At 41.3% G+C, this 72089-nt stretch overlaps 1 protein-coding gene across 2 annotated transcripts; it reads left to right on the forward strand.

Annotated features, from left to right (window-relative positions):
- Positions 1–15086: 15086 nt before the first annotated feature.
- On the forward strand, positions 15087–41515 carry LOC147626900 (E3 ubiquitin-protein ligase APD2-like). 2 transcript variants are annotated; one of them, XM_086815444.1, is made up of 10 exons: positions 15087–15257; positions 19102–19208; positions 37797–37916; positions 38076–38172; positions 38259–38333; positions 38497–38582; positions 38681–38824; positions 40055–40127; positions 40224–40536; positions 40749–41515. In XM_086815444.1, exons 2-10 carry the CDS (start codon positions 19119–19121, stop codon positions 40825–40827), a joined length of 1077 nt encoding a protein of 358 aa, XP_086671570.1. In that variant the 5' UTR covers positions 15087–15257; positions 19102–19118; the 3' UTR covers positions 40828–41515. The 2 variants fall into 2 exon arrangements, with proteins under 2 accessions (XP_086671570.1, XP_086671569.1); XM_086815443.1 differs by having other exon boundaries at positions 15254–15815.
- Positions 41516–72089: the final 30574 nt, after the last annotated feature.

A 72089-nucleotide genomic window follows, 5' to 3' on the forward strand; every position in this document is an offset into this window, starting at 1 on the left:
ATAATAAGAGACTATATTGAAAAGATGCAGGGGAGAAGAGAGCTTGAGCTCTTGCAAGCACACACACACTCACAAAACCCTAAAAGAGAACACACAAGGTGAGAGGCTGAAAATCTTCTTCTTCACACAACACTCAACACACCATATACAAAGATAAGAGTACACACAATATGAAAGGTACTCAACCAAATACATACTAGGGTTCTCTATAGTGTGAACCCAACTAAATGAGCTGGCACTATAACTATGCCAGTCTCTAGAATGGCTGTCACACAGCTTGTCATCCCACTGGCCGCATATCACAAGTGGGTGTACAAAGTAAAACAAAACAGTGATGGAAGCATAAGCAGACAAGGCTAGATTGGTAGCCAAAGGATATACACAGACATATGGCATTGATTATGAGGAAACTTTCAGCCCAATTGCTAAGATAATGGCAATAGTGAGAGTTGTATACAGTGACTGCATCAAAGCAATGGTCTTTACATCAGATGGATGTAAAGAATGCATTCTTGCATGGGGATTTGCAGGAAGAGGTGTATATAGTACAGCCACCTGGTTATGAGGATGTGAGTCACCCCGAGCATGTTTGCAGGTTGAAGAAGGCCTTGTATGGCTTAAAACAAGCACCAAGAGCATGGTCTGACAAGATTTCTGAATATCTTATCACTATTGGCTTTCATGTAGCCAATGCAGATTTCTCGTTGTATGTGAGACACAGTGATAGAGGGGTTGTGCTTGTTGTCATCTATGTAGATGACCTGATCATTAGGGGGACCTTGATGCAAAGATCTTTGATGTAAAGATCTTGCTTAGACAGAAGTTTGAGATGAAGGATCTGGGGGAGCTCAGATATTTCTTGGGCATTGAGGTGATTAGGTCACCACATGGTATTGGATTACTGCAGAGACAGTATGGCTTGGACATGTTGTCCAAGTATGGTATGACAGGCTATAAGCCTATCTCAGTGCCATTGGATCAGAATGGCAAGTTGAGTGCAGATTCAGGAGAGATTATGGAGGCTCCTACTATGTATAGGCACATAGTAGGAAGCTTGATCTACATGACGATCACCAGGCCAGATTTGCACTATGTTGTTGGGTTGGTGAGTCAGTTTATGCAGGTTCCTTAGAAGCCGCATTTGGATGCATTGAGACGCATACTGAGGTATGTGAGGTCTACTTTGCATTGTGGACTATTTTATGAAATTGGGAGAGAGATATGTGTACATGGGTACACAGATGCTGATTGGGCTGGTAGTATCTCAAATAGAAGATCTACCAGTGGCTTCATGTTTTCTTTGGGGAGTGCTGCTGACTTGGAGCAGCAAGAAGCAGCCTACGGTTGCTCTATCCAGTACAGAGGCCAAGTAAAGAGGTGTTGCTATGGCAGTATGTGAGGTAGCTTGGTTGAGAAAGCTACTTGCAGATTTGGGTCTATTAGTGGATAGACAAGTTGTCATTTTTTGTGACAACATTAGTAGTATACAGTTGGCCAGGAACCTAGTTTTTCATGCTCGCACGAAGCATATAGAGGTCCACTACCATTTTGTCAGAGAGAAGGTTTTGGCAGGAGACATTGACCTTGTTTATGTCACAGCACACAGGATCAGGTCGCTGACATCTTCACCAAAGCATTGGGTACAGAGAAGCTCCACAGATTCAGGACTTCGCTTGGTGTACATGAGATGGAGTTGAGCTCGAAGGGGAAGTGTTGAGATATCGAGCTCATCTAGTGAGGCGGTGGACACTGATGACCTGCCTGGGGGATAGGCCCCACACTATACCACTAGCATGGTTGGTAAGATCATGGGCATCCAATGGATTTCTTGCCTTCAGGCAAGAAAGCCATCATTGTTTTGTTTTACTTTGTACACCCACTTGCATCCAATGGCTTTCTTTCCTTCAGGCAATTGCACTAACTCCCAAGTCTCATTTCCATATAGTGCATCCATCTCCTCATCCATAGCTTTCTCCCAACACACATTTCCAATAGCCTCATCAATGCATGTGGGCTCTACAACCTGTACAACTTTTGCCATGTATGCATAGTGATGTGCCACATAACCACCATAGGTAAACCTCTGCACAGGATTCTTTACTCTCCTAGATCTTCGCAGCTTTGCATTCATGGCTTCCATAGCCTTCTTTACACCAGGTGTTCTCATAGCTGGTATCCCAAGATCCTTATCAAGGCTCATCTCTGAGCCACTAGACTCTCCATCAACATGAGAATGCCCTGTAGAAATGTCAGGCATACTAAGGGGCTCAATCACTTTCTCTTTGCCTTTATGTGATGTACTAATCACATTTGCAGGACTGGTATTATGACGCAACCTGCCACTCCATGGTCTATCAAACTGAACCACTAGATGAGGACTCTCGTGGTCCACTCAAAGACTGTGATTGCTGACTTGCATTCTGTACAACCACATTTCCACTCACATCAGCCCCAATAGCTTCTTTTTCAGCAACATACCAGCTGCTCATCTCATAAAAAACAACATCCCTGCTTACCCTCAACTCACGTGTAGCAGGGTTATAACACTTGTATCCCTTTTGCTTAAGGGAGTACCCAATAAACACACATTTTTTAGCTTTTGGATCCAGCTTAGTTCTCAGCTCATGTGGCACATGCACATATGCAATGCATCCAAAGAATTTCAGATGAGACAAATCAGGTTTTTTTCTAGTAAACCTCTCCTCTGGAGTTACATCATGTATGGCTGCAGTTGGAGTCCTATTCATGATGTAAACTGTTGTTGTAGAAACAGCCTCACCCTAATAGCTATGTGGCATATTCTTCTCTCCCATCAATGCTCGCGTAATCTCACCAATGTGCCTGTTTTTCTACTCAGCAACTCCATTTTGCTGCGGAGTGTATCTGCATGTAAACTATCTCCAAATACTATTCTTCTTCAAAAATTTAGAGAATACATTGGAAACGTACTCTCCCCCTCCATCTGACTTTAGGCACTTTACATATTTCCCTGTTTGCTTTTCAACCATAACTCTGAAATTCTGAAAATGAGTGAACACCTCACCCTTTTCCTTTCATGAAGTATACCCACACTCTCCTTGTGTGGTCATCAATAAATGTCACATATAATACCTGCAGCCTCCCATAGACATGGTCTTCGTAGGACCCCATACATATGAATGCACAACATCTAGTGCATTTTTGCTCACATTTCTGTTACGTGGAAATACATGCTTTGTTTGCTTTCGAAATTGGCATGCTTCACATATTTTCTGCATACCTTCAACTTTAAATTTTGGGAGCCCTGTCATAATTCCTTTAGTCTACATAGACTTCATTCTCTGCACATTCACATGTCCAATTCTTTTATGCCAAATGTCTGTGTCTGCAACAATTCTTGAACCATTTGCAAACATCGCAGCACTCACTTCAGACATGTTTACATTCAATGTAAACATTTTGCCCACTCTGTTGCCTTTTACAACCAACCTGCACTTGTCTTTAAAGTCTTCAACATAACAACAATCAGGGTTAAACCAAACCTGCAAACCCTGCTCAATCATTTGGCCAACCGAAACCAGATTCTTTGTTATGTTCGGAACATGAAGTACATCTGCAAGGTACTTCACTTTGCCATCCTGCATAGACAATGGCACATCTCCATCATGGGCAATTGGATGAGCAGTGTCATCCCCTGTTTCCACAAAACCTAGTCTTTCAAGGTTTTTCATCTCCTTGAACCACTCCCCATGACTTGTCATGTGGTTTCGAAGCACCTGAATCAACATACCATACATCATCTCTATGTGCTGCTTCAACATTTTTAGACATGGCATTAACGACATGCTGCATAACTAACAACCTTTTATTATCCTCATTGTTTCTGCTCGAGGATGCATAGTTGTTTTGCTATAATTTCCCATTTTGCATGTCAGCCTGCTTCTTATAACAATCTGCCTGCACATGTCCAGGCTTACCACAATAAAAGCATCCACGTGTATCATTATACTGCCTTTGCCAATTTCCACGACCTCTTTGACTCCCCCTGCCTCTGAATTAGCCTCTTCCACATGCGTGTTGTTGTTGTTGTGAATTCTGGGACTGTTGTTGCTACTGCTGCTGGCCATAATTCTAATTACCTGTTCGGCCACCTCCTTGGCCGTGTCCACGGCCTCCTCTACCTCGTCCTCTTCCTGAACTTGTGTAGAAGGCCTGTTGCTCTGAACTGTTTTTGTTTTGTGAAGACTGTTGATCTTCACCCAAGCTCTTCTCTTCTATAATCAACATAGACACCAAGCTCTTCTCTTCTATAGTCAACATAGACACCAAATTTATGAAATTGGGAATGTTTTCTCGAGTCTGAATAGACGTCTTGAACGCCTTGTATTGTGGCCTGAGACCACGTAGACAGACTTCCACCTTATCATCATCATCTACTAAAATGCCAATAGATGCAAGGGATTCCACAATACCCTTGATCTTCAATGCATAGTCATTCACAAACATACTCTTTTTCTCCACAGTATGAAGTTCATTCTTCAACTGTATCTTTTGCGCATTGGTATTCGTTTCATAGAGTTTTACCAAGGTATCCCATGCCTCCTTGGGGGACTTGGCATCCTGTATGTGCCCAATCATGGTGTCTTGTATACTGATAGAGAGCCAACACATAAAAAGGATAGATTTATACTACAATTGAAAACCAAGGGCTTAACCGACAGTTCTCAAGTCATCCATACTACCTTGCAAAATCACTGATATTGCCACATTTGATATAACTTCTTGTTATGAAGATATTCCACATCATGGTCGAGATATTATAATCAAAGCTTTGCAAATACTTTGTAAGTTTATTCATAGTCTAGGCTTCTCATGTTTTAAACATAAAAATAATATACTTAATCTTACAAAAAATTTTAAACATGATTCTTTAACCTTTGAGAAGTTTATAGACTTAAATTGTCTTGATTTGGATAACTGTTATACTAAAGTTGGGTCAATTATCAAATAGTAAATCAAAGGTAATCCTATTGGGTATGCTTGTTCCCCAATGTGGTGTAACTTACACTTTTTAAGGCATGAAATTCAGCTCATAAAAAGATTATTCAAACTTGACAAAATTAAACTTCTTAAAGATTTTAGGCTTTCTTTTTGGTATATTGACAGCTTATGCTTTATTAATAATCCAAACATTTGCTTGTTTTTTAACCCAAACACTAAAAGAAGTATTCATTATCCTTTTTGGATATTTCCACTCAATATTATTTCCATAAAATCTACACACATTACGCATGGCGATGTAGTAAGTGAAACTACATTTCTTACTTCTCATTTCTTGTTTAAATTCACTTACTAGAATGTTTGTTTCTTCAATTGATTGGAAAAAGAATAAATTACCTATTAGAAATGTTTCATAATCACATGGATTTCTCATATGTGTTTGATGCTCATCAAATGGATGCTAGATTTGGACTTTATGTGTTGAGTTCTTGATATTTGGTCTAGATCCATGGTATCTTAGCAATTGGTGAAGAGTCCAAGGGTAGAATGTCTTGAATCCAGTGTGCCATGATTGCCTTGGAAAAGTGGTACATCGGAGGATTAGGTACATGGAGTGAAGGCATCGCCTCAACTCTTGCCATTAGATTTCAAACTTTGGTAAGAGAGTGAGAAGGTTGGCCGGGAGATCGGCAACAAGCAAAAGCTCTACACCGACTTCCCTCAATCCAATCAAGTGGCAATGGTTTCAAGGACACTTGGCAGTCAATGGTTCACAATGTGGTTATGCAAGGATGCATAGTTGATCTTTTTGGTTGTATTGGTTTAGGTTTGCATTGATTGTTTGAGATCCGCTTTTGCAAATGCAACAAAGTTATGGGAAAATTTTGTCAAAAGTGAATCAAGATGCATTGAAAGGATGCTGATTGGATGCCACATGATACTTTGGGTATGCCAAAATGCATTTGTGCAAGGGTATGCAAAGGGGATGCTTGGGGTTGACATTTGGGCATAATCTACAGATTTTGCAAAAGTGCAATTCAGTCCGAGGGGTTTTGGGCTGACAAAAATCGGACACCTACACTTCATTCCCCATCCTAACACCTTCCAAACAAGCCAAAATGGCATACCATTTAGATCTATTTGGTGAGCGGTTACACTCGTTTTCACGGGGCAGCCCTGTTTTGGCAGTTTGTATACTATAAGTGATCTTATGGACTGAACTTGATGGGTGTGTAGTACTCCTTAAAATGATCCTAACAAGCTAAAGATTTCCCAAATTGGACTATTGAGTAGGGAGTTACGACCCATTTTTGGTAAAAACATGTTTCATGAAAAACCCAAAACAGAGAGTATTAGGGCTTGAGTTGAGAACTTAAACTAATCACATAGGCTTATTCCTCATCTCATTACCTTTACATATAGCCTTAGTTTGTTCAAATCGGATAACCCTAGCTCCACTTTTTGGTAATTTTCTCAAAATAGTACATTATGTCGGCAAGCCAAAAGGTCGTCCTTGGAAACTATCATTGATCCTCACGGAAGACATGGAAGGGGAGGAGTTAGTGGAGCATGGTAACATGGATGCAATGGAGGAGTTGGAAGAGCAATTGATTGTTACAAGCACTCACAAAAGCACTTCTCCATCAATGGAGCAAGCTTCAACGCAATTGAAGAGGAGGTAAATATGAGGAGGTAAATATGAGAGGCACTCATAAGTACACATCTTAAGGTGCACAAGCCATTTCAAACGATGCTCACTTCTAATTACTTATGGAAAGACTTGATTTCAACCCACGTATTGAGAGGTTAGATGTCATCAACCATACCTTGAATACGAGGTTTGAATTCATGAATACCAAGATTGGAGCTATTGAAGACCAATTGGAGCAACACCATGAAGATGCGATTGATTGTAGAATTGGTTGGGAGCGAGCAACCTATGCACAAAGCTTCTAATGGTGGCCATAAGGAAGGAAACCAAACTATGCAAGAAGCTTTTACAAGGACTACACATGAGAATCCTACAAAGAATGCCTCAAGTGGATTCATGCGGAGGCTAGAAGACTCTCATGAGGGAAATGAAGCTTACATCTTTCCAAGCGAGTCCCTCTCAACTACATGGGAAGAAACATACATCTTGGTCTATACATTTGGAACCAAACCTTGGAGAACCTAAAAGAGTATCTTCACATCCCAAGGGAAATCAATTTTCTATGTTTGAAGAGGAGTTTTATGTTGATGGTGATGTGGTTGAGCATGATTGGGAGCATATGTCATTCACCGAAAGGCAAAGGGAAACTTTGAAATTATAGCACTGAATAATACCTTGATTGATGCACTCCATGAAGGCCTTCCATATGTTGTTGTCATCCAAGATATGCACCATCTTTCCACTCAAGAATGGGCCCCATTCATTGTCAGCATGTAGGAGTGCCTCAAATTGGTTATTCACTACCCTCAAAGAATCCATCCAAGACTGAATATGAGCCGATGTGACAAGTGATTCCTCCCCTTATAGGTCGATTATAGACATAATAAAGGATCCTTTACTAGGCATGTACCCACCCATCTTCCTAAATGACCGAGAAATTATTCTCTCGGTGTTCTGGCTGAGCTTTCTTACTGCCTCTATGGGCACCATCCTGTAGAGTGGTATCAATGGGGGATCGGTGGTGAAAGGAATGGGGGATCGGTGGTGAAATCAACTTTGATCCTTGAAAGGAATCCTTGTGGGCTTCTAGTTCTCATCATCTTCCCAAAAATATCTATTTTTCTAACGTGTTTGGAGGTGTCCTTTGTGCCTGTGCCCTCTCTCTGGTTGCTTTGTGTCTCATCTACACCTTCCCTTTCAAGACCATCCTCCCTGTGCATAGCATCCTCCAAATCCTGCCCTTCATTCTCCTCCTCAATAGTGGTCCCATGGCCACTATCATCCTCATAAAGGCTGATGTTGTCTCTCTCCATTGGTTTCTCCAAAGGTCCCATTCCATGGGCTACAACATAGGTAGTCTTGGCATGATCGGCCCCTTCTTCATCTCCTTCTAAAATCACATTTCCATGCTCTTCAAAAAGACCCCTCCGAGCTAGAGACGAGGTTGCGGGTATCTCCTCACTTCTGGTTCCACGATTTTTGACCTACACAACAGATTTACGTTTTTTACATCCTGGAAGAAGCTAAGATTCTCCCTCCATTTCACACACACTTAAAGACTGTGAGTAGAGATGATGTTGTGGATATCTAGAGGATTTGTTGTCAATATTTCTTCCAGATGCAAGGCTCATTTTTGACAAACAATATACTTCCACAATGGTTTCGTGTTCAAGATATTAATGTTGTGCATTCCTTCATAAATGGATAAAATAAACACAATAGAATATTCCCTTACTGACACTCGAGGCCAGAAGCCGCCAACTACTAAGTTTTTTGGAAAAAGAACATTCCTTAATGCACAAATTTAATATCGGCCACCTCCCCAAATGAATGAAGTCAGATGGCCACCAAAAGTGGCACCCACCGAATTCAATCCTATTGAACACATATCTTCCATCATTTTTCAAAACAACGGATCTCACAAAGTGCAAGGGGATTTCAATCAGATACATTGTGTGCATCTAAATGTAAGTATCGAACTCAAAAATTCCTTCTTTACTGTGCATGCTAGAAGTTCATTTTTTAATTCCTATTCTCGGTGGGTTTTCGACCTATCAAGATCTCTTGATTTTCTACTGGGTCTTTTTTGCTAGATTTTATGGCCAAGGAAAAGCCCATATTGCCGACCTACATGCCAATCTAGATCACCTCACGGACCCAACTATAGATCGGCATCTCAACGTGAAAGAAAGATGTCAACCTTTTTTCTACTCACACAGCCGATTATAGGTTGGCAACTTTTTTGTGGAGAGAACAAGTAATAAGAAGAAGTATCTACCATGCAAGCATATATACTATGTCTTTTTTATGGTTCTTGGGCAAGATGTGAACAATAGCATGCACATCCACTAGCCTAGAATAGCTCAACATATCTTGAAAGACATGCTTATGAAGGCTGTGTGGTTTGTCAATCAGTAACCCAATAATTAGTGATTATGACTTTTATCTCCATGTTGTATATAGTCTTTGCCAAGTTATGTTTCACATGTACACAGCTTTGTCAAGTTATGTTTCAGATTATATGTAGCTTTTATCTAATTATGTTGCCTCTTCCTTACACCCTTTTTGTTTCACATTGTACATAGCTTAATTGTACATAGCTTTTGTCTGATTATGTTTCGCATTGTCATCAAATCTTGGGCATATTCATAGGTTTTTGAACCTTCCTATCATAAGTACATTTTTGCTCTCCATGGACCACACCCAAAATAAAATGATGCTCGTTACTCTCTCACTTATGCTCGCTCCCTAGACACACCTGCACTAATCTTGATTTTAACTTAACACTTTTTCCTTTGAAGGTTGTGGATCATTAAAAATGCAATAATTTATCTATATTTTTTCGTACAAAAGCTCCTAATATTTTTTCACTGATATTGCTACATTTGATATAACTTCTTATTATGAAGCTATTCCACATCATGGTCAAGAAAGTATAATTGAAGCTTTGCAAATTCCTTGCAAGTTTGCTCATAGTCTAGGCTTCTCATGCTTTAAACATAGAAATAATATACTTAATCTTACAAAAAAATTAAACATGATTCTTTAACCTTTGATGAGCAGTTTATAGACTTAAATTGTCTTCCTTTGGATAATTGTTCTACTAAAGTTGGGTCAATTATCAAACGGCAAATCAAAGGTATTCCTATAGGGTATTCTTGTTCCCCAATGTGGTGTAACTTATACTTTTTAAGGTATGAAATTCAATTCGTAAAAAGATTATCCAAACTTGGTAAAAGATTATCCAAACTTGGTAAAATTGAACTTCTTAAAGATTTTAGGCTTTCTTTTTGGTATATTGACAACTTATGCTTTATTAATAATCCAAATATTTGCTTGTTTTTTAACCCAAACACTGAAAGAAGTATTGATAATCCTTTTTGAATATTTCCACTCAATATTATTTCCATAAAATCTACACACATTACTCATGGTGGTGTAGTCAGTGACACTACATTTCTTACTTCTCACTTCTCATTTAAATTCACTTACTAGAATGTTCGTTTCCTCAATTACATGGAAAAAGAATAAAATACCTATTAGAAATGTTTCATTTATTCACGTAGATAGCAATAGACCTCAAAGTATTACATACAACGTTTGTGTTTCCCAACTATTTACCATTCTGTATTTAGCGTCAATGGTAGGAGAAGCTTTTAGAGACATACTTAAACTCATTTTTTTAGAGACATACTTAAACTCAAATTTTTATTTGTCGAAAATGGTTTTCAAAAATGTATTATTCAAAGAAACATTATACAATTCATTTCCACAAATTCTTTGCTTGGAATTAAGTACCAGGTCACTAAACTTTTATCACTTCTTGATCAAGGTTAGGGCCACCACTTGGTGGGGCCTATACCCTCACCTTGTGGTGTTCCATATTCCTGGGTATGGGGTGGGACACACACACACACACACACACACACACACACACACACACAAATTTCTTGCATTCTTATGTTTATAAACACATTCCCACACAAGTATGTTGATTTACACTCATTCACATATGCACAAATTTGCATTTCAAATTTGGCCATACTTACTTAGTTTTACAAAATTTTTTAAAATATGGTTAGTTGCTTGATCATGCATAAAGACACATTCCCACACACATGGGTACATTTACATATGCACTTTTACACACCTGTATGAATTTTCTTTTCAAGATAATTAATCTGCTCTTACTTACTTAGGTTTACAATCGATTTCAAAATTCAACTTACATTCTATCATTTTTATTAAAGCAACGTGTTATTACACACACACACATTCACTAAATTGTAAATTAAGTAAATAAGTCTACCTATATTAAGCATGGTTGTGATTCAGTCATGCCTTAGTACTTGTCTCACCTTTTTCATTTATAATACCTAGTCTCACATAAACCTATTAACTATGTTTATACTCTCCTTTAGTTTTTTTGCACACACACACACACACACACACACACACACACACACACACACACACACACACACACTTACACATACACAGTCTTACACACACACACACACACACACATACATATTTAGTCATGTTTCTGTTACACGTGTACACACATATAAACTTATTCACACATATTTAGTCATGTTTCTGTTACACGTGTACACACATATAAACTTATTCACACATTCACATGCATATTTTCACGCATGCGTGCACACACACACACACACACACACACACACACACACACACACACAAATACACTCATTCATTTCTTACTAACATAAATTTACTTTTTTCTCTGTACACATTTACTAATTGTGTGTTACTCACACTTGCACACATACAACACAAACTATTTAATATATTAGTCATTTAAACACTCACAATGATGTAATTATTCTTGAGATATGACCTTCTAGAAATACTTATTTGAGGAGATATTATCCACTTACTCAATTACACTCACACACACACACACACTATCTCTCTCTCTCTCACACACACACACATACACACGTGCACGTGCACGCGCACGCGCACACACACACACACACAGAGTCACTTACTCACAGATTGTATTATATTAATTATCCTCTTTCTATTGTCTTGCATAGGAAGCTATGCTTCTTTCTTAGGATGTTATTCTTCTTAAATTTCATAAAATCATTGTTTACACATATGTGCTCAAGGACATTAATGGACTTAGCAATATGTATTAATTGAAAGAGAGCTTTATATATTTCTTTTGTTGATAACCGTAAAGGCTTCATCTACTATTAAAATGTGACCTCTATAACATGAAAGAAGAGGTGGTGACACCTATCTTCCCACCTAAATAATTTAATGTTCTAACTTAAGTTGTTTGTTGGATGGTGGTAGGTGTAATCTCTTCCACTCATTTTCTTGGTAAATGGTGGCCTATATGTATATCAACGGCAAGCATTTATTCTTCAATGGTTTTTCGTTCATAAGCATTACGTTGCTTGAGCTAAAATTTGGTGTAGCATAATTGTAACCATTAAATTGCTCACCTAAAAAATGTGTTTATTTTTATTTGATGTCTACCTTCAAATTACCTTCAAGTTTGTGTTCCCACCATCACCCACCATGACACATGGATTGGGTGACCCATGAACATTCCCTTCATTATGGTTAGACAATAAGGGAAGAAGCACGAATATGAAAAGATCAAATAAAAATGTACACGCTGCAAGATTTGGTGTGGCATATAAGGCTGAATTAAGAAACATTTGCTCCTAAGAGGTGGACACTTGATGCTTGACACTAACATTACATGTAGAATTTTCCATCCATGGATTAACAATTTAGCTCGATTGTTTGCGAAAGGTGCTCACCGTATTGGAGCATTGGCATGTCGAATTCTTTCTCTAAGAGAATGTTTTCATGATGTGTGCATGTGGTGGGTCCTTGTTGTCAACTCTCATGCCTATTGTTAACATTCTAAGAGGTGGACACTTGACACTTACATTACATGCAGAATTTTCCATCCATGGATTAACAATTTGGCTTCATTGTTGGTTTGCAGAAGGTGTTCACCTTATTGGCGGCATTGGTACGTTAAATTCTTTTTCTAAGGGAATGTTATTGTGATGTGTGCATGTGGTGGGTCCTTTTTGTCGACTCTTATGCCTATTGTCAATGGTACGTAACAAATGGGTGGTGTGGTCACAATTGTATATGGAGGAGGAGGTGGCCTAAATTTGGACGACTATTTTCATTATGGAAATGTGGACACCACCAACTTGGTGGAAAGATTGTGGCAATACATCAAGTACACCTTATTGGATGCAAGGATCAATAGATCTATGGTGGATCTTCTACATGCACTTATTGGAGATTCACAAACCAGCACTCGCATCGTTGGAACTTTGCTTGAGTTCTTCAGACAAAACATGAGATAGGTTGACCTCTCTACTAATATCTTTGTAATTTTAAACTCGCATAAATCTTTTGCATTTATAAGAGTCATTTTCTCACATCTTATATTATGACAGCTGATTGTGGATGTTACAACATCCATGGATCATCAAAGCGACATACGGCATGATTACTCAAAGGGGAGTGAATTCTTCAACATTATCAAGGCAATCCATCATGTTTAGAAATTGTGAATAATATGACGTTACTGCTTAAGATCCAAAGCATCTCAACAAAAGGTCAATGATATCATGCTAGCATGCAATCCAATTATTGTGATTGCCCTGATTGGAGCAGTGATTGAAAGCATCTCCTTGGTATTAGGTTGATAATCACTAACCACTTTCCACATTTGCTGTCCATCTTGCCAATTGTTGATAGTGCACATGCATTGGTCAAGCATGGCATCAATGAAGAGCCAGATCCCCTAAATGATGATCAAGACCCATGTGAGACAGGTGCAAGTGAGGAGTTACACAACTGTATAGATGAGTTTAGGGGAATCCTTTGTGAGGTTGAAGATGGTTTGATGAGATGGAGAAAGCTATTTTACTACAACAATTGAAGATATCCAAGGATAACCTCATGAGCTTAGTAGCTCCAAAGAAGATTGACATGCCTACACATGGAAGCATTCGCCAATTTCAAGCATATGTTATACCATATCATGTCACACTTGTCATGCATTATTGCCTTTGACCATGAGGCATGCCCCGCTTGGCGTTGAGGCGACTCTCATCAACAAGGAGGTGCAAATTTGTGGCAATTTCACACCTCAGTATTATAGGATCATGGCAGTTGAGTATGGAAACTCCCAAGATGATGAGCGATGCTTTTTTTTAACCTCTTCAGTGACACCAAATACTATGAAAGCATTGGCATCTCAAACAAGAATGATGCCACTTATGTAATTCATGCATTGATTCTAAAGCTATTGATGCCACTTATGTACTTGTTATAATATCACAGTCCGAGTTTATTTTCATAGTCCGAGTTTAGAGGGGGATCGATCTGGGGATTTCGTGCTATGTAATGGGTGTTTTCAAACAGTCCGAGTTTACTCTCCGAGGCAGAGCTGCAATGTTTTAGCAACAAGAAGACTAGGAAAGTAAACTCAGACCAATCTGAGTTTATTTTCATAGTCCAAGTTTACTTTCCAGTCTCTGAGTTTACTTTGCCCGACAAAAAAATGGCATGCTTTGAGTTTACTTAAGTGTGGTATCATTTTTTTATTTGACTCATTTCAGTCATGGTGGCTAATGTTGAGGTGAGAGATGATCCTTTCTAGATTTTAACAATCATCCACAACAACTACTCTAAACATGATCTACTTTCACATAACTAATGCTTTCCCACGAGATGATGAAAGAGCAACGTGGTTCATACATGATGCTCTCGGTGAAATAAACTTGCCAACCAGCACATTTATCATACGTTAAAACAAGCTAAGCTACACATTAGCACTTGATACAACGATACACATATAAGCTAAGCTTGATTTCTATGGCTCCACGCTTGTAGGCCAGCCTAAGACCTTGGGAATGGAATTCCCAAAATTCCATTCCCACTAAGTTCCATTAAATGCCCCTTCCACACAATAGATGTCATTTATGTTCCATTTATTGCCCCTTCGACACTAAAAATCACATCTTCACGGCGATCGCATTCCCACTATCATTCCCGGCGTCATTGGTTCGAGTTTACTCATGGTCCGAATTTACTTTTTCCCATCCAACGGCGTCATTGGTTCGAGTTTACTCATGGTTCGAGTTTACTCATTGGTTCGAGTTTACTCATGGTCCGAATTTACTTTTTCCCATCCAACGGCGGGCGATGCTTGCGCGATCGGACACTGTTTACGGCCATTGATCCCAACACTATATCCCCGTGTGACTTAGTGCCGTGGAGCGGCTGGCCGTGCCATCAAGACACGTGGCTTCATACTCACCAAAGGGGCAGATGGCTTGTTCAAAAAAAAAAACAACAGAAGGGAGCCCTTCAATGCACTATGGATATTAATCATCCGTGTTTAGGCCTTTATTTTACACACTCCTTGAAAAGCTACATGGGGTCATCAAGTCACATATGGCCCGTCTGACCCACGGGCCACGACTACGGACAAGCAGCCCGTTTAATTCGTTGGGAGAGCTCTAATTGAATGCGGATGCAGCTCCACGTATTCCTCGTGATGCCGCTCGCCTTAAACTCCCAAAGGCCACAGTTCTTTGCTGAGGTAAATAAATTTCTTTTTGAACAAACGATAAGCATACTTGTATGCAAAGCTTTTAATGCAATCCACGATTGAAGCTCGCTCCCTCCCTGCATTTCCAGCATCTGGATCTCCCTCTTAAACCGTAAATTTGTATTCTGGCGCATATGGGTCCTCTAATTCAGCAAATGGGGCATCCTTTCTGCACATTTGAACATATGGGTCCTTATTTTCTTGCAATTTGAGCCAAATGGGTCCTCATTTCCAACAGTAGATTTGCATTTTGAGCCGGTTTTTTGCATCCTCAATGGTATTTTCAGTCTTGGGTCATGCATCAAACTGGCCCCTTAACGTAGTGGGATACTCATGAGAAGGTAGTTGCTGGTTTTGAACAGAAGCAAAGCCTAAGTGGGAGGAAAAACCACCTTTTCCCCCCCCTCCCTCAATTCTGACTTCACCAATCGATTCTGTTTCTAGCATCCATGAGACCTGCACATGGATCACGCTTCCAGAGAGAAGAGATTCTTCTTCAAGAGGAATACTGGGCCTGCTTTGCCATCCCTGTCTTGTTTTGGTTGTTTGGTGAGTGCACTCATTTGTTTTATGATTGACACGTTCCTTTTCATGTGGCCTTTGAAGGTTGTCTTGAAGTGATGTATATTTGTGCCTCATCCCCCCCTCTACTCTCATGCATGCTGTGCAGAGGATGGATTCTAGAAGCGATTAGCACAATCCATAGTTTTATTCTTCGCAAGTTGTAGTTGTGTAATATTGGAGAGTTTAGCAGGATAGAATCTCTTTGCGTGTGGGGTTGGGGCTTCTGACCGTGGCATAGTTCAGCTGGCAACATTTGTGCTTGCTGAAACATAAATTTTGATATTTGCAAGTGTGGGTGGGTTTTTTATGATAGTGGCTTCTTCACACACCACTCACACACAGGGAGGAGAGAGAGGACTAACAACTAATTCCATTGCCTTGAAACATTATACTATCTTGACGGACGTGTAAATCTATGGACATAGACATGCTGGGTCATTCACATGCACATATACGTAGGTATCCTCAAGCATAAGATCAAGATCTCATGCACATGCACACATGCAATCACGAAGGGATAGCTATGCCAATTTCACCATACCATGCTTATTCTCTTGCAATGATTTATTGTCTCTCACACACTCTGAGAGAGAGAGAGAGAGAGAGAGAGAGAGAGAGAGAGAGAGAGAGAGAGACCCAGTCTATTATGATACCAATGGTCTCTTTTTTCTTTCCTTTGATACCATGGAGTAAGAAGTTGTTGGGTGAGTTAATGCAACCTGTGCGATTTATGTTGCGGAAAAAGCAAGGTGATCGGGTTGAACAGACTTGGGTCTCTTGGATGCATATTACCACACCTAAGAGATCAGGGGGAAGAGCTCTGTTGGATGTGCACATTCATCTTCTAGCTTGCCATTGGTCCTTGTTTCAAGACTTGTGTCTTCAGACTCAGCCTTGGGTATATATGGCCCGCAAACTTATTGCACAAGTGGGTATTCATCCGGGTAAGACAAGAATTGTTGCATCATGGTGGGAGATTTTGAATGGGGCACAGACGGTCAGGGTGCCTGCTTCTGAGTTGCTTTCACATTTGTTGATCTCTTGGCAAGAAGTCTTATCGCATACTCGTTGGAATCCACACAGAATTCGATTCATGCAAACTCCTTGCAGAGAGAGCCTTTTGTTACCACATGGGTTGTGACTTGGCCAAGGAGAGATGATTCCCGCAAGTAGTTGAACCGTATGGCTAGATTGCGCTTGGTGCGGGTGGCTGATGCATTGATACCGAGGCGGGACCGGGTTTTCTCTTTTTGTCAGATTTGTCGGCATTCCAGGGTTCCCAGGTCTTTTAGTTCACTGTGGAGTGTGATTAAGGAGAAATTAGATTTGTTTGGGAATATTCCGGCCCTCAAGGTTGCTACACCATGGGCTGATTGGATGCTTAAAAAGCCTGGGGATCTTTTGCTAGTGTCTGCTAACCAAGTTTACCATTTGTTGGTTGAGGACAAGAGGTGGGTTACTGAAAAAGCCAGCATAGTCTGGCGGGTAGCTCGAAGACGTTTGTGGTGGAAGCATACATTGATGGGTGTTTGGTGATCCAAGATCCCTTTTCAAGGGAAAGTCTTTGTTTGGCGGGTGTTGGTGGGAGGTTTGCCTTCAGGGGATCAATTGTGCAGGAGGAAGCTTGCAACAAGACTTTGTGTTTTCTACACCACTTGCCCAGAGAATAGCCGCCATTTATTTATGCATTGCCTGGTTGCTAAACGTGTTTGGGATTTTGTTTCCCGAGCTTGGCGGTCCATTGCACACACACATGTTTCAGTTAGGGATTGGGTTCTCCGCAATCTTCCAAGTTCAATAGTGGAGGCTGCACTTGTGGATTTGTTTCATTTCTTTCGGTGGATTGGCTTGTGGCACATATGGCTCACCTGAAATGCATTCATCTTCGATGGCCAATCGGGTATACAGGGTCATATTGGACGAATTGGGGCTTGCTGATGTTGCAGCTTTCGGCCATGGCTTCCGCGCATGTGATAGGCTGAGAGTTGGCTGCTTCTTGGATTTGGATCGTCCGCACAGTTCCATTGCATGCATAGTTGATAGAGGGTTTTTCCCTGGGGCATCATCACTGCTCGGGAAAATGTATCAGTTGCGTGGACTATCTACTGTCTAATATTTCTGCCCCCCTCCCCCCTTTTTCTGAGTTTGTTGTTCTAGCCCAGATGTTGGTGGCCATGAGGCCTGTGTACATTACCTTTGCATAATATTACGTCTTTCGAAAAGAGAGAGAGAGAGAGAGAGAGAGAGAGATTAAAGTCTTCAAAAGACTTAAAAGGGTGTATGTAGATCCATGAAAATACTGTCTCATGGAAATAAGTTAAAAAAACAATAGACTAGCTACCTATACTAAAAACTTTTAAAAGTGAGTGTAATACAATGCAAGGCGGGGGTGGGCTGGAAGCCTGTAGTTAGGTATAGATACAAGTCTCATCGAATGGCACTTGACTCCCAAGAGAGACTGTGCCCTCTCTCTACTGACTCTATGAGTACGAGGTGCTAGGGGGCCATGAGCTCTCTGATGTCCAGCACCCTCTGATTCTGCTGAGGATGGGTAGTAGCCCCTGGATCCTGCTGACGGGCACCAAAGAAATTTTTAAAGGAGGTCCGGTAGGTGTCCAGTGGAGCCTGTCTCTCTGTTTGCTCTCAGTAAAGTGTTCCGGTGGTAGCAGAGCTCCGATGAATACATACCAGGCATTTCTGGTCTCCATAATGCATCATATATGAGAGAGAGAGAGAGAGAGAGAGAGAGAGAGAGAGGACTAAAATATAATTAAAGTGTTATGGTATCCTGATTTATGCATAAACCTATGGACATAGACATACTGGGTCATTCACATGCACATAGACATAGGCATCCACAAGCATGAGATCACAATCACACGCACAAGTGCAATCACAGAAAGGAATAGCTCATGACAATTGTCACCATACCATGCTATTTCTCTTGCAATGATTTGTTTTCCCTGAACACACTATCCTGAGAGTTTTCTGCAAGGCAGAGTGTCCAACTTTACACCCTGTCATTTTTTTCCATCTCCTATATTGTACATAAGTCATGGTTTTCACCAAAAAAAAGTCTCTCTTTAATGTTCAACCCATGCTGCCACTCTTCCAGTTAAGTTTATCCACCTATCTGAATCATAGCCTTGTTGCCACTCTGTTGAGAGCTTGTAGCATGAATTGTAAAGTTGCGCATGGGTAGCAAATGCATATCTGTTAATTTGCAAGGGCATCTTTTACCCAAGTAATGCTTGTGTGTTGTTCTCTTCAGCTTCATTGACTATAACCATGGGATATTACGGAACAAAGACGATGGTGCTGGGACCCAATTATTCACACCTCATTGAAGCCAACTCATTGTTTGTCAGCCATATCCAGGTAAGTTGGATACTCAAGACCTTGATGAGTGGTTAAATAAACCTTATTTAGCTCTGTTGGTGTGTTGTATGTATCTAGAAGTGCAGTTTGATTCTAATGTAACTTGAGGTCCTAGTCTATTTTTGAAGTGAAAGGATCGCTTTCCATTGAGATGCATGGCTGGATATACAGCTTCTGCAGAAGAATAATATTGTCTGCCCAACTTCAAGGCTGATTGTATGGTTTACATGTCGAGCCATTGCTCCCATGAGGTCTTCAGGTTCTTATGGTGGACAATGCATGGCAGTCTTGCAGTGGAGTTCGGTTGGCACAGATGAAGCCGTATACACATGTTGGCATTCATGTTTTTTTTCAGTTAAGTTACAGTTGTTTTGCACTGGGTTGAAGAATCAACATGGACAAAAATGATTCTGAATATCAAACCTCAGTGTGGAAGGCCACTGGTGTGACGTGGCAACAGGCCTTTGGGTATAGCATTGCCACCGGTGTCATTAGACACAACTATGGAGTTGATGATGCTTATGATGGTGTGATGCTTGGGCAGGAAAAAATTATTTTGGAGACACACACAAAGTTGTTGGTATGGTAGTTGTAATTGGAATAAGGAAAAAAGAATGTTTCTGGAAGGAAGCTAAAGTCGATTGGCATCGCCGAGCTCAAGAGGCAGAGACCGAGTGGAAGGGTTGCCAAGAAGAAGACAATAATTGATAGCTTGGCTTCTTTGGTATCTTGTTTCTTGAATAAGACTGGCAGGTGCAGAGGCCTGTGGAAAAGTGCTTTCCATGTGTCTTTAGACAAAGCCTCACTTGTATTGTTTTCTTGGATGAACCAGCAGGATTCATACTTCAAGGTGGTCAAGACCAAAGAAAAGACCTGGGCACTTCAGGCATCAGGCATCCGTTTGCTCTATGCAATCATCTAGCTGTGATAGCTTGAGGTGGTGTGTATAGATAGCCTCGAATCTGTTCTATACTGTGGAGTCCTGGTCCTCCAGCCCATCCCCTCCCAAAATGGGCACCTGTTTGTCCACATTGGACTGCCCAAATCATGTCCACACTCCCATAACTAGTCCAGCCCTGCCCAGTGCCTGCAAATGCCTGTGCCTTTTGTTCATATGTTGCCTGGACACTCGTTATTCAGCCCGATGCTTCATAACATCATTTAGACACTGACTCAATTATGTCCGGTGCCCAGATCTTGGCCTAGTAAGTGTCCTCGACATTTGTATGATGAATAATGCAAGTGGGATGCTTAAATATGCAGGACAACGCATGACTTGACACCTCCATGATGGCAATAAGCAGCACGTCCTTGGACAAGTGCTCACAATTTACTCAGTGCTCATTCAAAAGGTAAGTGACCGGTGTATTGTTGTCTACTAATGTTGACGTGGGTGCACATGACAGCCCCTTCCACTTAACTTGCTGACAGGGCTGGCACTGTTTCAGAGTCAGTCGTCAACAATGCCAGATACTTATGGTAAAACTATGCTTTGGAGGGTCTTTGTGCTAGGATAAAAACCTATTGCCTTCAACTTGTCTTCATATATTTAGGCAGTGGTTCCGTTGACTTGGGTATCCATCTGTAAATGATGGATTTGGTGGATGATGAAGCTGTCTAAGAGTATTCAAGTTCTGGACATCCGTGTGTTGCTTGTGTATGTGTTGGGTATCCATCTGTAAATGATGGATTTGGTCCGATTTGGTGGGTATCCTTGTGTCGTTTGTGTGGGTCGGGTATCCTTGTAAGGCTTGTGTGTGTTGGGTATCCATCTGTAAATTATGGATTTGGTCCAATTTGGTGGATGAAGCTGTCTAGGAGTATTCAAGATCTGGTCGCTTGTGTGTGGTGGCCCCACCTGTAGGTGTGTGTGCTTGCCTTTTTGATGATGAATGAAGGGACTGACTTGCAGGCTCAATGGTGCCCGCAGTGGACTGACCTGTGCGTTGAATTACACACACAGACTTGCAGGAACTTGCCTAGGGAGGAGATGGATCTGGTCGCCCTCTTCCTGGCATTCTGCTGGACCTGGTGGCCTTGCATTTTCTTGCATTGAGCTGCTCTTGGATTGTTGTGGTGCGTTTGGCTCTTGCAAGCATTAGATGGGGCAGTCATGGGAGCACTAAGGCCCCATATGCCCCTTTTATAGGGGATCTAAGCTGGCCAACTTGGTATAGGTCCACAGCCAACCTGGTTGACCTGGAAAAGAGAGGGTTGTGGGTGCAAAATTCCTATTTCAGGGTTTCCCCTTGGGCCCTGGACAAGTCCATGACCCCCATTTAGGATACCCTAGGGGCTGTCCACAGCCCTTGGGTTGGACTTTATCCATGACTGTCACGATTTGGTTCTGATCCTTGGGCTCTCTTGACAGTGCCAATGAGACTGGATTTCCAGAGGACATTGTACATGCTAAGAGAAAGGGAGATTTCCATTGCATTAAAAGCTCATCATGCATGTGTGCATGCTTGAGTGGCTAACCCTTTCAAGTCAGGGACGCCCACCTGTCAGCCTGTGTGAGTGATCTTGTATGCTGACGAGTGGTCGTAGTTTTTGCAGGGCTTCTTTTCAATGCCGAAAGCATGCCCCAAAATTAAACAAATTTTGAAGGATTTATAAGCAAGAGTGTTCAGTTTTCACACACTTATTATGTGTGTGAACACCTTTAATGTGGGCATTGGGTTTTTATGGCAGTTGGGTGCCCTCTACACCCCTCTTGGTCCAGGCGCCCTCTTCTGGGTTAGTTTGGGGTGCCCAAGCTTTTGTTGGGCTTGACCATCCCGCTTGGCAACTTGCCCTGCATGAGGAGGGCGTCTCATTTTCAGCTGACCATCAGATCTCAGCACTGCTGTACGACCTGTACCTACACTTGTACCTGCTGTACGGAGTGCCACATGAGCAGTACGGATAGCTGTGAGACTGTATGGACAGCATGTATCACCTGTGTAGAAACCTTATTATACTGTTTTGAGAGTTTCTATTGCATGAAAATCAGTTAAACAGACTGTTTTATCAAACTTTTGGAAATTAAAATTTGATGAGTTACAGGCTGCTTGGGCTTGGCTCAGGATCTATTGTCTGTCTTGTTTTCACTGTATGTATATGGAAATCTGGTGCATGGCACCTTTAAAGACTGTACATTAAAAAACTCTTTTTGGAATATAAGAATTCCTAATGGGGGTTGGCCCGTTTCGCTATGGTGCCACAACCCTACCTTAACTGTACGAAGGGGCCGTTCCCAATGCCGCTTCATGATTGGTCATTATTAACGTGGGAAATCGATAGGACCAAGTGAATTAGCGCACCATTGGTTTGCTTTCGAAGAGGTCCTTTCCAATTTGGAGTGAGATTTCGGGTGTGTGTTGATGGTCTTGTGATAAGTTAAGCTGAGTTGATTAATCATCCTTTGTGTTGTTTACACTAGTGTTTTGGACTAGAAGGTGGGCTTGTATGCTGTACTTATGCCAAGAATGTGGAAATTCAGAGTGGCAAAAGCAGTGACATTTGGTTTTTCATTGCCCTACAGACACAAGATGCATGGATGCCATGATTGGGGACAACTTGGGCAGCATTTGCATGCTTAAAAGACACATGGGACAGCCATGTGATGCTATGAATGCCTATGGGTGATGCAGGCAATAATTTGGTTTATGGCAGCAATTATGGGTCTGTATAGCTGCCATACGTTTTTTAAAATGTGTTTTTGAAACGGGTTTGAAACGTTTTTCATTTTTTACAAAAGTTACTTAAACGTTGCGGTGTTCAAGACCTAAAAAATACCAAATTTGCCCTGTGTAGTGGGCATCCCTTGTACAATGTCCAAACATGCAAAAAAAACATCACTACATACTCTAAAACATGGTGAATAACAAGTTTAAAGTGTGGCATGCATCATACTGTTGCATACTGTTGGAACTAGAGTCCGGGCAGCAGTTGACCCAAGAAAAACTACAAATTCGTGAGTCATTACCCAAATTCCACATTCCAGTAAGACAAAAAACTATAGTACAATCATGATTCATAAATCATGAATGAAAAGAGCTCTCAAAGAGTAGCGAACTATAAATAAAAATCCTTAAGTTTGAAGTACAAGTGTTGTTTCGTAAATGTACCAATCACCAAACCAAAATAAAAACAATCTCAAGCGAAGCATCAAGTGTTAGCACATCCTTAAGATTCTCCACATCCTCAATCTCCCTTCTCTGACGTATTTGATTCAATGTCAGTAGGAGACGATGCATTGTCTGGATCAATCTCTGTGGTACTCGTAGATGCACCGTTTTCTGATGCGCGTGCTCGTGTGACACGGGCTTGCATCTCCTTGTAGAGCATGGCATAAATGTGTCCCTTGTCTTGAGGAATCTAGGAATTCTAGGGATTGTCCTTATCTTCTCGATGTCAATCTTTTTGACATGCACCTGATTTGGCTCAATTAGATGAAGGTTGCTATGGCAATAAACCAATTGTGCTAATTGAGCAGTGGACAACTTGTTCCTCTTCTTTGTATGGAAGAGGTTGAAGTTGATTTTCAAGATTTTGAATTTTTGAGAGATTTGTGGTCTCGTACTGTTATGTGCTTGGACCCTAATCTATGGATTAAGGACTAATCCGGTGGGGGTTAGGGTGTGCCAGGATTAGGGATTAACAGGTTGATAGCCTGATACTTGGCTAGGGTTCTTGGATTGATAAAACAAGCTTAATGGCCTTTTATAGCGGGTTGGGTATTTATGGCATAGTTATCAGAGCCACCCTAGCATAGAGGCTAAAGATGTATTCGTATCTAGGCGTTGTTGATGTCGGATTTCCTAGATATCTCTCTCATTGTTTCTCTTTCTATCGAATTGAGGCTCTACAGAAGTTGTACAAGGTTTCTGTTGGCATCAAGGTTGCAAGCATAGTTGTGTGTCAGAGGGGATGCAAGGAGTTGATTTGCTGCTGTTTGACGTGTAGGTGTATATCTGTAGCAATTACCCAACAGGGGCTGTAGATGGCTGAGGGTTACAATGCTTGAGGCTTATGATGGCCAGCCTTAGGGCAGCCAAGAGTGGCTACCCTAGGTGGCTGTGCTGGGGCAGTAGCCAGAGGGCATCCCTATCGTATTGAGTCACCTCTAGCTCCTTGAATAAGAACTTGGCTGTGTGATGCCGAGTAGAGTCCCGATACACCTCGGACCCACCCCTTCAGGGCACCATCCTGCACATTGTTCTCTCCAAAAAGCCCCAATCTACTCTATCATAGGCTTTCTCGAATTCAAGCAGAACAATCAGACTTTGTTTATGGTTGCCTCCGAGAAGGTGAAGATGTTGTCCAGAATACTCCAATTCTGAACGTGGAAACAAGGAGATTGGAAGACCGTCCTCTTTCGGGCATTTGTCCCTAGGTAATGCCGTCATAGCCTCTTTCAACCCCTTAGATGTGAAGGGGGTCAAGAGGAAAGTCCGGAGAGCATGTGGGACCACCTCTCTCGTATGCTACCAAACCTGCACACGCGGATCCGGCACCTGGGAGGAAATGGGGCCACCCATGAGAAGGGTGCTGAAGAAATCTGTGGTGATGCCTCACATGAGTGGGATCTGTAACAATGGATCCAGCCGGGCCTCGCAAATTGCGGATGCCCTCTCTCTCTCTGCTTATGTGGGCCTGCAATCTCAAAGAACTCTCTAGTGATCGTGTCGCCTGCGTGCATCCCAAAAGAGGATGTGGCATGGTTTTTGTACTCCACCTGCTGCTCCTCTATGGATCTGAGCTCTGCATGAGTTGGCTCTCAATCCACAGGCTATTTGGTGCACTCTCCTAAAGTTGTTGTAGAGAAGTAAGGCCCCTATGAATGCTCCTATCTTGCTCTTGGAAGCCAACCGATTTGCTCTGTGCTGCCTCTTGTAATAGATTGCTAATCTCTCCAAGGCCTACATCCACGCCTGCGACTGCTTTTGAGTGAAAATCTGGCCTCTCCCAGATCCCCTCTATCCTACTGCGAATCTCAGGGTCTTGGATGAGACTATCTAGAATCCAGGTGCTCAAATGTCTGTCCTACCTCTAGGGGTTATCCAGGTAGAGAATAACCGGTGCGTGATCAGAGAAAGTAGTGCCAACGAAAATACCAATCATGCCACCACAACCACAAGCCCACTCGTCTACATAGAACCGATCTAATCTGGATAGGTTAGAGCGTGTACTCCATCTGTTGGATTTGGAAAAACATAGACTTCGTTGACTTTAGCATGGTAAAATCCCCATCCATAGGCGAGAAATTTGTCTATGGCAAGGATTGATGAACTGTACTCTAGAAGGTCTCTCTGCCTATCGCAGCGTTCGTATACATTTAGGAAGCCCACACAGTTCTCTCCAATCTTGATGGTCACCCACTAAGCTTGTCTAGTGATAATGGTGCTTGAGTTGACCACTACTGGCAATAGTTTCTCACTGATGGAAATGCATTCTCCACTCTATGTCCCGAAGGGGCCAAAAGAGTGGGACTAGAAGTTGTGATCCTTGCCCTTCAAGACCTTCCTGTAGTGGCGGGTATATCCCTCTGAAAGATGGTGCTCCTTAATGAAGAGAATGTTAATGGATTCGCTAACTTCCACTCTGTGGAGCTCCTCTCTAAGGACACCACGCCTTTGGAAGCACTGTGGGTCCCCCAAACCTTGGATGGCCCATGCAACAATCCGCATAACTAAGAGCGATGGGAAGCAGAATTGTTTGAACTGCCCTCCACTCGAAGAGTCTTGGGCGTGGATTTCAATGGAGAGTAATCACTCGTGCCAGATGGGCACAAATCCTTGCCTCCATGTGTAGCCACTCTGTTCGAGCCCTAGAGTATGCATACTTTGGACTCCACCTGTCACAACGCAGGTATCTGTAGGAGGGGGAAGTGGTACTGCCATTGAAAACACAAAAAGCAGCACTTCCATGCTGGAGGGTACTATCTTCCCTGCCTATAGTCCCTAAGGTCTGACCCAGCCAACTCCATCCAAGCCAAAGGCCAAAGGTGGGTAAGCATATTAGTGTGATAGGTAAGTCGTGCAAATGATGCGAGAGCTCTATGGCTTGCCCCGGAATAGTGGTGGATATTGCCTCCATGCTCTAGTCCGTTCCTTGTGCTACACTCACTGGGAAGGAGAAGATTATCGCGCCACTCTTAGGGGTGGACGTTCGGGAGTGATATAACACCACACATGCAAATGGGAGCCACCATCTCCTCGAATATGCTAGTGTCTTCGACAGGGAGACACTGGAAGAAATTGTAATCAACAAGCTGTCCTAACATGAGGGGCCGTCGGACGACTCGGGAGGAAGAGCCCGCACCAGAGAGGTAGCGATGGTCATCTCTATCGGCTCTGAAAACGATGGATTTAACGACAGACTGAGCTGGCCGACTATCTCCGCTTTGTATCTAGAGCTTGTACGCTCATAAACTTAAAAGCACTTGTGCTTTGTTTTTGGAATTATCTTTTTCTAATACATATAAAAATGGGTGAGTGATACTAGGCCTAGTGAGAGGCTAGACCATCTAGAGCATGCAATGGGCTCGAAAAACCCCATCCCCTCGTGCAGCTCCATTGGCTCCGGGTGCACCGGGAACACCCCCCCTCCCCCCCCCCCCCTCCCTCTCTTCAACCTCTCCAAAGCGCTTCCACTGCCCCCGGCTGCGCTACAAAAATATAGCAAGTAGTAATATAAAGTCTTGGGCCTACCAAAAGTATTAAACACTATTTCGTATGTACAAAAGGTGTGAGATCTTAGTCTTACAAAAATATTGATGCTTAAATATGAAACCATAAAATATGTTCACATGTCTTCCAAAATATCCCATAGTGGTCCACCACTCATTCATCGCCTGTCAATGCACGCAGTTGATTAAACAAATTAATCTTGACTATATCATACCAGCGCACAAAGCTTGATTAAATACATTAGTCTTGGTAAATGATATAAATAAAAGGCATTTCCAAATGAAGTATCCCGAAATAAAATAATGGGCGTCTCCATAGAGGTTGACTAACATATCCCATGGGTGATTGAGGTCCAATATAAAAAGAAAAGTACTTCTTTTCTCCTGGTTTGACTTTAACAATTCTAAGGCCAAGTGAGTGATCTTGTTGTCGAAATTGAGTATGGGATGTAAGGTTTGCCACAAACTTTAAAACTCCTCCTTGAGACAATCAAGGAACTGCGGTTTTGGAAGCTCTCCTCAAACTTGGCCCATTGGTAGGGAACAATGGGGGCATGTTCTTGGATTCATCTAGGTATATAAAACAATGGGGGTCAGAAGAATCATGTTGTCCAACTAGTTGTACCACCACGTGCAAGCCTTGTTGGTCGGATGACAGTTGGCTACAACGGAAAAATAAGCTTCAAATTAGTGCGACCATGAATGGAGAGTTGAAGGGTTGAGTTTATCATCATACTTTCTAAACACGATCTTCTTTGGTAGATTGCTGACTTGTGGGTTGAATTGTGATTGCTTGTGAGAATTGATGATCACCGTTAGCTCTTAATCCTCCTTAGCTTTGCGATGGTCCTTCTTGGCATGACGAGCCTTTTCGGCCTTGCATCACGGTTGTTTCCGGTAGCCTTCGGATATGGCCCATTTGAGTGCCTTGCGTGCTTCCATGATGACTTATATCATTTTGATCTTCCTTTGGTCCATTTGTAGGGGAGTGAGGTCATCCTCTGTGTAGATCTTGGTGCCTTTAAGGCAACCTCTTTTAGGTATGGTGAGAGAAGGCATCCTTGATTTTGAGGAGAAAACGTCAATAAATGGGGTGCAATCCACACCCATATGTTTGCATAGTTGCCCACCATTTTTTGTGGAAGAAGCTTTTGTCAGAAGTCTTGTGCACATGTTTCTTAGTTATTGGGGAATGCCGTTCCCCAATCCTAGACATTCTGAAATGTTCCGGAACGTTTCCCCGCAAGGAACGGCCAGGGGAAACATTCTGGAACGTTCCAAAATGTTTCCCCCAGTTATAGGCCCAAAAACCCTTTAAGAAAGGGAATGTGAAAAAAAGGCATTTTTCCTTTGTTTTTTCCACTCAACTATGTATGCATACATAACATAAATTTTCAAAGTTTTAGCCTATCCTACTTAAAATTCATCATTTAAAATGACGTTTTTTTAGAATTCCATTAGTTTTGTTTGTTGATGTGGTGTTCCCCCGTTCCCGTTCCCATTCTAGGGGTTCAAAACGTTCATGTTCCCTGGGGCCAAAACGTTCCCCCATTCCGGTTTCTTGGTAACTATGACACGTTTAGTGCTCTACCTTGCGTACATTTTTCCTGCAACCATGATATCATTTGCATTGGTATGGCTTTTGTTTCCTGGCCACTTCAACCCATTTGGAAGTGGCTTTCCTTTCACTCTCTGAGGATCAGAGATGACGGCTCCTATCAAAAGCCTGGCTATCTATATAGATAGACTCATGTCACATGCCATGCGGATAGTGATCAGAGTCTTTTGTGAGGGAGGATAGGATCTATAGATCTGGTGTCTAGAGCTCGAGACAGAGGAGCACTATCTTTTGATATGCCTAATGTCCTATGAGATACGGGGGAGGTTCCATTGCCGGGTTGGATTTCCAGACCAGCGCTGTTTGGGACTTTATTTGGAGCTGCGCTGACTTAGAGATCAGCTATGCAAAGAGGCCCAAACACAGATCCCTGATACCTCACAGCCTCTCATCATGGATTTCTTTCTCTCAAACCAGGAGGGAGGTACTCCGCTACGACCATGAGGCCACAGATTCAAAGGACCTCATCCCGACAGATGAAGCAGCACACATTTTTTGTACTTGAGCCACCCGGCCTCTCTGCCTCCCAGGTGAAACTGGCCTTCAGAAATCTGATGGGCGGTGGAACAAACACTCGCACACAAAACACTTCATCACCCATGAGAACCTGGAAAAGAAAATAGTACAAAGACACCGATTGGCCCCAAATGAGTACAAAGAGGGGAGCTAGAATGCTCCTGCAAATAGTACAAGGACACCGATTGGCCCCAAATGAGTACAAAGAGGGGAGCTAGAATGCTCCTGCAAATAGTACAAGGACACCGATTGGTCCCAAAACAAAGAGGGGAGCTAGAATGCTCCTGCAAATAGTACAAGGACACCGATTGGCCCCAAATCGCAGTGGCGTCCCTTGCGGTATTTCTTTACTTGATAAAAAATGAGTACAAAGTACCAACTTGTTGAACCCTTCACCAATACGATCCCTTTTAGCTTTTCACCCAGGACTTTCCAAATAAGAACTCTCGTTATTACAGCAAAGCATTCCATAGGGAAGGCACACTTGTACAATATCTCCCTGCTTGAAAAGGTCTTCTCCATCTCAACCATGGATCCCCACGAACCCTTTCCCAAACAGCAGTAGGGTTGTACCAAACCATATGTCCTTCCTATAGTCACAGCCTGCATGTAACCTCGAGGAAACTATAACTTGTTCACATGAATCCAAAGACATGTTCTCCACATGAAACCAAAGACCTATATCCGATAAACTATAGACCTGTATCCATAAACCATAGGCTTGTATCCTTAGAGTACCAAGATATGTTGCGCCAGGCTTGCCCAGTTTGGGTTGAAGTGAAACAATTCCCACCAATGTTTTGGCGTGTTTTACCAGGTCTCATGCGAGGTATCGGTGATGTCTTGGTGGTGCCTCGAATGACATCTAGAAACCGAAATCGTCTATGCATGTTGTGGGATACTGGGAGACCTAGGCCGACACATTTGCGTGTCAATATGGCTGGGCTGCAACCTTTAATGTATGAATTGAGGTGGAATACATTTGCTGGCCACTGTTTCAAATGTGGTGAGATGGGCCACTTTGTCTCCGAATGTCCTAAGAAAGAACAAGTTGTTGCTACCAAGGATATCGTTGATGGGCAGTTGCCCGTGGAAGATGAGCATGATGCTCCTTTACATGATGCCCAGCACATGGATGTACATGTGGATGTTCAGAATGAGGTTGAGCAGCCATGGGTGGAAGTACGTGGTAAAAAGACACGATTTGTTGCCCCGCGGGGGGATTTCTCAGATGCTGTTTGGCGGGGGCCTTTGCGTACTCATCAGGGGCCCTTACATACATATGCTCGTCGCCCTTTGGGTTCAAGTGCCCAGCAACAGGCGAGGATTGAGAGGCCGGGAGGCCAACTTTCTCAGGGTATAGGGGCTCTTGGGGTGGATAGAGTAGAACGCTATCCTATTAGAAGTCGCCTAACAAAAGAAGCACAACAACAATTGCCTCTTGTGTTTGGTTGGAAGGGTGAGGTCATCTCGCCATGGGATGGTCATTACCCTTCGGCACGTGCTCGGGAACTCCAAGGGCAGTCTGGGATCACAAATACCATGTCTAAAAATGCAATGCTTCAAAAGGTTCATGATTTGGCAGATTGTCCTGGGCCTAGTACACGGCCTTGTTGATTCCTTTTCTGGGAAGGCTTATGAAAACTGTACAGTGGAATGTAAAGGGTATTTCTTCGCGCCAAAAGCAGTTCAGGCTTTGGCGTACAACTTTTTGTCATGGTTGGGATATTTTGTGTGCAGTTGAACATAAGCAGCATAAGTTGGCTGGCAAAGCCTATGTATATAAGGGGTTTCATGTTTTCTACAGCGGACATCCTGCATCGCAGTCAGGTGTTATGTTTGCTGTTCGTTCGCAGTTTCAGTCCTCTCTTGTGATTCAAGATGTTCATGGAAGATTTCTAGTGATACAAATTGTTTGGGATGATACGCCTTTGTGGTTGTTAGAGGTGTATGCTCCAAATAATGCTCGTGCACGCCATTTGCTGTGGAATGACTTGTGTGCTCTTTCAATCTCTCATCCTGGCTTTGTAATGGGAGACTTTAATATGTGTGTCTCCAGGGAGCAAGCCACGTCTCCTCATTCTGTAATGGATGGCCCGGAGAGAATGGCGTGGGAAGCTTTTGCAGCAAGGTCGCTAAAACAAGACATGTGGTCTTGGTTGCATCCAGATGAAAGGGGTTACACTTATGCCTCACAACAGTTTCGGGGCACTTATGCTAGATTGGATAGGATGTATATTTTACATCAAGATCTCTTTTTGCTAGAGGTTCTTACTATGATGGTTGATCAGCAACAGGTTTTCTCGGATCATTGGCCGCTTGTGTTTGAAATGGTCTATCATCTTGTGGATGCATATAAAGGCTTGTTGGGACGCTCGCCTTTGCGCTTCAATCACACTTTTTTGGAGCATGAAGTTTTTGATGTTTATATGCGTCAGTTGATACGACATTTCTCCACAAGAGTGTCCATGGCTGATTATCATGCTTGGCCAGTGTTCCTTACTAACACTCGGAAATTAGCGCGGCATTATGGTCTTGCTAATGCCTCTATACAAAAACAGCATGTGGCTCTTCTTCAGTCGCTTTTAAAGGGCTCTTCTTCAGTCGTTCATGTTTACTGACTCTATGGATGCTGAAGTTGTGGATGCCATAGAATGGCTGAAAAAGGAGCGCTATCTAGGGTGCAGGAAGCACAATATGTTCGCTTTAAACTATTTGCACGTCTTGATGCTTTGCGGGATGCTAACTGTCAATCTCATCGCTTCTATGATAAGTTGCATCAAAAACATATGCGTGAGAATATTGTTAGGCTGATGGATGCCCAAGGCAACCTTGTTACTCAACCTTCTGAGGTTATTCAGCATTGCATGAGGTTTTATGAAGATTTGCTTGTCCCTCGAGAGGATGTCTCGCCGGCTGTCCTGGCTGCAAGGGAGTCATTGTTTGCTGAAGTACGATATCAAGTTGACCCTGATGTGGCGGTTCAGCTTGATGCTCCTGTTACTCAAGGGGAAGTGGAAGCTGTTCTCTCCAAACTTCCCATGGGAAAGAGCCCTGGTTGGGATGGTTTGACAAATGAGTTTTTTCGAAAATATGCTGATCAGCTTGCAGAGCCTTTGACGCTTATTTGTCAAAGGGTTTGGGATGAGGGATAAATGCCTGCCGATTGGAAGTTGGGCATACTTCGTTTGTTGCCCAAAGTCCCTTCGCCTACTTCTTTGGCTCAATGGCGCCCGATCTCACTTATGGGTATTATGTATAAAATCTTTACAAAGATTTTTGCCAATCGCTTGTAGAAGGTGCTTCCTACTCTTATTCATCCATATCAATATGGATTTGTGCATGGCAGGAATATTTTGCATAATATTCTTAATGTTCAAATTGGAGTGGATTATGCCAAGGCAAAGAAGCAAGAGATTGTGATGGTGCAGCTGGATCTTGAAAAAGCTTTTGATCATGTCAGCTGGTCTTTCCTTTCTCAGTTAATGACAGCCATGGGCTTTGGTCCCAAAATGGCTAATTTGGTGCATTTACTTGGCTCTGGCTCTATCACGCGGATTATGCTCAATGGAGGACTTTCGGATGGTATTTCTCTCACCCGTTCTCTCCGGCAGGGCTGTCCTCTTAGCCCTCTTTTCTTTGCCATTGCCACTCATCCTATGTTATCTCGCTTAGATGCTATGGCATTGCATGGTGAAGTGGTTCTCCTTCATGGCAAGCAATTGGTTGCTCAAGCGCTTGCGGATGACACTTTTATGTTTCTCAGGGCGGAAAAAGCCAATATAGATCGAGCAATGGAAGCTTGGAATAATTTTGCTTTGGCTTCTGGGCTGAAAATAAATTCAACAAAATCAGCCCTCATTGTCTGCACGGAATTTGATCTTGAGGCATTAGGATGGCAAGGCCGTGTGGTGCATACAAGAGACATTGTTCGTCATCTTGGGTATCCGGTGGGTGTGGATGTGGACCCCCAAGCGCTTCTTGCTTGGATTTCTGCTCGGATCTCGGATAAATTTGTGTATTGGAAAGCTCAAGGGTGGCCTAGGCACGTGAGGGTTAAGGTAGCTCAAGTTATTATGCTTATCATGATTTCCTATGTTTTGCCTTCGCTACCTTGGACGCACAAATCTCTTCTCCGTTTGGTTGCTCCCATTCGGTTTATGCTGTGGAAGAGGCAAGGAAATATTATGGGTCAAACATGGATAGCTTGGAATCACATTACGACACCCAAAAGAATGGGTGGGGCTGCTTTACTGGATGTCCGCTTGCATATGGTGGCGCGTAGGTGGGTGCTTTTTCAGGATATGTGTTTGCAAGAGCAGCCTTGGGTATTCATGGCTCGTGACTTGATTGAGTTGGAGGGATTGTCACATAGACGGACACGAGTGCAGGCTTCATGGTGGGACATTGTGAATGCGGCTCATCTTGTCCGTATTCGCTCATCTCACATTTTATCGCATATTCTCCTTTCTTGGCATGAAGTTCTACTATTGGCTCGGTGGGATCCTGGTCATGAAAGACTACTTTTGAACTCTTTGCAGTTCGAAACATTTGTGGAGTCGCGTATCATTGTTTGGCCAGACAGAGATGCTTCACACATACGACTCAACTGCATGGTCAGGTTAGGCTTGGCTAGAATCCGAGATGTTGTGATACTTGGTCGTGACAAGCCATATTCGTTTCGTCGTATTCGGCAGCACTTTAAGGTTCCTCGGACATTTCAGCCACTATGGGTTGACATCATGCATGCAGTTGAGCCTTTTACTCCATTGCCTCGGCCATGTGCAGATCAGCCTTGGCTTGATTGGGCACTATGTAAATCTGGTGACTTGATATCACTTTCAGCTAACCAGGTCTATCATAAGCTCGTATCAGAGAAAGATTGGGTTTCAGCCAAGGCCAATAAGGTGTGGGGATTGCACAAGTCTAAATCATGGTGGCAGAAAACTCTTATGCGTGGTTGGCAGTCTAAACTCCCTTACCAAGGTAAGGTTTTCACTTGGAGGATGTTGGTGGGAGGGTTACCTACATGGGATCAGCTCAGCCGTCGTAAAATTACATTGGCCTCTTGCTTCTTTTGCACGACATGCACTGAAATAGTTATGCATGGGATCAGCTCAGCTGTCGTAAAATTACATTGGCCTCTTGCTTCTTTTGCACGACATGCACTGAAATAGTTATGCATCTGTTCATGAGTTGTCCAGTGGCCCGTCAGATTTGGTCTTTTGTCTCTCACGTCGAAGTGACAAACAACTCTTGCTTGTTCCTTCAGAACCTGCAGCAAAAGTCTAAAATCAAGTGGAAACTGTTAGCTCAGGTTGCCGCAGTCTTTGAGCTCAACCAAACCATGCCATTCCAAAGGAGACCAACTCCACAAATAGCATCATCTCAATATCCAATTGACCGATCCTGTGGTCAAGAACAACCAGAACCATATGACAAAGATCAATGTCCCAATCTTCCTCAGTCATACCTTAGTTCCAAAGGCAAAAACCATCCATAGTTGCAGTTATAGCTCATGGTGCGGCCGACTGTGAACCATACCCAACTTTACCATCTCATGTGACTAGTACACAATACCATAGAAGTCCCATAAGCAGATGTACTGTCTCAATACCTCGGGTGAATACAAAGATGTCACCAAGCGACTTCTAGATGAAAAACTGAGCTTGTCTATAACAAGGGAGCGGAGGTGCTACCCCCCTCTTGAGCATCAGGCAATGCTCCAGACCCATGCTCTGCTGAACCTGAATGAGCCGTTGCAAGAGTCGGTTCCAACTCAAAGGCGTGAAGATAAAGCTGCAATACTTGAGGTGAATCTGCTAAGTCACCCTCCTCCATCCACTTTGCATCCATTGGTGAGCAGTTCTTGAACTTCACAGGATAGCGATGGGAAACTTTACCTCGTAGCTTTCTTTCCTTATGTGCCAATATCTGCTCGGGAATAAGAACCTCATCATGTTCCGCTTCCGTTTGAGCCTCATCTGATACATCCACATGCACCCAGAAACCTGCTTGCACTCCACCCAAGTGGTAAGCACAAGTCCCAATGAAGCATAGTAGATCACCACTGCTAAACATAGAAAGAAGCTGCCTTCCGAAGCCATGAAGCCTCCGTGAAGATACCACTGATGACCAAGTGTCGAAAGCCATAGCCTTCAACCCATCTCTTGCACCATAACTCTTCAATTGCTTTGTTCCTAGCTGACTACTTCCTGTCCTTGGTGTCTTTTCTCCTTTCTCCTGAGCTTCATCTTTAGCTTTTGCTCTTCACCTCATATAGGCAAAGACACAATCCTGCATTGTCTCCTGCACTTCCTTTTCACTTTCCACATGTTGAAGCTTTTGATGTGACAACCACGGGCTCGCCTCCTTGAGAAAGTCGACGATATCCCGACGATGGAAACCATGAAACTGGCCTTCAGAAATCTGATGGGCGGTGGAACAAACACTCGCACACAAAACACTTCATCACCCATGAGAACCTGGAAAAGGAAAACAAACAGGGGAGCTAGAATGCTCCTGCAAATAGTACAAGGACACTGATTGGCCCCAAAACGCAGTGGCATCCCTTGCGGTATTTCTTTACTTGATCAAAAATGAGTACAAAGTACCAACTTGTTGAATCCTTCACCAATAGGATCCCTTTTAGCTTTTCACCCAGGACTTTCCAAATAAGAACTCTCGTTACTACAGTAAAGCATTCCATAGGGAAGGCACACCTGTACAATATCTCCTTGCTTGAAAAGGTCTTCTCCATCTCAACCATGGATCCCCACGAACCCTTTCCCAAACAGCAGTAGGGTTGTACCAAACAAGGTCTTCTCCATCTCAACCATGGATCCCCACGAACCCTTTCCCAAACAGCAGTATGTCCTTCCTATAGCCATAGCTTGCATGTAACCTCGAGAAAACTATGACCTGTTCACATGAATCCAAAGACATGTTCTCCATATGAAACCAAAGACTTGTATCCGATAAACTATAGACCCGTGTCCATAAACCATAGGCCTGTATCCTTGTTACCAAAGTCTTGTTTCTTCTCGAAAAACCAATGTCCTGTTTCCATGATAGATAAATCCACATATGCACCATCCAATCACGGTGCCAAAAACCTAGAGAGAGAAAGATAGAGGACGTGTCAAGCAAACCCTGAATACACATAAGTCCAAGATGAAGAGCAACACACATCTCTTCCAAGAACATCCTGTGCATCTTAACTTGATCCTCCGTATCCAAATCTCGTAAACAAAGCCTGCTTGCGAAGAGAGAGAGAGAGAGAGAAACCCCTTGGCTGTTAGCCCCTCGGTGCCTCCTTCAGCTCGCTTTCTTCCAAGAGATAGAGAGAGACCCACGCTGACTGCTTCCACACATGCAGCCACCTGGTGTAGAGGGCCTCCCATCTGACACTCGTCTGGCTGCCCAACTGTCTGCAGAGAAATTCCTGCTTGATGCCTGCCTGGCTCCCCATTGCTGGTAGCCTGGTTGCCCATCTGGTTGCCTGCTTGGCTGCCCTATACTGCCCGGCTGTAGTCCACAACTGGCGGCAGCATCAGCATCTGGCGGCAGCGCCCTTGCACAACAGCGCCCAGCAGCAGTGGTTGCACCTGGTGGCAGCAGCAGCAACGGCACCATGCGTAGCAGCGCCTGGCGTTCAGCAGCATACCTGGCGGCAGCAGCAGCAGTAGCGGCGGTAGCAGCAGCAGCACCTGCCTGTCTGTATCCATATGTGCAGCAGCAGCAGCAGTGCCCAACAACGGCGGCAGCCCTCCTGCGCAGCAGCACCCATCAGCAGCAGCGGCCCCAAGCACAGCAGCCTGTGGTACGCGCAGCAGCACCTGGTATAATCCAGCCGGCGACTCCCACCACACGGAGATCTCCACACGGCCACCTTCATGCTCGCCACCCTTCAAAAGCAAGGATTTAAAAACGCATGCCTCCATAAAAATAATATTTTAAATCATCAAAGGTTTAAAAACCTTATGAACTCAAAATCCCGTTTGTCCCCTTTCACACTTGGGCTGGCCACATATTGGTTTCCGTTTCATACCCAAACTTGATGCCTGTTCACACTTGTCCATCCCGTGCCCGTGCCTGTGCCCACCTGCTTGTTGTCCAGAGGGAAAAACACAGGGTCGTAACACCAGGTGCCATTTTAGAGAGAATACTCCAGTTGCAGTGAGCTTGAGCCTTGAAGGCTGAAGGCCACTTGGGCGAGGCGACCCTCAAAACGGTAGCTTCAGATCTGTGAGATACCCCAGAGGTGCAGAATGCTCCGCCACAAAGTGAAAATAGAGAGCTTATATGAGGTCACAGTTGTTGATCCTGCACAACAATTTCCCCTCCCTTCTTCAGACATAGGTCATGTATCCAAGAGCTATTTTTCCTTCTATACAACTGTTGATCCCACACAACGGCTGCCCCTCCCCTCTTCAGACATAGGACATGTATCCAAGAGCTATTTTTCCTACCACATCACTGTCTCAGCCATTGCAGGTCTACTTTGAAACTTTGTAACATTGTCCTTGTTGTGACAGAGTCTCCTACATGATGGTTTTATCTGGGTAGTTCTTTTTTCCATGATATAGCTACTTCATGGATTCATTGACCCTTGGGGTCCTTTGTAGACGTTTATCTAACTTTCTCTCTTTCTTGGATTCTTGCACTTAGGTAGTGCTCAAGAGAGGGAGAGAACGAGAGTTTTTTAAAATAGGAAAAATTTATTGAAAATTTATGTGGTAGAGTCGTGGCACTTGATTCATTTGTTTCATAATATCCGTAGGTGAGTGAAGGGCATCAAAAAGGTCCAGCACTGTATAGCCTTTCAATTAAACCAGTTCTTGGCTCAAGGTCTTTATGGAGCGAGAATCACACGGTGCTCCTCGAACCGGACTACCACCAGGTCAAATTACCTACAAACTATGAAATTGAAGTCAGTTGAGAGTGTGTGATCAAGCAAATCATTTAATCAACACTTCTGCGAATACTGTAGGACGGTCAGGTAGCAGAAGCTAGAGACTGGTTGATGTTGAGAATGCTTTCATTTTTTTCTTCTAAGCAGGAGTTTGCTGTGTGGCTTAACAAAGGCTCAAAGCTTCGTGTAACCTGCTTTATTAGATCAACTGGCTTCTACAGCATTTTGCTGACTGTATCTGAAGGTAGCAGAGAGCAGGCGTTCTTGTTGCTTTTATGGTCCACATTCCAGCATTCAAATGCACTGAAGTTGGGGTCTTGGATTTTACAGGGTACAATGGCCTAAAAGAGTGGATACAGAACCCCACAAATCCTCATGCAGCAGCAGCATGGAGAGAAGTGCATAGTGAGTTTCCAATGCCCAAGCTGGATCTATTGGAAAGGTTTTACCACATTGGCTTAGCTTTTTGAGCTAGTGTCCTGATTGTATGTGTTGCAAATAGAACTAAGTGGGAAAATTTTACAGCTCAATGATAGTAACTGGGCTTCTCAATTGGTTTCACATGCAGGTCAGGTTGGAGATCTGGAGTATGAGGTCAAGCGAGATGGAGACTATTTCGTTGCGGTTGGCAATCTGAATCAGCAGCCTGTAGCTGTAAGTGTCATCTTATCAAGGACCCAAGGATTCCTTTGCCGTGTTCTTGGCTGTTTTTGTGTGAAAAGCTTATGCTTATACATGTGCTTATCTTACAGATTGAGCTAGAACTAGAGGTTAATGCGACAATGTACAGCACGGAATCTGCTAGCACAAAATGCTTCGTGGGGGAAAGAAGCTGTAAAGTCGTGCTTCCAGTGGTTGGAAAACGATTTGCTTTGCTAACTACACCTGTGTCTGAGGTTTGTGTCTGATGCAGCATGTCTTCTCCTCTCAGTAATAAGAGCTTTTTATTGTGGTGTTAAAGTTATGAATGTCTTTAGGAAGCTTGTATTTTCCCGAGTCGCCCACGTGCACATGCCGAATTGGGGTTGGTAGGGAGAGACCTTCATCTCTTAGGCACTGCAGTGACTTGTCATGAGAACAAATAGCTGCATTGCATTTTATCACATGCATCAGTCAGATGATGTTTTTGCCTAGACACTTTGAGGACACGAACAAGGTAGATATGGTGTTTTAGGGTTCGCAGACCATTGTGAGTCCTCACAGAAGGGAGGAGGTTGTTGAATGTCTGGGAGGTTAGGTTAGGGTTTGCATCAGGCAGTTTTAGGTGCACGCTTCTGAGAAGTCAAACAATGCCCGTAGGCATAGGCTATGTGAATGAGCAAGCCAGCAACATATGTGCAATTTAGAAGGAGTGCGATGCCAACTAGTTAACTGTGGAAATGTGGAGATGGAGAAAAATCAGCTTTGGGGAAGCTTTAACATTGAAATCAGCAATATATCTGGGACAAGTCTGGAGAGCTGTGGAAGAGCCCGGTGGCTCCCAAAACAGCCTGCCCAAAGATCGAATGGGGGGGGAGGCTGGGCTGTGGGTAAAATCCCTCAAAAATGGGGAGATGGAGGCCAAAAGTATGCCAAGGACCACTGGTGGCACAGGCTGACCAGCAGTAGGGTGTGAGATGGGTCTATCTCTCCCCCCCCACACCCACACCCACACCCCCTCCCCCTCCCCCTCCCCAAACCCCCGGGCGTACGTGCACACACATGCATACATCCCCAAAACCCCCAGGTGCACGTGCACGCATCCCAAATCCTCCATTCTTCATCAACCAAACCTCGCTCGAGAAAAATGCAGCCAGTAGGTGGGTGTGTTGGCCTTTGCGGCCCAACACTGTGTTCAGTGTGCATGCACATTTCGTTGTTTAAATGATACATGTGCATGCTTTATTTTGCTTAAATAAACCACATCTGCTGGACTCCCTGGACATATTCTGCTTGAAATCATGCAAACCTACAAACCCTTTGGTGTTGCCATTGCCTGTGGTTGCGAAATACATACTCAAAATCGTGTAATGATGGAAGACAACATTTTTCATGGTCATCAGACAGTTCAGATTAGTGCTCATCTTTACCATGGTCTGTAGTGCCTCTACGATTGAAGCTTTGTTTTTCTGCATGTTCTCTTGCAGAACGGTACCTCCTCAAGCTGGGAAGTTGAGCTATCATATGGAGCCCGCTGGATCTCGTATTACACTGTATTAGGTGAGTAAGGGCCATACTGCTGTTTTTAAGCCTTGAATAATCATCTCAACATTTAACCTCCTTGTGATCAACAACAACAACACACATTACTTGCAGCTGGCATTCTCTTATTGGTTTCGGCATTCCTGAAGATCGTGAGCAGAGTTGATCGAAATTTGCGAGGGCAGACACCGCCTCAGGATGGTGGTGTCAGCGAAGACATACGAAGTCCTCTACTGTCTCCAAAAGCCGGAGACATGGATGCTGTTTCTTCTGCTGACTTGGATGCCGGAGATGGCGAGGATACAGTCAACTCTTTGAATGAGAATTTGTATAATGCGCAGCTGTGCGCGATATGCCTTGACGCTCCAAAAGCTGTGTTCTTTATCCCCTGCGGACACTGCGCCACATGCCTGGCATGTGCGAAACGGTATGCTGTTTAGCACATTGCCTGCCTGCCAATTGTGCTTAGTCAGTCTTTATATGCACACCCAAAATGCTTTTTTGGGTTGTCAGTGGCCATTGCCTGAGTGGCTTGGTTTATCACTACCCACCCTAACCAAGAGGCCTAGGGTTGTGTGTGTGTGAGTGCTTGAAATCAAACCTAACTGCCAAAGTCTAATGAGATGTTATGGAATGCAGGATAAGGCATGGTGAGACGGGCACCTGCCCCATCTGCAGAGTGAAAATAGAGAAGATAAGAAGGGTGTTTCAAGCATAGGCCTGAAGTGCCCTCCCTCTGTTAAGTTGTCGCGGTGGCTGCTTGGGCAGGTAATGCCTGGAGACTATAACAGGTTGGAACGGTTGATCTATGAAGAGGTTTCTGGAGCACGGGAGCATGCACTCTGTATCAAGTCAAGCTGACTCCATCATTGATGCATGTCTTCTAGTGGCATGTGCCCTCATGCAACTATGCCACATTCCTCAGTATACCACCATGAATTTTGATCAATATCTTGCTTTGCTGCCACAAGAGTTTTGGACATTCTGTGTCCCTCCTGTACCTTACGGACATGAGCAGGTAATATGGGGAGTTTGTTTGCAGCAGCTGAGTCCTATGTGGGGGGTGTTGTATAATTAGAGCCACAGAAATAGAGATGGGCATCAGCATTCCAGGGTGCCATCATCATGTTTGAATTACCTTGCTATAACATCATCATGCATTTGGTTTTCCATTGTAGTACATAGGAGTTAATGGCTAGAGATCCTTTGAGGCTTGCTTAGTAAAAAAAATGTAGTTTTTTTGTTGTTGTTACTGTGGAATGTGCCCTTGCTAATGGGTTATATACATTATAATCAACATCTGTCCTAGGCAAACTTCATGATTTTACTGGTTTTTTATGATGTGGGCTGCTTAGTCCTACTTTGGAAGCCCAAATGCATAAAACAAACCACATTTAATTGTTGAACATGGTGGGTTGTGACTGCATTCACTTGAATTTTCATTGTGTTTTAAGATATTAAGGTGGGAGAGTCTCTACTCAGAAACATACTCATTTTCATCAGTTTTGTAGGCAGAGTCTCTTTGTTCAAAGAGGCATGGGCCATGGCTATATGCTTTGGTGGCTGTTGCATGCATGGTATGAGGTGGTCGTTGCATGCATGGAGGAATGGATGGCAACTTTATCCATGTTTTTAAAAAAATCATTTTTTAAAAAATTGTCTTTTTGGAATTCTCACACCTTGTTCCTTCATTAATTTGGAGCCCTTTATTAATTATTCATGCTAATCACTATTGCAAAAGGAGTTTTCTTGCATTCAGTTGGGGATTAGCAAAATATCAGTGCAATGAGGAGCCTTAATTTGCTCCAAATTGTGTGATTTTCTCTGTTATTTTTTACATCTTGCATTGCATTTTCATTAGGGATAGGATTGAAAAAAATGTTGGTGACAATCACAGCACATCACCTTGTAGTGCATCTAATTCTTCCAATCCACCTAACCTCAATTCTCGTCAATCCAATGATTATTAGTCGATTACATATAGTCTAAGAAGGCATGTTTCTTTTAAAACTACCCTGAGCAAGGAGTAGTTAGAAATGAGCCAAATGATCCTTGACTTAGGCAAAGGACCCAATGGGTATCTTGTCATAGGTGTGACTAATCAGTTCACTTACCTTGAGCTAGTTCTAGGCATCACACCGTAGCAAGGGAAAACCACAATTGATCCCTTGATTGCTTCAGGTCCAAAAGCCCCTAGCCTAGCAGGAGAAACATTTTTTAGTGGATTCTATGCCACGTAATAGAGTAGGGCATGTAGACCATGGTGCAAGTCAATCTTACATCTGATCACCATAAGAATATGATGAAGACATGTTCAGGATGGCAAGGGAAGTTGCCATGCAAATAATACCCACGGATATTGCCCTCAACTAAGGATGAAGAAAATGAGTCCATATCTCAAATCTAATGTCCAAATCTGATAAGACTGGTGATCCTATTTAGTAATTGAACTAGAATGCTTGGGTAGCCTTATCTGCGTGTACAAAGTGCACAAGTGTGCTTGAACAAACATGAAGGTGAATTCACACTAACACAGAACATTTAAAGATAAAGTGATGTTTAAAATCAATAAATCTTCTCAAATTAAGAGATGGCAAGAGACCATGTAAAGAAGAAGATGTAAATTTTGTTGTTAATTAATAATGTTGCAAAGACAAACTCACGCATTAATTGTTTAAGAAAGATCTAAGTACATATAAAAGTTTAAATTTTATATTTTTCTATGATGCTTTCAATAATGAAATTCCGTGCAATGTGTTAGATATCATTTTTAAGTTGTTATATCTTTTATCAGATGTTTCTTCTAATGCTATTTGTTGTTGCTTTAATGCTCTAGCTATAACTATACTTGTAGTTGAATGCAAAATGGAGAAAGTGAAATTCTTGCGGAGGGTTTGTAGGCTTCAACATCTTTCTTCATTCTACTCGATGATTTTCTAGCATGTGTCGTTCTTTTTTTTGTAGTCTTTTGTAACTCCAATGTATTTTTTTCCATTCATAGAGCACGTACTGGAGTAGATTACATATTTCTCTTCTTTGTATGTCGTTATCTTTTTTTTGGTTGGTCTTGTGTCCGTCAGCTCGATCTAGATTACTTGCATTGAATTTTTTTAATTATTAATACATTTTAATGTAATTTTTTATATTACATTTTATGACATTGGTCATTTAGTTGTCTGTTGTATTATCAATCTTCTTGTATGGATCTGTATTCATAGAGCACGTACTGGAGTAGACTACATATTTCTCCTCTTTATCTATCGTCATCTTTTTTTTGATTGGTCATCTTGTGTCTTTGTCTGCTCGATCTACATTACTTACATTAATTTTTTTTGATTGTTAATACATTTTAATGTTATTTTTCATATTGCATTTTATAACATTGGTCTTTTAGTTACGTATTGTATTGTCAATCTTTTTGTATGGATTTGTGCTTTGGCCGAAGAGTTTTTTGTCAAAGTGTCAAGTTATTTTCTCATTATTTATTGACGGTCGGATATTGTCAGTTGTGTGGTTGTATTCTTTTATCATATGGGACAATATCTAGCTTGCGATTTTTTTGTCAACATCTAAGAGTTGGTTGATGTCGACGTTGTATCCATAACAGAGTATTTTCATTGTTTACATGGTTATCCCTTTGCTTTTATCATCCGGAAGCTTTTGGGCTTCTGCTTTTAGCAATCGTCCAGTTGTCTCGTCTATTTCAATGTCGATCTCTACAAGTATCTCCTTCTGAAGTCCTGTAGAATGTTGATAATATTATAATTCTTTTGGACAGTTAGAGAGTTATTAGGTAAAGGGAGAGGGAAGTTTGTGTCTATGTACATAGCGGCTCACCTGTTTGCTGCCTTCAAGTTTTTCTTCTTGTCATCACTTAGTTATTTGCTACAGTTGTTCATATATGAGCGTAGCTTGAAAATCCATTGATATATGTTATTGGTATATCTCCAATCAAGTTTGCAAGTTGCATTTAGTTTGTTGTTAGGTAGCGTGATGCGCCTGACGTTGGTTCGGACTGTTGCTGCATTTTTCTTAACTAATTCAAATAGCTGCATGTTAAAAATATTTTGATGTTATTGTTTGAAACGTAGGACATTGTTATATTGATGATTGCATAAATGAATGTGTTCGAAACATACCTTGTTGTCATCTATAGGTGATGTTGATGACTTCGTTGTGTGGACCTAGCTGATGTATAGGAACATCGAGCACGCTAGTCTAAGTGCAAAAGCTTCTTTTATCACGAGGACTTTTGTATAGAGGTTGCTCTCTGTGCCTTGTGTCTTGTTATGGCATATGCTAATATTATTGGGAATGTGGACTTGTGGTACCATATACCATTGACGGCCCTTTTGGCATGCTTCTTACGGACGTAGTGTTATTGCGCTTTTTGTAACATCAATTTTGACGTGTATTGCTGTAACTTTCCGTTAGGATCTTCAAGTATTTCCTCTACATTTCATGATGCCCCATTTACTGCTCCGATTGTCAAGTCAATGTTCTCGATTATCATACACTTGGCACCTACTACAACTCTATGTATTTCGTTGAAGTTGATATCGCCAATCCAGTGCTGGAGGCAAGGTTCATTGAGGCCATTGGTTTTCAAGTTGACGGTAACTATATCTTTTTCTGAGTACAAATTTGTGAGCATTACGTCGTATCGATGAACGTCTTGATAGTGTTCTGGTTGTTGATGCACTGTTCTATACCGTCCTCTTGCACTGTTCTATACCGTCCTCTTGCACCATGCACTCGGAAAGAGTTCTTTAAATCTTCAATTCTATTGGTTGCATGTGGCATATTGCTTGTAGGATTTCAAGCAAGGGGATATCCCTAGCATGGCACATAGAGAATGCCATGTTATGCACTGTTGCATGCGCAATATGGGCCGATTGGGTAATTTGGCATGCTGTACATAGGTCGATAGAATGCTTGTTGGGATTTTGAATTGGTAATGGATGGTTGTAGCAATACTACTAAGACGTGTAGCTTCAGCTCTAGTAGATGCTGTTAATATGACACTTTTGTTCTCTTTTATGAGTTGACATGTTAAATATTTAATGAGGAAGCTCTTTCCATTGCCCAGTGTTCCTATGATGATGTGTAGCCTATTGTGTGCAGTCGCTAGTTGCTTGTAGATTATTGCTTGCTTTGATGTGAGTGATGCTTTTTGAACTTCGCGAAACTCAAGGAGCATGAGCAACATTTTGGCCCGATTGTGTTCCTCATTGTTCGTGGGCTTGGCATTTGCTGTTTTCAGAGAGTTTTCATCACGATTAAAGACATTGTGAAGGTGTTGGATGCACCGTCTGCTGGCTGCTTCTGCAGAAATATATGCGGCTATCTCATTTGAGACTCATGGCGCACATCGTTTTTATGCGCCCAGAGAATGATATGTGCATGTAGAGAACCCTTGTTTTGTATCTTGTACCTGATCAGGTGATGTTCTACACTGCCAAAAAGTTTATTTCCTTCAAGTATGTTTGCATTCAAGAAGTTGTGAAGCCGTGTGTGAAATAACACATCGCACTCAACTGGGCAGTCTTTCTAGGTGAAAACTAGATTGAATTCACGAACTATGTTCTCGATGGATGTTATCACTTGCCACTTCGTTTTAGACACCTTGTTTGTTGTGAACGTCATAAACAAGTTTGGGAGACCCCACATGTCCACCATGGCAATCAAGTCTTTTAAGTTTTTTTGGTGCCAATATGGAGTGCCTCTAGCAAAGGTGTTGGTGAGTTGTATTGCACAATGTTCCTCATAGCGTCATGATCACTTTACTGTCTTATTCAATCACTTGTATGTATTGATGTCACGCTGTAAAATAGTGTGCTATTTGAACTATTTGCAATCAATATTGCTTGCTTTAGTTGGTACATCATTAGCAGGTACGACTTGTATAATGTGAAGACTGAGAACAATGTTCCAATCCTCATTCTAATATAGTCACTGAAATGGAAATCTCCTTGGTAGTTCCCATGTTTGAGGGGAAAAGAAAAGAAAAAACAATAGTTTTAATAGTGATATCAGTAAATTTAGATCGGCTGCTTCTATAAGGCAAGCCATTATATTCACAATTTTATCGAAGGGAACTCGTGCTTCTATAAGGCAAGCCATTATATTCACAATTTTATCGAAGGGAACTCGTGTTTGTTGGATGTACAGAACACTCTTCGTTTTTGAAGGCTCTGCTAAATTTTACAGTAGTGATAACTAGTTCACTATGAGTCTCCACTTCTATCATTAGCTGAAATGGGTCATCTTGTACATGGTTTGTCAATGAACTGTATGACTACACTTATGATCAATGGGGTTCTTGAAGCACCTCGCAAAAGGATAATTTCAAATTGGTAGCACATCTGAATCTGTGTTGCATGTGGTTGTTCAATTCATATGAATTTTGTGCTTGATTGTACAAGTGAAAAAAAAATACCATACATAAAGTATGGTAGGGAGTTGGCACACTCCTTCCCAAAATTTTATAAACATAAGGAAACGTGCCCTTCCCTCATTTCTCAAATAACACTTTCGATATCGAAAGTGGACTAAAGATACACCTTCAGTGTTGAAACTGGGCATTAGTTTGTTTGAATATAAAAGAGAGAAAAATAGGAATACCTTTGACATCATGCGATATTGAAGTCAATGATACAATGAGTCTCTTGTGATATTGTTTCATGATCGTCGATTAATGTAGAGTTGTAACCGATGTCAATGATACAATGAGTCTCTTGTGATATTGTTTCATGATCGTCGATTAATGTAGAGTTGTAACCGATGTCAATGCGCACGAGTTATCTTCGACCTCGTAACCAAAGCCGCAATTTGTAAAAAAAACATCCAAATCAGGAATAAAATTAATGTAGAGTTGTAACCGATGTCAATGCGCACGAGTTATCTTTGACCTCATAACCAAAGCCGCAATTTGTAAAAAAAACATCCAAATCAGGAATAAAATTAAGATGCGTACATGGTATGGAAACATACGTTGTCTTCCTCTTTACGTTGGCAGTGTGTTGGTAGCAACAACAAAGTCTACCTACCCCAACTTTCAACATTTTCAAAACACTATAATCGAGTCACTAAAACACTATAGAAAGAACAAATCGAGTCACTATAGAGAGAAACACTTTCAAGTTTTTTCGTGTAGCGGTTTGCGCTTCACTTTTTCACTATATATTTGTTGGTGTTTGGGAAATTTCTAGCTATTTTTTTGGCGCTTCACTTTTTCGCTATATATATTTGCTGGTACTGGCAAAATTTCTAGTTGTTTTTTTTTGTTTTCTAGTTATTTCCACCAAAAGTTGTCAAATAGCATGCTTATGTGGCCTCACACCCTTGCTTGCTTTCGTGCAAGGGTGTTAGGCTACCCAAGGTAAAAAGTTTGATCAAGTTTACCATTAGGGGATTTGGGAAGTCTTAAAGGGGCTCTCTAAGAAATTCCATGTCATCTTTGCTTTAAAAAATAGTCGAATGTAAATATATTAAGCAAAGTAACTCCAAATTTATCAAAGATGGCAGATTTAGAATATACTCTTCAATAGCTTTACAATGCTATCCCACATGAGGGGTTTTTGATGTAAGATAAGGAATATTATGTTTTCACTTCAAAATTCAAATCCAAAATTTAATGTTGTGTCCATGGTAGTTGTCTCTCATTAGTCGATGCCACCTTTTTCAGAGGCCCTTTTGAGACCCCAAAATTCAAATTCAAATTTAAATGTTGTGTTCATGTAACGTCTCTCATTAGTCTATGCCACCTTTTTCAGAGGCCCTTTTGAGACCCCAAAATCCCTCTAATGAAAGCTTTCGGGAGAATTGACAACCTCACGAAGGTCGATGCTTCTGGCCTTTTCTCTTAGAGGCAAATGTGGACAATAGTTTAGATCATTAAACCCATTAGAAAAAAATCTAGCCTTAAAATTTTGAGATCATCATTTACACTTGGTTTCTCCCCAAGTGGATTAAGATGGAGCCCTATCACTCAAATTTACAATCTCAAGCAAGAGGATGAAGAATCCATCAAAGACTACAAAAGCAAAGTATCTCCATATGAGATATAGTCCTTAGGCTAAACTATGAGAAGATCAACGAACGTATTTATAATCTCTATAGGTTTAGACGTTATGTACCTATTTGAGAGAAAACTGACTTGGTAGTAGACAACCTACAAGATGTGGAGGTGGAAGTGATCCATCCCAACGGGGGATTACGTTACCCGAGCCAGATTTTCTAAGCGAAGGGAAAGCCGAGCAAAACCTGTCAAACAACCTCCACATAGAAAATAATAGCATCACATTCTAAACAAGCATTCGCCCATCACGATATTTCATTCTAGTTGGCATATGGCACCATCTGCCGCACCAACTTCTTGATACAACTCCAAAGAGTAGCATCACATTCCAAACGAGCACATGCTAGCACAAAATTACATTATAGTTAAAAATAATAGCATTAAATCCTATCAAAACCGCGGCCACTACAAAACAAGAGTTACTTAAAAGATGCTATACTTCAGTGATCAAAGTGCAAAGTGCACCCAAGTTGAGGCCAATTACAAAAAGAGCCATTGCAAATGACATCAGAAGGCCACATCGATTATATTGCCACATGGCTTTGTCTGCCAATAAGTGCTTGAAATTACTAAACCTTAGTTAGTGCTGCCTGGTGCATGAAATCGTGAGCTACTGAATCCAATCCTAGAGCCTGTAAGAAGTAAACAAAGTACAAGTGCTTGCATGGTATGTATGCCAGGCGCTTGCCCTCTCATTTTTGAAAATATTCACATGTGCAATGTGAAAAGTCCATTATCGACACCAAGTATCTCACACCTAGTGCTCTAGACCCCTCAATACTAATGTAGAAGATGTGTGATTCATTGCACGATATAATGGCCTCGCAAACAACCTGTGCAACCAAGGTCCTTCCCTTCTCTACACTCTCACGAAACTCATTAGTTAGTCGGCCTCTCCACTTAACAATCTTGCCATCCCTATATTTTAGACGAAAAGAACTTGGAATGTTTACTGCATTTGCGCTGGCTTGAGCTATTTGCAGAGGTGGCCCTCCACCTTGAAGCACAAATCCATTTTCTAGGAGCATTTGCACCTCCACGGCCTACAACATGTCCCCCTCGTCCACTGGCCATACCCTAGGAGTCGGACCAGGTATGCCAATAACATGGCTTTCATCAATATCCCAAGAGTGAGTCGGAGCCGAGTTACAAAACCATATAAACCCCCCCACTACACCGCTAGGGTATTTCCGTCGACCCTAGAAGCATGGAACAGGCACTCCATCATATTTGTCTCCATCTCCTTCATTGATGTACATTCCACATCTTCCACTCTGTCCTGGTAAACGCCCAAAGCAAGTCATTTTTTTCCCTGGCTCTGTCCTTCGAATAGCCCACATTGTTTTTGGCATTTTTGTTTCGATATGGCTACATGTTTCCCCTCCTTGTCATGTTTTGATGCACCTTGCTGCTTGTTCATTGTAACAGTCACGTATTTTGGCCTGTGGTGGCTGTCTTCTTCTAAGATGACACCTAGATCTGCATGTACTGGTCTATTTTTACGAACGCTACACTGATGTATATTTACGCGTTGCATCTTAGGAGAATTTATCCCCATCCCGCATTGATGAGTTGTCAGATCAACTAATCTCTTGCCTATAGAAGTACTTCCCACATGATTGTAAAATTTTTCTGCCATTTCTTTTATCCCTAGTCCAATTCCTGTGTGTGTCCCTTTCAAGTATGCACTGTATTTAACACTTTACAGAACTGCCAATGCCATGTCTGCACGTGTTGCCTCATAGAGTGAAAGCTTCCTCTTATAACCCACACTCGCCCTCATGCTTGCATGTTTAGCCTCCGAGAGATTAGTTGTTGGAATAAAAACACCTGACTCATCTTGAGTCACAAACCAAGATCCCCAGTGGAATGCCCAGATATCCCACTAAGCCAACCACGTTTCCAACGCTGCAATCTCTCTTGGTATTGTGTGCCCTGAGTGCCAAAATTTCTTGATTTCATTTTTGCAATTCTTAGTTGCTACCTCAGTTTGGCGAATTCCTCCATTTCCTACATAAAGACTTATAATTCTCATGAAAAGGTGGCCATATACATTTTTGTGTATGACGCACCATGCTCTGCTCCCAATGAAAAATGCAAGTTCTTTCCTTCTTTGGCACCCTATTATTTGACCCTCCAAAGTAAACAACACACGCACTGCAACCCAGTTTGCATTGGCCTCATCTGCCACCATGAATCCTTGGAATTCTGATTTCTCATAGCCATTATCTTGCACCATTTGATTCAGCATCTTCCAAAACTCTATTTGTGCATACCTGTCCTCCACTTTAAACTCACATGTAGTTATTGTCAAATTTAGCTCTCGGACATAAGGGTCATACACATGGACAAACATAGTTGGCTAACCTGAGACTCTGTGGATGTGATCAAAATGCACCCACATATCCTGCAGATTTCCCCCTTGTCTCATCCTATTGACCAAGTCAAGGCCACTTCCAGGCCCTTTAGTTGATAGCTTAAATACATGTGGCTGATGCTGCTCTCTGAATTGTCCCTGGGAAAAGCACACTATGGATAAATGGATATCTGCATCTGTTTTTTAAATCCAAAATTTCCTTAAGACCCTTTCATATAATGCTTTTTGGCTCTTTTGGCGGCATACTCCAAGCATCTTTCTATCCTCCTTTTGTGTTTGACAATGGAGTGACATACTCAAGCAGATTTGCAAACTCATCTTCACCAATCTCTGACTTGCCATGTTTCATATCCCCTATTAGCATGTCTAAAATGACATCTTGAGCCACAGTTGTCTCCAATTGTTTTGCTATTGTAAAGGGATTCATTGCAGCATGAGACAACACCCTCTCCTCAATCTCTTGTTCAATACTCCTACGAAGACCCACCTCATAAGGATGATTATGTTCACCAAGGTGTATAGCACATCGTGTAGTATAGTCATGGTCTCTTGGGAGACAATAATAAATTACCATAGGGCATGTAGGACGCTCTCTGGCATTTATGCACAATGCTTACATGAAATGTTTCCAAACTCTTGACGAATCAACCCTACACGAAAACTCTGTTTTAGTCTTCCTTTCCATTGTGTTCCATTTTGATAATGCAACCTAGAGTCGTAAGAGCAGTCAATATTCATGCAATGTAAATGGCCATAGCACCTACTCAAACACATGGCACCATCAAAACAATCACTATTGCATGTGACATACTTCACCCAAGAGTGACCATCATTCTTTTGTTCCATGCCAGACATTGTAGACTTCACACCACAAGGCGGTAGCTCATAAGCAATGCAACCATCATATGATGTTGGAAGCTCCTCCACCATCTCAATATTTTTAACACTGTGCAAGGCAACGTGCAAACTGCTATTCAAGGGGGCACAAGTTCAATCATGCTCAAGACACTTTTAATCTTGCTACCAATAGCTTCATTATCATCCTCCACAGTAACTGGTGTTACATTCACACCATTGTCAATAAAAACCTTGTAGAACTGGTGAAGTTCTGCATCCAGGGACGACAAAACCTTCTTCTCCATTAGAAAGGATAATTGGTTCCACGTTTATAAGTTCATGACTCAAAGAGAGCGGTTTCAATTCCATTGGTTTTCCTCCCTGCAAATCAAAATATTCCTTCAGAAGTTTAAGTTTGAGCTCCTTCCATCTACCTTCAAAAACCAGTGAAAGTTTCTGTCTAGGCAAAGGCCCATAAACAGTGATGTGCTTGCTCATTGTACTAAGTGGAAATTGTAAGAAGAAAGTCACAAGAACAGAAGGAAAACACAGACCAGGTCACTTAGACCAGGGGGTAATGACAAAACACAAAAATAACAGTCAAAAATAAAATTTATCAAATTGTTTCCTTATGCTATTTGTTAAAACAAATATTCAAAAACAAAAAACTTAAAAATTTCATTGATCGAAACAAATACAATAAAATACCAAAAATAATATTAAAAATACAGTGCCAAAAAAATCGTAATACACACAATAATGTTAATTAATGGACCATCTTTTAATATGGCCGCCCATTTTGGGACATAGTTCATTGGCCCAGCCAGTACTACAAGGCTCCGTGCACTCACGCCCCAAAAATTTATGTGGCAATGTTATATATTTTTAGTTTTTAATTTATATGAATTTGTGCATATGGCCATGTGTGTGTGTGAGGGAGTGGATATCTGTGTGTGCAAACAAAAGGCGAGATGAAATGACCTCAACCTTTGTTAGTATTGGCAACAAGTTTTTAGAGGCACCTCCTCAACCCCTGATTACGTTCAAATCATCACAAAAATCAAGGGAGAAGATATTCACTAATGAAAGAAAGTTAATACCAAGGAATGAACTCCAAAAACATTCTCGAGCAACCAAATGAGGAGTTAAAAAAAATTATTGTGTTTCTTAAATATACTAGAAATGAATTTTCGTTGATATTTATACGTGTTTGAAAATGATTAGTGATTAAAACTTAAATAGCTATTTAAGCTTAAAAGCTTATGTAGCTAATTAAGCTTAAAGCTTAAAAAGATTTTAAGCCTTAAAGGTTAGATAGCTATCAAAGCTAAAAGTTTAAATATCTATTTTTGGCCTAAAAACCTCTTTAAGCTTTCATAGCTATTACAACTTTCTAAGCTAAAATTTCATAAATAGCTATTCAAGCTATTAAATAGATATTAAAGCATTTAATCTTTAATAGTTATGAAAGCTTTTTAAGACTATAATAAATAGCTATTTATTAAAGCTTAAATAACCATTAAAGCTTTTAAATAGTTTAAATAACTATTTAAGCTATTAAAGCCATTAAATAGCTTAAATAGTTATTTAAGCTTAAAAAGCTTAAATAAGTTTTAAAATTAATTTTGCAAAAGAATTGCAAATCCAAGCCAAGCCCTACCCCTTTTTTTTCTTTTTTTTTAAAACAAAAAGTAAGCCTCCATGCGTGCCCCTCTTTTTTTGCCCTATCGAGGGAAAAATTCGCTCAAATGACTTGAAAATCATTTTCTCAAATGACTTTAAAATTTGAAAAAAATTTAGATTACACAAAAAATTTCTTTTTATTTTTAAAGCTATTCGTAGGAGGCCGCGTCGACGCGGCCTCCTGAGAGAGGAAATAAAAAATAGATCTCATAATCATATTCAAAATTAAATTCAAATAGTCTCTTTTTTAATTCATATTCTAAATGCTTAGTGGTGGCTAGTATATGCTCTTAACTCATTCATTGGGGTTATACCCATTGTAGTGCTTGTCTTCTTGCCTTCAATAGCCTTCAAGTTATGAAATATATTTTTTCTAGATTTCCAATTTCTACATTATTTTTTTTAAAAAAAAATTTAAGCTCCTTAGTTTCTTTGACTATAGTCTCTACCAATTTGGCTAGGGCTCTTTCTCATGCTTGAGTAAAATTTCTAGATTCCTAGCCTGTTTTGGTAATCTTTCCTATTGTTCATTCCCACCATCTAGATTTTGGACCTCTTTCTCCTGGGGAACTAATAAACCATAGGGGTTTTATACTTAAAAAGCTTTAATAGCTTGGTTTGGTAGCCATTGCATTGAATTGCTGGTTTAATGCACTGCTTAAATAAGCTTAAATAAGCTTAAATTTATTCTACTTGGTAGGGATTTTTCAGTAGGAAATGAAAAATCCAACATACACAAGTATTCATGAGCATATGCAGAGGTGTCTGCCGCCCGCCGCCCGCAGGGTCGAGAGTTTGTTAGGAAGGGGAGGTCTATGTCTTGGGCATCAGATTTTATGTTTCTGGACCTCCCCTTCGGAGGTGTTCTACTTGGTGCCATGTCTAGGCCTGGGACACTATCACAGAGGACCATGTGCGATATGGAGTTTCATTGGTTGCATCGACACTCTCTGATTCAGGGTGGTTGCTGATTATGGCATCCATGGGAGGTATTCCATGAACATTCTACCTTTCTACTTGTTTTGAGTTGTTTGATTTAAGAAGGGTTTTAATGCAATGATTGTTTTTGCTATGGGTTGTAGGGGAGACTATTGGTTGGGTTGATCGGTGCTGTCGTATATCAGATCTAGAGATATGGTGGAGGATTGTTGTCATGCATCACTCCCTGTATGATCACCATGAGAGTGGTGGATTCCGAACAGAGGTGCTATTGCGAATCTCGCTTACAACTTCGTGTGTAGTGCACAATGAGGCATTTTATTTGCATATGCGTCCTTTGGATTAAGTGGCTTACCACCATTTGCCTGAGGTTTCACGTAGTGGAGATCCTGCAGGGGAGGATATTCATGGAGCCTGGTTTTTGGACTGTGGTTCCAATGACTATGGATGTTACGATTTTGGTTGTAGATTTCAATGATTGTTGTTTGCTTAATGATCAGCATAGTGTGTTGTTATAGCCTTATTATAATGATGCCAGGATGCTAGTCAAATATGAGTATGTAGGGATAATGGATTGGTCGTAGCTCTCTGAAGGTGTGGGATTGGAATGTTCTAACTTGTTTGTGATGCCCTGAACATGTTTTTGTTATGATTTCGATGCGAAGTCAACTTCCCCAATATGCGGAGGCGATGGGAAGGAGAATGGTTGGAAACCCAAGATTTGAGGCAGAACGTAAGGAGTGACGCCGCGTCTACCATTTGTTTATTGATGATGAGTGTGAATCTGCATGATTGCCTACCATTGAGTTTTTGGACATTGGCATCCATAGTTTTGCTAGCTACTTCAAAGGTTTCATGTGATTATTTCTGTTCATGAGCCTTGATGGCCATTTTTAAAGATACTAAATTTTATGGCAAATTCACTTACAATTGTACATGTCAATTCCCCTGTCATTCCTCAATTCCCATATCATTTTTTGGGGTCTCCTTTGCCCCACGCTCCGCTTGATTTTTTGTTCGCTTGTTGGAAGGACTGGCTTAGAGGACGATAGAACTCCATACCAACCAAGATCATGTTGTCGAGTCTTTCTCAAAATAATCCACATAAAATGGGGGTGCAACCCAAGCAACAAATTCCATTAGTCAAAGACACGAGCATCAATGAGTTGACACATAACATGCTAAACTAACTAGGCTAACATTGGGAAAAAGATTCTAGAGAGTTCGGCAAGAATATCCTCACCTCTATGTAATTTGAGACATGGTTTGGTGTGCTTTTTGCTCCAAATGAAAGAAAGTAACTAGCCATTGAACTAGATTATCCTAGGAAAACATGGATTAAAAAGAATTAACAAAGATAAGTAAAATATTAACAAAGGTTTTAAGGTAGAAAGAGAGTTTTTTTCATTATCAAATGATTATCAAGGTTATCCCCAATAATGGCCTATGCTATTATATATCCATGACCACCCCTTTCACACTATCATTAATATTGTGGATGGGCATGGTCCATTGGCTTGGCACATTATTCATATGAGACCATTCACTTTGTTACAAACAATCCCCACCGAAGAGGTTTCGTCCTTGAAACCATTGATATGTACCATCACCATCCGCATAGATGGAGTATATATCAATGAACTCATGCCAAGCTTCAAGCTCATGCTCACACCATGTATGGGAAGCCATAATTGCATGTATATGGCTGTAAATGGCCCAATAAGCCTTCAAAACGCTTAAGCCATAACAGTTACCCCATAATGGCATAAGATATTTGTGTAGCTTCCGAACATTATGCATCCAAATCCCAAGGATATAGGATTGTTCACAATGAATTTACAAGAATTTCTAGCAAACCAATTCACTATTCTTGACCCTTGTTGGACTTCCAAAATGCATCCAATCACCCTTTAAAACCTTCCAATGTAGAGGCAGGTTGCCAAGAAGCTAGGAAGCTCACTTGTAAGTCTTAAACTCACATCTTTGCATACCAATTTGTAATCCATCTTTGCTATGTGTGCCCCCACTATTAACCAAAACATGTGCCACCCATTTCATTTATGCATGCCTTTATCCTTGATATACTTGCATCTTTACAACTGGCATATGCATCACTTGAGACATTGCATAAGGTAGCCATATTATCCTTTTTGAGATAAACACACATAGGCAACTTTACTCTTCTTTGATCCACCCAGATCAAAAGAATTCACTTCCATTCTTTACATCTTCCACTTCAATCCTCTTCGATCCACTCGGGTCAAAAGGAAATCCATTAATCCCATGTGCAAATGCATCACTTGAGACATTGCATAAGGTAGCCATATTATCCTTTTTGAGATAAACACACATAGGCAACTTTACTCTTCTTTGATCCACCCAGATCAAAAGAATTCACTTCCATTCTTTACATCTTCCACTTCAATCCTTTTTGATCCACCCAGGTCAAAAGGAAATCCATTAATCCCATGTGCAAATGCATAAACATACATATATCCATCGTGTGCATAGCATCCACCCGGTTCGTATGGAAATGAGTCCGAACCATCCATGCTCATAAGAAAAGTATAATTGATGAAGCTCTTCCTCAAACTTATGTCGAGGTCAAAAGGATACACATCATCATCATCATCATCATCATCATCATTGGAAGCATAGATATTATTCCCATCCAATGAATTACCATCATAGACCTCCCATGAGTTATTTATATTTATATTAAGACCAACACCATAGATGTCCTCATAGGCATCGTAACCCATAGCATCTTTTGCATAAATTTCCTCATATGGAGCACAATCATTTGCATCCCCACTATCATCCACATATCATCATATGGATCTTTAACACTTGTCTCATCTTCATGACCATAATCCACATTGATCTCTTGAGAGTCATGATCATATGGATCTTTAACACTTGTCTCATCTTCATGACCATAATACACATCGACCTCCTGAGAGCCACCATCATATGGATTACTATAATAGTCATCCTCTTCATTAAGAAAATTCTCATCATAAGCCTCACTATTCCCATAATCATTCTCATCAAGAGAATTATGCAATTTTTCTTCATTAACCTCATCTACACTTGCATCCTCATGGTTATCCACTGGTTTATTTTCAACCACCAATGCACATATAGACATATCTTGACATTCCTCATTGGCATCACCATCTTCACTTGAAGAATATTCATGGAAGTAATGGTATCCAATGAAAGACTTGAATTGAAATGAACTCCTTGTAGATTGCCCACTCTAAGAGATGAGGTAGGCATTCCCAGCACATTTGTTCCACTTCGATCATCACTTGCATTAGCTTGAGATCTTTGGTTCAAATTCTCTATAATCCTTCTAATCCTTAGCAAATTGTTTTGCTCATCTCGATGCATCCTCTCAAGTAATTGGCTCATAATCCTTTGTTGATCAAGATACATCTTCTCAGTCGCTTGCACAACCCCCCTTAAGTCTCAATGGAACAACCTTGTAGTATATTTAACCCTTGATGCAAGCCAACATTAGTTTGCACAAGCTCTTGAATATCTTGTCTTGCATCTTGCTTTGCTTCCAGAGCACCACCCTTATGCTCAACCACTTCCTTGAAAGTGGCCTTGGTCTTTGACTTTGACGCCATCATGGAAAATGACCAATTTCGAGTTAGATTTGATCCCAAACTCTGATTTGCAAGATCTTTAGCTCTATATAAAGGTAATGATGTATAGAATCCCCCTGTATGATCACTTTGACCGTGGTCAATGCATAAGTACTATCTGTTTTGACTTTTTTTCAAAAAGTCAATAGGTGAGTAATTTGCAACTTTGACCAAGCAAACAGAGTTCGATTCTTGATGTCTTCAGCTTGCTGAAATGGGGAAAGAGTGTACTCTCCAACTATGATGTCGAAATTGATTCAGTCCATAATATCGAATACCAATGTATCAAATGCAACCCAATGGCTACACAATGCCAACTTCTTTGCACCCCGATTTGCAACCAAAGTAATCTAATTATTTGCCAAATTAATGCATATTGCCCTTGCCAGATGCCAATGCAAATTTCCCTTGCCAATTGTCAATTTGATGTAGTGCGTCAAAGCTTGCCAATCTCCGCCAAGCTCTTCCAACCCCCTTGCTCAAGTTTGAAATCCAAGAGCAAGGGTTTGGGCTATGTCTTCTCACCAAGTATCTAATCCCTCACCATACCACTTTACCATGGCACTCACGACATGGTGAGTTCAAGCCATGCCCCCCCCGGTCTCTCCTCCACATACCGAGGTACCCTCACACATCACTAGTGACTAGAAATGAAGAGTATAGTACAATGTGATGTGGGGACTGATTGAACCTCAAATAGATGGTTGAGATCACTAACAATTTTATTTTAAGCGTGACTCATGCTCTTACAAATGTTCACATACTCAAGCATGTACTCATGCCAACACCATAATATTAATCTCATAATTTCCTTGCTCTTCCGCAACACCATATAGCTCCAAAGGCATCAATCAAGACACATGTATGCTCCTTACATAGGTATGTCAAAAGCATGGGCATTCAACACCTTCATGTACATGCATATTGAGCATTCACATAAGCATAACATATGCTATTCCAAAGCATTGATTCATGATTTCATCATGTAGAATAGCTCCCTTCAATCAAGCAAGAACATCCAAGCAGGTGATTATGGCATTCAAGAGTATGATTGGAGCATGTAATTCCATCATATGCTATTCAAATGATGGCATTGGAATAGCCACATGATTGGAGCATGTAATTCCATCATATGCTATTCAAATGGCATTGGAGTAGCCACATGAATAACATGTATTGCATCCAAATGGAAAAAGGAAGCAAGAACCCCTAAATTATTGCTCCAGGGTTTGCCCAATGGATCATATGATGGCTTTCCCTTGCAAATTTGTATTGATTAAAGTTCTCAATGGCAACAAGGTAATGCTATTGGCTTGCAAGAATATTAATGGCATGGAATTAAGATTTCTTGATGAAACCCCTAATTCTTAATCCATGGGGTCAAGGGAGAGCCATATTCTTGCAAAAATCACATCATTGTGATACCAAACATTGTGAGAGCAGTCAAGCAATAGAGTATGTAACAAAGAACTTGATCTTCTTCAAGAAAAAACCCTAAACAGTGGCACATCCCATTTTTCCCTTATTGTAATTAATTTCATGCTATTCATCATCAAATCGTATAGGGAATGCATTGTATGGCTTGTATCATGAGAAAAAAAATGTAAGGAAGCATATTTTGGTGATGCAAAGGCTAGGGTTTGAAGAAAAACCAAAATGCAGATAGATCTGGAAAACGCGCAATCAGGGATGGACGAAGCTAATGTTAACACTATTTGATGCCATTGATGTATCAAGCCAAAGCAAATAGCTTCCACAATTTGATTCAAAGCTTCCAAGATGAGCAATTTAACTTCAAATCCACCATGGAAGAAAAAACATGAAGAAGGAGTTGGAGAAGGGAAATGTGCAGGTCCACACCTTCAAACTTTGCCCATCCTAGCCAAATGTGCCTAGTTACCAAAATTTCTCCAATTTTGATGTAATTTTCACCAAATTAAGCTCAAATCTTGAACAAAATCCATGATCCTCATGCCATTGATCCATGTATGATCAGAATGAACACGACACAAGATTTTCAAGAAAATTTTGGAGAAATTTCAGGAAAATCAAGAAGATCAAGAACGTAAGAGAAATTGATCAAAAACACAGCTCTGATACCAATGAAAGAAAGTAACCAGCCCATTGAACTAGATTAGCCTAGGAAAACATGGATTAACAAAGATTAGCAAAATATTAACAAAGGTTTCAAGGTAGGAAAAGAGTTTTTGTCATTATCAAATGATTATCAAGGTTATCCCCAATAATGGCCTATGTCAGTATATATACGACCACCCCTTTCACACTATCATTAATATTGTCCATGGGCATGGTCCATTGGCCTTGGGTCCATTATTCATATGAGACCATTCCCTTTTTTACACCAAATCGTACTAGCATGGAATGCCCTTAGCAAACTTCAATTCCAAGGATATTGTGCACATTACTAGGAACCATGGCACTTTCCACTGCCTTCAACCAAAGATATACTTAAGGGTGTAACTAAGGATTGGAACCAAGGATTTATTCCTATGCTCCCTCCACCAAGGTAGCATCTAGCTCTGGCCTCCTAGCACTTGTAGCACCCCCAAATTGGTTATCTTGGTGAATAGGGAGAGCCCAAAGGCTACTTAAAAGTAGCAAGCTCAAGCTTTGACTTCAAAGCAACTTGCTCAAAAGCCAAAGGTGCAAGCCTCTAAGCACGAAGAAAGCTCATAAACAAGAAAAGGACCAGAGGGGGATAGCTCAAGGAAAAAAAACCCTACAAGATCACGTGGGAAAAAAACATGCAATAAGTTGTCAAGAATAAAAAACATTGTCACAATTGAGTTTGGTTCTTATGAGAGTTTTAGAGCTAAGTAAGGAAATATCACTCAAGTCAACTCCTAAGGGGACGGCACTAATGGAACTAATTCAACTCCCCAAATATTTGAAAGAATATCCCAACCTAGTGTTGGAGAAAGCACATGCTCAAGAGCTTGTCAGGAAAGTGCAAATTGTGAATTAGAGTAAACTCTTAAGTGGTTGAATACAAACCAAATGACGCCTCTAGAATGTATTGAGATTTGATTCTAAAATCAATTAGAGAGCCTTGGAGATAATCTAAAATCTTGCTTGAACTCCCCAAAAGGAGGTTCCTATTCTAGAACCAAAGGCCCCATAACCACACAAACCAAACTAGCATTACTTGATGCAATGATTTAAGTATTGAAGGAAGGCTGAAGCATGGCTAGATTAAATAGGTCAACACAATATTCTCCAAGGTGATCGGTTGCCACTTCCTTCTATCCTTTTGAGAGGCTTGACCAAGGGAATAATTGGTGTAAGTACCTTACACGATTATATGTCCAAGCCCACCTCCGAGTAAGTGCAAGGATTGTTAGAAGGACATAGTGTGTCTAAAAAATTTTGTGTCTAAGTTTCAATAAATTCTCACTTCTTGTAAGGAAACCCCCAACTATGGATAGAGTTGTCAAGCTGGATGAATGGGAATCCAAGATATCAAATAGAGGAGCCACTTAGGTCTCCTATTAAGCCAAAAACTAGACAAGGATTACAAAAGTAACCTACACAACCTGGGACGCTACTTTGAGAGCAAATTGTATTTGTTTGCTTATAGGTTGCTCCTTCTCATTAGCTTCTTCTTACCCCACATTTTGTGAGGGAGAACCACCACAAAATTCCAATCTCTATGTGCCTCCATCGATTCAAAGAGAGATCTTGCTTCATCCCCTTAGTAAAGGGGCATTTCGGTGTCGTAACGGAGAACGAGCTAGCATATCCACATTGGGGAGTTACATTGCATCCCAAAGGCAAGACCCAAGGACACATGATTTGGCATGGCTAATGTAAGAACTCAACTTGAATATATTTGGCATCATTGATAGGGACTAACGTAGGGCTTAGCTCTATTCTGCCATCTATTATAAGCTATTGGGATCTCCCAATATTGCCTTGCAATTAGGAGGACACACTTCAAGAGGCATATCGTTTTTAAGCTTTATATGTGTTAGTTTTGTGTTTTTATTTCATTTTGAAACTTGTTGCATTAGGGCTATAGTTTCATATCTTGCAAGGGGAAACCATGATTTCTTGGTGATTTAGATGATTTTGAAGCCCTCACAAAGCTTAGATTTCATTTCATTAAATCAATAAATAGCTTAGCAATTATAATTAAGAGTGGCATCCACTTTGAAAATGAAAGAATTGAGCTCCATTACCTGTGGATTAGAGTGGGGTATTTAATTTTTATTTATACATCTCATAATTTGTCATGCATTGTTGAAATTGATATCTTAGAGAATGAAAAATGAATAAAATACTAATCTAAAAACATGTAATCACTTGTATAACCATCATTAATTAGGATTAAGAACCGTAAACACCCTTTATCAAGTCCAAAAAATCTCAAAAAATTTAAAAATTAGGCCAAATTATCTCTTGAGTTGGGAGATGTGAGCCCACAGTCCCACGAGAAAAAAAGACGTGAGTCTAGCTAGACATGCGTGTGAAGACGTGAGCCGTGATCCTCGACACATGAGCCATGAGCCATGAGTTTGGACACATGAGCCGTGAGTCTCAAGGCATAAGTCAATAGATGTAAATTAACAAACATGAGTCTAGAGGTAGGTATACCTAATATTGTACCAACAAATAAAAATTACCTTTGAAGACTTTAAAGACATACCTACTCAAGTTCTTTAAGGATTTTCCTATCATACAATCTGTGCTAGTAGCTAATTTTGAAGGAAATTTTTTATACTTCCTAATTATTAAAACATTAAGTACAATAGTATAATTATTACCCATAATTACCACTAACCCTGTCATAGGAATATTTCATAAGTACAATCCTTCCTCGTGGTCCCTATACCTTTTTTGAATATAGAACTAGAACTTGGTTCCATGTGGTGAAGAAGCTTTTATAATGAGCTCCTGTTATAGAAAGTGAGAGTCCTACATCTATGCTTGATGTTGGGTATTTTGTGGAATATTTATCCCTAAATGGTATTATAAAAGAGACGTGTCTTGTTTTTTGTAACTGTGTCTTTTGGGTTGCTTGGCCATGGTCACCTTGGGATAAAACCAACTTAGGATCAACACCAAATGTTTGAAATATTGTGTTGTGCGACATGGTTTGAGCACTTCTTGAGGGAGTAAAACTTAAGGTTCTTAGTCATGCTCTCACTTTTTCAGTGGAGATTTGCCCAAAAATAGGGTATTCTAATGTCCTTTTCATCACAAAGTTGATGGTGTCGCTTACAGAGCCAATCCATGAATCTAGTGCTTGGAGGACCATAGCGGCTCTCATTCCACTATTCCTCTACTCATGTATTTGTTGTCTTTGTTTAGTTGGCTCATCTCAACGCAAATCTCCTCACTTGAGATAGACTTAAAAATATCTTGCCTTCTTAACGGGGGGAGCACATCAAGCCTAGCACAACAAGCCTGCAACTATAAGGCCAGTGTAGGACAAGTGCTATAGGAAATTGCACAGTCCAACCACAAGGGGCAAGAAATCCTAAACCCTAAAAACAGAGGGATTTTCACAATTATTGCCTTATCTTCCATCATCAACCGAATATGAAGAAGATATGCTTAGGGTGGCATTTAAAATGAGAAGGAGGGTTACCATAAACATAGCACCTAGAGGCTCATAATCAAGCAAAATCAAGACAATCCATATCTCAAGGATGATGATAAAATTTAATGGAATCAGAGATCCCATTAAGTACCTAGAGAAGTTTGGTCAAGTTTGCACAACCATGGGTAGGATCGACGATCCTACCAAGATTTTTTCATTCAAATTTTACTTTGAAGGCAAAGAAAGCTAGTGGTTTAAGTCTCTAAACCCACTTGAAAAGGCCAGCTCTATGAGGTCTTGAGACACACACTCATTGTGGGATTCTCACTTAGTGGAGCCAAATAGAGCCGCATTGTACATATTTATAACCTCAATAAGTAAGATGAGGGAGACACACTACAAGACTATATTGCTAAAACCAAGAATCCTCACATGAGATGTAGTTCTTGTGAAATACTAAATGACTTATTGCTCATTGATAGATTCATGATTGGTCCCAAGAGCAAGATGCTTCATGACCATCTCTACACATCACTACATCTTTGATGAGTGTTATCGTGAAAGCAATAGATCTAGTAGACAGTCTTGAAGACATGGATATATAAGTCATCCACTCAAACTAAGAGATAGGCGATGCAAAGTCTTAACAGCTAAGGGTGCCCAACTAGATTCAGCTAGAGTCCTAGTCAAAGACATGAGCATGGATGAGTTGGTATAAACTTTTCTCAACATATCAGGTTAATGGTAGTATGGCTAGCCCTTAGGGAAACCCAAGGCTAGGCTCCCAACTAGTTTCTTAGGCTAGACACCCACTGTTATGGCTCACCCTAACCCTAACCCTAATGGTAGTATGGCTAGCCCTTAGGGAAACCCAAGGCTAGGCTCCCAACTAGTTTCTTAGGCTAGACACCCACTGTTATGGCTCACCCTAACCCTCCTTGAAACACATCCAAAAAGAGATTACGTGGTGAACCGCAACTGTCGTGAGGATCTTTCTAATGGTCGAGTTCGTAACCCTTGAGATCTCCAATCTCTAACTCCTTGAGAAGAAACTCCACAGTGCCTCTCGTGAATGTTGTCACGCCGCCACGTTGCACTACGGATACTTGTCCCTCCTCTCACCTCACTCCACTCACACACAATCACTAGCATGCATTAGGGATAGAGATTGGAAAGAGCAAGACTCAATTGCACAATGGGAGAGTATATTGTATTATGAGAGATATTCACTTATATACATGGCCATAAGTGTTCACACTCACTTAAGCTGTGGCCGTCCGGACACTTTAGGCTTATAAGAGGCCTAATGCTATTATAATGACTACTTTCATAATATATCTATGAAGTACATCACTTAGGACTTCATCCTAACTTGCTACCACACGCTCTTGAAGAGGGAATTGCCATAAATACTCTATCACACCATTACGGGCGCCCGTCCAAGTTGTAGCTTTAGACACTATTGCTTCATATCTTGAATGTATCATCCTTTCATGTTCTATCATGACTCCTTGATGTAAGTTAATGGCGGTAGATCTTGTTAACCCCAGAATTGGGTTAACATCCCCCCCTTCGTGATGGTGATCGCGTCCTCATGATCTTTGTGTGGGAAGAATAGACAAGCTTTGTTGATGGCTTGGATGTTGATTGATGCTCAATGGTCTTTGTCCCTCCAGAAGGAATAAGAAAATCTAGTTATTAGTGAATGAAAATGTTAGTGGTTTATTGGGAATTCCTAACGGGGTGGGGGGTGGGGTTTTTTACGAATGATTGCATTTGTATATTTGTGTGAGCCTCCTTTTTTTTGGTCACTTTGTTTTAGGAAATCATAAGCAAGGTTACATGTGATTTGTGTTAGTAGGGATGCTAAGAGATGTTAATAATGGGAGAGAAGAGAGGGAAGGATCCGGAGGAATGTAGACTTAATCATCAGAATGAGATGGTGATTCTCAGTTCCTCATTTGATTCATTGAAGCGACATTCATCATTTGAAGAAATTGGCCTTTGATGATGTCCCTTTGTGTGGCAGGATTCTGTTCAAATGCTGTTGAGTATTCCTGCTTTCTTTTTCCCATGTTCTTTTTATGTTTTAATGTATATTTAAGTGCTCTTATGAAGCAGATATACATGAAGTACAAGAATTGAGTCATATAGACTCTTATTGAACTTCTCTGTGTTGAAGTAGCCACTTGTTGGTGAGGATTGAAAGAATTACATCGACTTGCAAGGCTAATATCAATATCTTCACTAAGGATTGAAGATCATTGATTTGTGAAGATGGGTTTATCGTTTGGAGAGGTTTGTAATTTGAAGGAAAATTCGAGGCAATGGGTTGTATCATTTCCGTGAAATGGAATTTCATGAGAGGTAATTCCGTGAGATGGAATTCCGTGAAATGTAATTCCGTGAGATGGAATTCTATGAAGGGTAATTATGTGAGATAGCAAGTTTTTTTTGCCCCATGAAGTTGCAGGTTTTGACCTCGATAGTTTTTTATTTTAATTGGTTTTATGGGTCAGCTAGGGCATGACTTGTGAGCAATAGGTTCTTGTGCACTTATTTTTCACATCCAGAGGGGGGTGACAAGAGCATTGTGAGTTTCTCTGATGCTCTCATAAGTCTCCGTTGACGTGGGTATTGATTCCTGAGTTTTTGGCTTAAATGTTGTCAAGGCGATAAGTAAGATTGTTGGTTGGTTACCATTGGGATTGTTTGAACACGCAAGCTCTTGTTTAGGTACTGAATCCACGAGAGTGGTTGAGTGACTTGCTTGGTATTTCTTGGGCCTCCATTCTTGTTGAACTTTAGGTGAAGCTGTTGGGGTTGAAGTTCGTGGTGAGGTTTTCTTCATGGTGTTTAATTTTGGCAACCATATGATATGATTACCATCATAGTATCCTTGTTGTTGAAGCACCTGCATAGGCACCCATTTTTTATGAACATTATAAACTGGTGGGATGATGTGCTTGGTGTTGAGGCTTCCTTCTTTGTGCAAGCTTAGGGGACTTTTTGATGCGCTTGGGACTTTGGTAGTACCCTTGTGCTTGCAGTAGTGTTTTTGGTACCCACACTTGTTGACTTGATGGAGTTCTTTGAGAGGAACTCACATAGGCTTTTGTGCATGGTGTTGTGGAGTACTTTTGTTTTTTCCCTTGGCCTCTAAGTGCTGCATTGAGGAAGAGGCTTTAACTGTTGAGGCACCCAAATTTGATTGGCACCTTCATAGCTACAAGAAGCAGCTTCTCCACCTACATCTTGATACTTTTAAGATACCTTGATTGTGGTTGTCTTGATGGAGTTTTCTTTTGGGTTGATGTGGAAGGTTTGGGGCCCTCCTTGACTTTAGTTGTTGTGGCGCTGAGGCTACAGGTTTGAGACTCATGGGCATTTTTGACGATGATGAGGCTAGAGTCTCTTGTGGAGTGGTTGTTGACGAGGCCTTCGAGCATGTGGTTATCTCCTTTGGTGGGGTTTGTCGATGAAGAGGCATAGGCTCTGGGGCTTTTCCTTTGAGTTCCTTGTTAGAGATAGATGGTTGTGTTGTGGTAACTTCTTCAAGAATAGCTGTTGATTACGAGGAATTGGCATTTAACTTCGTTATGTGGTGAGGATGGGGTTGAAGGAGTAGATGGACACAGATGGTAGGTCATTGTGTAGAGGGGCTTTTGTGAAAGAGGCTTGTAAACTTTTGCATTCACTATCATAGAAATCCATTAAAGTTGGATCCTCTTCCTTGCAGTATGGTATTGTCAACTTTTTGTCGTTGACCATCATGATGATGCTATCGCTAGCAAAGCACAGTGGTGTTTGGGCAGCAATAGTCCATTTATGCCCCAAGATCAAATCTGCTTCCAACACATACTCAACCATAAAAAACTTGCAAGTAAGGGGGTTAGTTTCAATATACATTGTATGTTCAAAGTACCCCAAACATGGTATGTTCAAGTCTCGTGTAAAGGGAATTCTTTCAGGATGTGTTGTGAGTGTCAGTTGACCTAACAAATCCCATAGCTCGAGGGTTATGAGATTGTGTTCTCGTGTTGGATAAAGCTGTGGTAATTTTATTTGAAATTTCCAATCCAACCAGAATCCTAGGGATCTTTTCAATAAGATATGTTGGAAGTTCCAGCTCCTCTATGGTCTCGTTCTCCCGTAAAAGCAATTGTACAATGTTTGCAGGAGTATTCAAGGTGACTGTTTGCATGGATTCATCTATTGAATACAATGGTTCACCTATCCAAGTTCCACCAAGGATGACATCATACTCAAGGGAATCTAGGGTAATATGGAATGTAAATTCCATATCGCCACCGATTGTTTGAGTAGTGTAGCTAAAGTAACCTGGAACTTCAATGTTTTGTCCATTGACTCCTCTTGTAAGACTATTGTCTATAGGGATGAGTTAAGGTTTTTCCCAATGACACCCAAGTGTCTATTGTCATGATGTTATGACTAGCAGTGCGCGAGGGCTAATCAATGCGTGTTTGCACTTAACATCATTGCCTGTAGGGAAATCCAACCATACCATGATAGAATCTTCCAAAGGAACCATGGATGTTTCAGTTTTTGTTTCAGCTTCAGATCCTGTTTCTGTTTCATATTCCCATTCACTTTCATTCTCTTTTTGGCTCTCAGCTTTTTCAAGAGTACCCAATGTGTGTACACTTGCACACTTGGTCCTTTGACAATTCTAAATGAGGACTGTTTGGAGACTTGCGAATCCTCATAGTCCTGTTCTATGGAGTTATTTATGTCTTGGTATAACTCATGTTGAGCCCTTAAAGGTGCAAGTGCTGATGTTATGCTGGCTTCACCATGAGAGAAGAGCACAAATGAGGTTATTAGAGACTGCTTTAATTTTGTAAGGGAATTATCGAATTCCTCACATGCTTTCTCAAGCATATAATTCGTGTAATCTATCTCAAATGACTCTTCTATAGAGAGTATGTCTTCCTCTTGAAAGGAGAAGTGGTACTCCTCTGGGCTTTGTATTTTGGTTGCTTTTTTAGGATTGGCATTATGAGGCTCAATCACAACCGATGATCCTGTAAGACATTCAACCAAGCTAAGCATGCTCTCCTGAGCTTGCTTTTTGCGTTCACATATGTCATGTGATCATTATTATAAATCTAGGGTGGTTGGGTGGGTTCTAGTTTCTTAATTGACTTATGAGGTGCACTGAGTGATGAATCAGAACTTGTTTCATCCTCGCTACGTGACGTACTAGAACTTGTTTCATCTTCTAACTTTCTTTGGATCGTCAATTTTTCATTATGTTTGCCCATGCGATGAGATCGAATTTTCTTTTGGGCTTTTGGATCCTGTGTTGCACATATGGGTTTTGTGGTTTGTGTGGTGGCCTTTGAGGTGGATGCGTTAGCATCCTTTATAGCTTTTGGCTCTTTTGGGTTTATGTCCTCCACCGGCCCCTTTTCCCCGTCCTTTAATTCAACCTTAGTTTTGATAGTTTGTTGTCCCTTGTTTTTCTTGGGTTTAGAAGGTTTTGCTTTTTCTTTTGGGTTTTTCTTTAAAGCATGTTCTTCTATCCATGTTGAGGTATTGTCTTTTGCATTCTTTTTGACTCTCTCATGCCTTGGCTTGTAACCGTGTAAGCACATTCAAGGGTACAGTGGATAATTGCCCATTTTGTACACTTAAGATGTTAAGAGTTGTATTTTGTACAACAAGTTGCATTGAAGCAACTTGTCTTGGGCAATTTTGGAACATGTGATCAATGCCACAACATCCAAACATGGGTCGCAAAGTGTTAGTGAATATGGGCATGGAAGTATTCTAAATTGTGCAATCGACCACGTTGTGAGGTCCACAACAATAGAAACACTGAAGTGTTCGATTAACTGCTTCTTGAGTAGTTTCTATCCTTTGGACTGTTTCTGTTTGGTGCATAGGAGATGGAGGTTTTGAGTCAATTGTAGACGAAGTGGGACACTTTTTAGTATCATGGTCAAAAGGTCTACAATATATACAGTATAGAAAAACAGGTCCCTTGTATGCACAATGGGGATTGGGATGGTCGTATAGTGATTGCACTCAACACAAGGCATTTCATTCCTCACTTGTAGAGACATTGAGGATGTTTGGTTTTGAAGGAGCTCATCTTCTTTTAGAGATGTTAATTGAAAGCTTTTAAGTAAGACTATATAGAATTTAGGGAATGACAATTCTGAGACCGACCGCCGTTCTTTAGCCATTGCTTCACTTGGTTTAGATGAGGAACATCTCGTAGCATAATCATCTTCCAACATGTTGTCATCTAAACGTATTGCTTCTTTCTAGCATGTTGTCATCTAAACATATTGCTTCTTTACAACATTGATCGAATGTTTCCGAATTGGATACAATGATCAAGTTGTGTAAGCTTTTATTCTTTAAGCCCATCATGAAACATGAATATTGTTTAATTTTTCCCATGATTAGTTTTATCCGTAGGATAAAGTCTAATGGATTCATTTGGTTTACACTCAATTGAATAGAGTTCTTTTGCTGCACTCCACCGATCACCTTATCTAGAAAGCCATGGATAAAGGCTATTTTCAAGGTTTTGAAGTTGGTCTTGATTGTCGGCATCAATTGTGATGAACCATCGACTAGCCTTTCCCTCTAAGCATAGGTTCAACGCATGTACCTTGGTGGGACAGTTGGGATTTCCAAAGGCTTCACATCTCTGTTCAAACATTTGAATGAATTGAACACGATCTGTTGTTCCATCATATTTGCCCATGATTTTGGAAATTTGTACGGTTGTATTTCTGTATGAGTCACTGAGGCCATATGTGAGTGCTCTTGTTTGGAGAGACTCACTGAGTCCTTAGGCTACTCCCCTTCCTAGACTAGTCAGTATGTCCAAGGTGTGGGCATCCATGAAAGGGTTGGTACCTATAGGATTTGTGGAGATGGTAGGTAAGGGACCAAAGCCTGGTGGGATTGAAGTGACATGGGGTATAAAACCTAATGACACGCTTGTTATAGGCATGGCCAATGGTATTGGCAGGTGCATTTGGGGCATAGATCTCAATGGCTCGAAGGTGTTAGCCACCATTGGGTTCAGTCCTTGTGTAATCCCTTGCAATCCCTCTATCATTGCCATGTGGGATTGCCTAAATGCTCCCTAATGAGCAAACACAGTTTTTTTTTTTGCTTTTTATATTCTCTCACAGCCCGTTATAGCCTCAAAAGGCCCGGCGTTCTCTTCGTTGGGTCAAACGGGTGTCCATTCGCCCTAATTAGCTTAGGCGCTATACGCACGGCGAACGACCTCTGAGACAATTTTCGAAAAAAAGTGTATGCACTATAGTAACTTCCTAGATGGAAGAGGAGGTCCTAAAACCTATCTTCCATCACTGTCTCAAGACGAAAGAAATTTTCAAGAATTTTTTCTATGTTTTGTAGCACATTTTTGAGGGTATTTCAAAAGGAATCTTGAAAAACTCTGTATGAGAGAGTTGTAGTATTTTTGGAGTACTACTACTTTGTTTCCCTAAGTCGTCTGTGATTTTGTCGTTCAGACCCTCAAAAAGTAGCTTGAATATGGTTCGTCGTCATTTTCGCATTGCTTTTTGCGATTTTTCGTGGTTTTTGGGCTGTTTTTTGTCACGATTTTTGGGTCGAATTTCGAGGTTGTTGGTCGGAGGCCAAAACGATCGATTTTGACTTCGGACAGCCATGTCCAAAGTTGAAGAGCTCGATGTCAGCTTTTTGATGAGTCCTAGAGCGCCTTCATTAGATATACGGTTTAGGAGATACGGGCCTCCAAACAGGGGTGTTTTCTAGAGTCTTTTTTTAAAAATTTTGTTGATGGACCCCTTTACATCATGAACTAGCAAGGTGTAGTTCACGGCATGAAGCGATTTTGTCTAATCTTATAAATTTTGAATTTTTTTTCAGGCGTAAACGGAGGGTTTCACGCCGTGAAGCAGACCTCATGGAAAGTTAAATTCGATTTTTTTTTTCGGGTGTGAACCTGTTTCATGTCGTGAAGCGGACTTCACTGAAAGTTCAATTCAAAAAATTTTTTTTGGGCGTGAATGGAGGGTTTCACACCATAAACTCTGGACCTCACGAAAAAGTTAAATTCGATTATTATTTTTTTGCCACGTGAACGAAGGGTCTCATGCCGTGAACTGGACCTCACAAAAAAGTTATTATTATTATTATTTTGGCCGCGTGAACTCCTAGAGCATGAAACCTTAGGCCGTAAAGTTGCAGAAATGGTTTACGGTGTGAACCATTTTTTATTTTATTTTATTTTTTTGCCACGTGAACGAAGGGTCTCACGCTGTGAACCCTTAGCGTTTCACGCCGTGAAGCAGACTTCACGGAAAGTTAAATTCGATTTTATTTTTGTGCGTTTGGACTCCTAGGGCATGAAACCTTAGGTTGTGAAGTTACAAAAATGGTTCACGGCGTGAACAATTTTTTGTTTTTTGTTTTTCATGGGAAACCATTAATCAAGATAATGGGCAATGGGTAATGTGTAAATTAGAGGAAAAACGATGGGAAAAGTTAAGGGATGGCTCCTCGGCAACGGTGCTAAAATATTATGGCTCATCCTAACCCTCCTTGTAACACATCCAAAAAGAGATTACCTGGTGAGCCGCAACTGTCTCGTGAGCTCATCCCTTGAGGTCCCCAAGCTCTATAACTCCTTGAGAAGCAATTCCACTGCGCCTCTCGTGAGCGTTGTCACACCACCGCATTGCACTACAGGTACTCGTCCCTCCTCTCACCTCACTTCACTCACACACACTCACTAGCATGCATTAGGGAGAGAGATTAGCAAGAGCAAGACTCAATTGCACAATGGGAGAGTATGTTGTATTATGAG

Source organism: Cibotium barometz, chromosome 21, assembly GCF_041138505.1.
Source record: "Cibotium barometz isolate CiBa-2024 chromosome 21, ASM4113850v1, whole genome shotgun sequence".
Classification (NCBI taxonomy): Eukaryota; Viridiplantae; Streptophyta; class Polypodiopsida; order Cyatheales; family Cibotiaceae; genus Cibotium; species Cibotium barometz.

Excerpts from the sequence above, each read along its gene's own strand:
- LOC147626900 (XM_086815443.1), top strand. The coding sequence starts at position 15,716 with ATGAGACCTGCACATGGATCACGCTTCCAGAGAGAAGAGATTCTTCTT. Across the intron at positions 38,825-40,054 it reads TAACTACACCTGTGTCTGAG|AACGGTACCTCCTCAAGCTG; the intron begins GTTTGTGTCTGA and ends GTTCTCTTGCAG. Across the intron at positions 40,537-40,748 it reads TGCCTGGCATGTGCGAAACG|GATAAGGCATGGTGAGACGG; the intron begins GTATGCTGTTTA and ends TATGGAATGCAG.